At 40.2% G+C, this 72,089-nt stretch overlaps 4 protein-coding genes across 7 annotated transcripts; 3 read left to right on the forward strand and 1 right to left on the reverse strand.

Moving 5' to 3' along the window:
• Positions 1-2,560: 2,560 nt before the first annotated feature.
• ubox5 (U-box domain containing 5) lies at positions 2,561-9,603 on the reverse strand. Of its 4 annotated transcripts, XM_080498926.1 has the most exons (7): positions 9,545-9,599; positions 8,270-8,336; positions 7,413-7,514; positions 6,150-6,892; positions 4,733-5,343; positions 4,462-4,641; positions 2,561-3,039 (listed from the first exon to the last, which is right to left on the reverse strand). In XM_080498926.1, exons 2-7 carry the CDS (start codon positions 8,321-8,323, stop codon positions 2,816-2,818), a joined length of 1,914 nt encoding a protein of 637 aa, XP_080355052.1. In that variant the 5' UTR covers positions 8,324-8,336; positions 9,545-9,599; the 3' UTR covers positions 2,561-2,815. The 4 variants fall into 4 exon arrangements, with proteins under 4 accessions (XP_080355052.1, XP_080355053.1, XP_080355051.1 ...); XM_080498927.1 differs by lacking the exon at positions 8,270-8,336 and having other exon boundaries at positions 7,413-7,504; positions 9,545-9,603; XM_080498925.1 differs by lacking the exon at positions 9,545-9,599 and having other exon boundaries at positions 2,561-3,036; positions 8,270-9,205.
• Positions 9,604-10,396: 793 nt separating this feature from the next.
• cbwd (COBW domain containing) lies at positions 10,397-25,791 on the forward strand. Its single transcript, XM_080499009.1, has 16 exons — positions 10,397-10,518; positions 10,862-11,046; positions 11,548-11,634; positions 11,980-12,076; positions 12,770-12,861; positions 14,986-15,045; positions 15,540-15,577; positions 16,835-16,881; positions 17,798-17,884; positions 17,979-18,023; positions 18,662-18,718; positions 20,790-20,841; positions 23,512-23,580; positions 23,683-23,748; positions 23,880-24,006; positions 24,778-25,791. The coding sequence occupies exons 2-16, from the start codon at positions 10,914-10,916 to the stop codon at positions 24,849-24,851; spliced, it is 1,131 nt and encodes a 376-aa protein (XP_080355135.1). The 5' UTR covers positions 10,397-10,518; positions 10,862-10,913; the 3' UTR covers positions 24,852-25,791.
• Positions 25,792-27,134: 1,343 nt separating this feature from the next.
• On the forward strand, positions 27,135-28,187 carry foxd5 (forkhead box D5; the record flags this gene model as incomplete). Its single annotated transcript, XM_080499243.1, has 1 exon — positions 27,135-28,187. One exon carries the CDS (start codon positions 27,135-27,137, stop codon positions 28,185-28,187), a length of 1,053 nt encoding a protein of 350 aa, XP_080355369.1.
• A 1,676-nt stretch (positions 28,188-29,863) lies between these two features.
• On the forward strand, positions 29,864-53,426 carry pgm5 (phosphoglucomutase 5). The gene is made up of 11 exons (XM_080499792.1): positions 29,864-30,364; positions 32,366-32,528; positions 32,665-32,811; positions 33,033-33,158; positions 33,267-33,457; positions 35,802-35,956; positions 42,878-42,993; positions 45,751-45,886; positions 47,066-47,249; positions 49,926-50,063; positions 52,550-53,426. The coding sequence occupies exons 1-11, from the start codon at positions 30,107-30,109 to the stop codon at positions 52,637-52,639; spliced, it is 1,704 nt and encodes a 567-aa protein (XP_080355918.1). The 5' UTR covers positions 29,864-30,106; the 3' UTR covers positions 52,640-53,426.
• The last annotated feature ends 18,663 nt before the right edge of the window (positions 53,427-72,089 follow it).

A 72,089-nucleotide genomic window follows, 5' to 3' on the forward strand; every position in this document is an offset into this window, starting at 1 on the left:
CACCGTCTTGCTCCCGACGCGCACACGCGCCCGAAGGCCACAGGCGAGCGCGCCGCGCGCACGCACCAAGAGGTCGCTTCGGATGTGGCTCCGCATCAAATGAGTGCCATCTAACAAATCTAAACGGAAAAAACAAAAAACAAAAAACAAAAAAAACAAAACAGCAGTGGGAGCAGAAGATGTTTTTTTCCGTATTCAGCACAGCGCCATGCGTCCACATAACTTTTCTGAATAATTTGAGCCTCCGTGGCGGGAGAAAACACAAGAAAAGACGCACAACGAACAACTAATTGAAATTTGTGGACAACTAATTAGATTAACTGCAATGAAGAGCAATTCACGGTGATCATGCAGATGCATGCACTTTTCTTTCTTTATTTCTACGTCTGCCATGCGAAGACAGCTGAGGTGGTGTCATGACCACCTCCAGGTCGCTCAAATTATCCACCTCAAGCAACACTAAACTGTTTACGAGCAAAACAAAATTAACATTTCTAACGAGTATATTTAGTGTTGATTATTCGGTTGCATGCTCAGGTTTTCATCTGTTCTATTAACTGTTGTGATGCTAATTAAGGAGTAAATAAGAAATGGTAGAACTGAGCAACAGAGGCAGCAGGTCAAGTTGTTTAATTGTCATCAGAGCATTCAAGCCTGATCTCTCCACAAATGTAATCTCACTATGAACTAAGCACAAAAAGTAAGGATTTTCTTTGATACTACATTATTCAGGTACAGCATGGACATGTTTCTGGTCCCTAACAGCCAGGGAATACGCAGAGGGACAATCACAATAGGGGGGGTCGTCCTGTCTATCGGACTATCAGGCCGAAACCTTACATTTTCCTCAACTATCAAAACACTTTCAATCAAACTGTTTCATTGTTTTTATAAGCTGCATAAATAAAGTTTTAATTCCTTGCAGGTTTGTTAACATTAACATGAATCTTCTGAAATAGAAGAAAAACTGTTGTTTTGCAAACTAACTTTCATTGAAAACCCGATTCCTCATTACAATTTGCAGTTCTGATTTAAAGAAAACTTTCCCCAAATGCACGTCTTTGGACTGTTTGCAAAAAACCAGAAATGATGCACAGACAAAGGGAGAACATGCAAACTGCACAGACAGCTCCTTTAAGCAGTGGAGGATTGTCATTGTGAGGAGAGGATGCTAATGTGCAGCTCCTTTGTACATCCTATATAATTAATTAATTTCCACATTTGTAAGGAACATGCCTTTCAAGGGATGAGTAATGGAGTGTAATATGTGATGCACCCTTGTCAGATCAGCCGAAATCGAATCCTCTAAGCCAATGCCAAGAAGTTTCTTATTTGTATGGCTCTTCCACTTTCACTTCTTCAGACTTCAATGATCAAACAAGAGTCAGTACGTGTCGAGCTGTTTGACATTGGCAGCCAGATTTGGGAATTTTATTCACTCGCGCAAAACCACACAAAGCTCTGAAGCCTGTCCCATTTACAAGAAATGTGTGAAACTCTAGTAAAAACACTTTCCAATATAAGATTTATTGCTAGAAAGCATTGTTACAACAAGAAAAAGTTTTAGTGCTGCGTTTATATTAGAAAAAAATGTTTTATTCTAGCAAACAGAAGGAAGAAAAGGCGCTCCTAATTAATAATTGAAAACATTAACAGAAACTTAACAATCATGAATACAAAACAAAACAATTTGAGCCTAAATTAGCTTGCGTTTTCACAACACAACTAAAAAGAGCTGTGCAAAGTCAATGGGTTCCTTTGACAAATAGATTCAAATCAAGTGCTTCACCTATCACCCGGAGCTCCGAATGCAAGTCTTTTATTTCAAATGCAGAACAACTGATTTTTGTCCTTGCTCCTACTGAGCGGATACAGGATCATGACCTTGGTTAAGCTTAATGTTGTCAGGGAAACCAACCGATAAATTTCATGGTGCTTGTGAAGCCTGGAAAAATACTATTGGCCCGACTTCTCTTTGTTTCACCCTTTTGTGTACCATAACTTTTGTGCTTGTGTTGACATTAGAGGGAATACGTGGTCAGTGACACGACGGCGACAGGAGAAAACAGTAGAGTACTGAAACATGAATGAGAGACACCAATCATCTTAAGACACCCACAACAAAGCCCACGAATGAGGACATGTGGAACTTGTCAGGTTCGTCACAATAACAATCACAGAGCCTTGGAATGACTCAGTTCATCCAGAGATCTTTCTGGTTGCTCTCAATTCGTCAGCCACCCCCCACCTCCAACCTCTCCTGTGCATCCTCAGCACAATCCACACATCCAGGGTCAGAACAGATATAGCAAATCCAAGGTTGCAACCACACTTCAGTGCTCAGTGAAAAGGCTAAGCTAGAGTGAGGGGGGTGGAAGAGAAATGGAATAGGATTTCATGGATTTTTCAATTTTTCTTTTTAATACTTCAACACGCTTGACTTTCATGGTCATTTTTAATTGTGAGCATGATCAAGCCATGCTTGTGTGATGTTGTGGGTTCAAGAAAATTGAAAGGAACATAAATGACAGCAAGAATGTAGACAATGTTAACACGGAGGACAATGTATGAAAACATAATATGAAACATGACACATGAATATCAAACACTGTAATAGGAATGCTTGGACTGCGACAAGTGTGTGAAGAAAGAGTTATCAAAAATGGAATTAAAGTCGCGACGAGAAAAAGTGAATAATTAAAATCACTATATGTGATGAACTTTGTGCAGATGTTTATTTTTCATACAGCAATAACGTATTGAAGTCAAATCTGGTACATTTCTGTGGGTTTGTTGGTCTTTTCTGTGCCTCCGGTCAGTGATGCACACGTATGATGCAGCTGTGTGGGGTCGAGCGCTGGCAGGTTGGACACGGGATGTGACCGGATGTGGCAACAGAGAGCGAGTTGGCTGGTCTTGATTTCCTCTGCAGGCAGGCACGACACAGCAAGTGGCCGCACGTCAGGCGGTAGATAGATGACGCTGTTGTAGAATAAGCAGAGACGGAGCAGGAACAAGCTGCGCACGTCTTCTCACCTGCTGAGAGAAAGCGAGGAGTGAAACCTTCACGTTTCAAACCGTCTAATTCTGGGTTTTCTCATATTGTCACGATGAACTGAAATGCACCAAAATCCTTTTCTTTAGCAGAGATAATGATAGACAGACTAAAACATCATTACTTGCAACTCCAATCATTTTGGGCACGTTTGAGGAGTACTTTTATAAAGTTAGAAAAATAACTGGTTTGACACTATTTGCATATGTTGCAAGCGTGAGTTTTGTCTGTTGAGCCGTCTTTCCGTCGGAATCCGAAATATTTCCATACTGCCGATTTATTTCCAAGAGGTGAGCGTGTATCATCTGTTTTTAGGCAAAGATCAGAAATTGTAAGGCAGACTACACATTTCCTGAAAGCCCATAGCCTTGCCTTCAAGATTAAATTACTTTTGGAGCTATAAAATATATGTGGTTGCATCTAGAGTATGTTAAATAAAAGTCATATCCTTAACCTGGTGCTTTTTTGACATTGACCTTGACCTTATGATAATCACAGTAAATGAATTTCCCATATCAAATAACCCATAAGTAGGCTTTTATTGCAAATGTATATCACTTTTGTATGCTGAGCTATTGCAATCTTATATTTTCACAGTTTGCCATATTTATTTACAATTTCCGACCTTTGCCGAGCTGTTATTTCTATAAAGCTACCAAGTTGAAAAGGTCATCATGCACTTTCAGACACCCGAGACCATTAGCGTTCAGAAAATATATGGTAGCCGTTGCCCACCCAGATGGGAGCATATTGGCCTCTGGCCCATGGACTAGTTAAAAAGGCCGCTGAGCACATGTAACAGGTTTCAATACGAATATTATGTACACCAGCCAATTTGTGGGAAGTCAGCGGTCATTGCCAGCAGTTTGTGAAGGATCAGCCTGTGCCTTCCCACAATACACACCGGTCTCTATGGGATAAACCTTGTACGAGCAGGCAGTGAATTTGAATTCTTTAAATCTAAATCTGAACGGTCCAATTTAAAATTGAGTCCATTGGTTTGAATTTGTGTCACAATAAAATCGATTCATCCTCACTTTTCAATTTCACTTCTCTGCAATCAATGTAGTTTTTTGATGTGACACATATCTGGGACCTGGATTCAGGAAAGATTAGCTGAACGCAGATGGGAAAAGGTTGACTTTACCTGGCGTGAACACCTCCGACGCAAATAAACACTGAAAATACGACGCGCTCACTGGTGTACTTGGCCAGCTGGCCTTCCGGGTCAAATCCTGAAACTCTTCCGGATATTTGAAAGGGAAATGTAACGATTTGCCTCTCGTGACTGTAAGAGTGCCGCCAAGAAGTGAGCCACAGGCCTTTCCGGAGGTAATGCGTTTGTCATTTTACAAGATATGTTTGTAAAGTATGGCCTAAAATGTTTCGGAGAGCATAGATCTTACCTGCAGACAGGCTTGGCAAGCTTGAACTGGGGTTCTGCGGAGTGGTGGTCCGCGGCTCGGAGTCGACCTGCTTTTGCTGCAGCAGGTTTGAAGTAAAGGAAGGTCGGCCCTGCAGGGCGGAGGACAGGGCCTCATCCAGACTGGACGACAAGCGCTGCTCATGGGAGCTGTAGCTGGGCGCTGAAGATGTGTGGTGGAGACACAGAAACAAAGATGTCAGCAGGGGAAAAAAAACCAAAGAGAACTGCATGTATGGAATGTTGTTACTCACCGGAGACTGATTCCGCTCTTGTTTTTTTTGTTTGTGGTAGCGGCTCATTCTTAGCGGTCAATATTTCTGTAGAGTCTGTGGAAATTTCACCGATACTTAGTTTTTTTCTTTTATTTGATTCAGATTTTCTGTTTTTGTTAAGAGTCTGGATATTAGACCCATCACTATCATCCTCCAGTGGACGTCCAGGTGTAGAACTTTCTATTTTCACAGTGGTGTTGTAATTGTTGACATCAGCAACGTTTCCTGAACGTTCAGCGCAACTTGAAGAGCTCTGCGCTTGTCCCTGTTGCTTGGATGTTACGAGTCTGGAGGCCTGTGGATTCTCTCCCTGGTCTCGTCTTCCCAACATCCCATCCTTTTTAATCATCCCATTCTGTAGCAGGAAGTGGTCAATGCGGCCTTTCAGCTGGGGGTTGGGGAGAGGCTGAGAGGACGAACTGAACGGGACTCCGGTGAACGGGTCGTTCGGGGGCCGACCCCACGTGGCTTCCCTCTTCTGGTACTCCTCCAGAGTGGTGCTGTCCACCGACACGCCGCCGGGCAGCAGCATCGGCAGCGCCATCACCTCTTGTGTGATCGGGTCAAGGAATTCGTCCGGCATAGAAAGACTGCCAAATTGAAACCAAACAATGGAAATAGTATCGACTGATTGATATACAAGAAAACATTTTACACCGAGAATTGAGGAAGAAGGAAGGTGAAACAACTCTGAGCCTGAGCTGGTGCCGGGATTTGACAAAAGATTAGCAGGGTTCTGCTCAAAATACTTCGGCTTAAGCAGTGAACAGAACCCACACCTTTAATTAAACCGTATTAAATCTGATCTTGTCCCAAATACAAGCAGCATGACAATACACAGACAAAGCACTTACATGTGCTTTGATCTTCTCAAAACATATTGGCCATATATTTTTGAGGTCATTTCAACTGCTTTGGATAACCGAAGGGCGGCGCCATAGTTAGCGAGCTTTTGGCACTCTCACCCAAACAGTTCAATATCATCAGTTCGATCCCAAGCTTTTGGTGAGGAATCTCTCTGCCTACCTACGTTTTCCCTGGTATTACGGTTTTCTCTGGGACGTTGTTATCAAGGTGAATCGGTGTCGTCAAAATGATTGTTGGTGTAAATGAAAGTGTTTGATATGTGATGGACTGGTGATCTGTCCAGGGTTACCCTCCCTTTTTGTCCATTCAAGCTCAAGTCTGCAAAGAAGACTGATGACAGAATGCAAAAATGGCCATTATTTTCAGTTTTGGGGTACCTGTGAAACACCACCTTTATTCATCCTATGGAAATCAACTAAATCCTCCTTCGTTATGTGCTAGGCTCAAAGTGATTGTGGTGAAAATATGGCGTATTTGTTTGTTGTCGTTTAGCTGTGTTGAGGTGTGGCAGATGTGTTTGTGCACATACCTCGAAGGAGCTTGCGGTGGTTGTGTGGTTGGTTTCACGGACGATGTCAAAAAGGCAGGTTGTTTCAGGAGTCTTTCACTGGCCTGGTGGACTCTCTGAATCCACTCCACTTGGTCAGCAGAGCAGCGGCGAGCCGGCTGCCCCCACACAGTCAAAGCTTTCAGTCCGAGAGACGATGCCGCTCCACCAAAAGGGACAGACACGCGGAGCTGCGTGACAGCGTCCAGCGAGAGCACGCCCCGGCTCCACAGCTCCTCCTGGCGAGAGTTTGCGTGTCGCGGTGGCGGTGGGGAAAGAAACGGGGCGCGCGGGCGAAAATTTGAACGCGTGAAGCAGACCTGAGCTTCTTCCCTCAGCTCACATCGTGCAACCAGTTTAAATTCTGGGATTGAACTGCTGGATTCAGGGTGTGACTGAGACTTGAAATGTACTCTTTGCTGAGAATCACTGGCGGCGTCTTCACGCCACTGCCGGGCCTGAACGCTCCACTGGTGAGCGCCGCTCTGCTGAGATTTACTGGCACGGTGTTGATGTGTCTCTGTCTTGTAACTTTTTGGGTCCTTCACCTCTGTCTTCACTTGATCACTTGTCGGAGCCTGTTTGTGGTCAGGGGTGGGACGAATTGGATCAGAGCTGGTGCTGATCTCCAGTCTCTTGCAGGCCTGTCCTCGGTCCATACCCCAGGGCCACAGTTCCACGTCCACCCTGCACAGCTCCACCTGGAACCCAAACTGCAACGTCACCTAAAATGAAATAATTACACGACGTATTAGACACAAACTCCTGTGCAGAATTGGGTCACGAGGACCCGTGTGGCACTTTAATCATATCTCCACACACGCTCCAATTTCACGCCAAGGGAGCTCAATTGCTGTGAAAGCGTGCATGAAATTTTAAAAAACAAAACAACAACAACATCCCTGTAAAACTATAATAAAAAGGACTTACTGGCAGCCTTCTTGGTAACAAGTTCACGTGACTCCTTATATGTGATACTAGTGGTGAATTAACAATAATTAACATGAAGTCTTTGAGTAAAGGACATGATCCTTGCAGAGAGACGATCGATATCATTTCTACTTCTTTATGATAAATATGACTCCGGTATGAATTTCTTTGTAAGTTTGTCTTTCTCTCTGAGTGTGTCCTGTAATAAACTGTCCACCTGTCCACAGAGTGTCCCGCCTTCACGTCAGCCGAGCTCACCTCCAGCCTCACGTGACACAGAAGGAGAGAAGATAGACGGAATGGACGTCATCTAACCTGCACAGGAGGTCGGAGGAAGTACTCCAGCTTGAAGCCCCGCCTCCTGACCGCTGGGTCGGCTGACACGAGGTTAGTGACGTCGTAGCCATCTGCACACACCTGCAGTCAGAACAGAAATCAGATGTTCCTCAACAATAACAAAAGAGCAAAAAACTGTTTAATTCTACATAGTATCTTCAAGAAACAATTCAAATTGTCAACCTAAAATGCATCGCATTTTTCACATTTAAAGCTGAAAACTAACTTCAATCAAAAAACATGGGAATCTGTGACCGACATGACGAGCATGAGAAGGTATTGGAGGTAAAAGCAAAGACCAAAAAAGGTAAACCATAAAGAATCTTCTTGAAACAGGTGAAGTAGAGTCGTTATCCCTCCAGAGTTTGGCGGAAAGACAGCCATGATCAGATTACAAAATACCAATAACAAGAACATAACAAGGACAGGACAGTAGTGATTCAGTCTCTTATGCACCACTTTGTCCTCTCCCCATTTATTGTCGCATTCTCAACCTCCACCTACATCCTGTCTTATTTTTCATCCGTGTACGTTTGCAACTCCTTTTCATTGTGAATTGCCTTGTGTCTGAATGATCCTCTATTAATACGTTTGCCTTGCTTTGCCTTTTCATCTGGACCTACTATTTCACTGATTATAACAGGAAAGAATGTGAAGAGAATTGAGAAAATTAGAAATGTGTCTTGTGCTCACACATTGTTTTAGATAGTATTAGACGGGTTATTTGGCTGCGGCAGCCGTTGTTGCCTTTAAAGCATTGAAAGTGTTTGGAAAGTGAACATGATGAAGAAAACTGAGCCTGAGGAAGGAACGGTTGGGGAGGAAAATGTACGTACCTTGTTGCAATGAGCGGTTGTACAGAAGTGAGGCAGACAAAGATTCATGACCATAGTCACCAAGAACCTGCAAAGACACAAATTCATTGAGTCGCATGCTGTGCGGGTCAAGGTGAAATGACACATTCAGTGAAAAAAAAAATGCTCTGTGTGAACTTATAAAATGAGTACACAGATGCTAGTTCACACATATTTCACAAGACCTTCAACCTCATTGCAGAACAGCCTTCGACACGTCGACTGACCATTTCACCCCTCAAACACAAAGGCGTACGATGAGCTCAAAAGGGCAAAGACATCCTGTAATTATCGCATGGAAAAACACAATCCAGTAAACCCTGTACATTTAACATCTGGATGTTGATTCCAAAATCCATTATAGGGAGTCACAGCAGTGTTAATGTCACCAGCCAATCAAACAGTTTGAGAATTGTTTGCTGATCATTATTCTCATCTTTTTATCGTATGTGATAAATCTTAGACATTTTATTCCAGCTTCATAAATGTGAATCTTGTCTGGTCCTGTAATTTTTGTAAACGAACAGCCAACTAAGTTTTGATTGTACTGTTTTTGGTAGTTTAAGTGTCATCTGAGCCGTTTGGGAAATATCCTGTGCACTTATTTGAAAAAAAAAAAAAGAAGCAAAAACTCACAATATATTTGCAGCTGCCTCAGATCAATGAGAACAGAGAATCTGAAACAGTTCCCTACCAAGAGCAATCATCACTGTATTGTCCTGTACTGACACATTATGTGATCTCAAAAACACACACTTGCATACCTCCCAGTCTAAATGCCACCCCTGTCATCTGAACTCTTCATTGTTGAAGTTTACATGCATTGTGCTTTTTTTTTTTCATTTCCAAATGGATGCGTTTAGAATAATGTATACCCACTAGTAGAGCGGCAGCACAAGAAGGAGAAAGACATTAATTTGGTGTCAATATTTAGAATTGAAATGGGGTTCCAAAGTGGTTGAAATGACTTCCTTGTTCTCATAAATTGCAAAACCAAGAATGCATCTATCTTGTGCTTTTGGGCATTATAAACTACAAAATGATGGCAGTAAAAGTGTCTGTTGATTCTATTCTGTGACTATAAAGTTATTTTTTGCACACAGAATAAAGCTTTCGTTCTGACACAGCTGAATTAAACATATTAATATAAGACCCCATCCAGCATGTACAGCGAATAATGTGATGCTCGGGTGTACACGTTTAAGAAATGTGACTTATATTCACTTTAGCATATACAGCAATGAATTAAAATCTTACTTTGCTCGGTCGTTTGTACCCTTCTTGTTGTTTCTTAATTGTTTAGCGACTCTGACCACAAAGATGCAAAAAGCTAAAAGTAGCTAGCGAGTTAGCCGGGAGGAGTACGGAAAATGAGAAGGGACATGTTTTCTAATTTGCGAAGTGAGCGATCTTGTTCAGTCCGAGCATGTAAAATCTGATTTCCAAAGAACACAAACCAAACTCCTCATTTAAAAGAAACGACAAATAACACGAGCTTACTCTTATTTTAACATTTTTTTAAACGATTAATAATTTATCAATTAGTCGTTCCAGATACGTCAAAAAGCATGAAACGAAACAACAACAACAACAAAAAAAACACGTGCAAAAGAGGAAAAGATAAAAAGAACATATATTTGCTCTAATGTGAATTCATCTATATATACGTATCCACAGACTAGCTCAACATATATCACAAAATACAATATTGCACAATATATTTCTTATAACCCCCTCTCAAAAAAAGAAGAAATTATAAAACCTGTGCAATTTAGTCGTCTTCTTTTTGTTATCATGACTGAATTAGACTTTTTACTTTATGAAAAACAATAAATGAAAGCAGCCTGGTTCTGTCTGGTTGTTATCTGTTGCCACCGAGTGGCTGACATTTATCATTACACCATTTAAAATCCTCTCAAAGAAGCTGCCAACCGAACCGTAAGTAACAAAATGCCATGTTCGTCATTATTGAGAGTTTATTATTTATTTATTGTTGATTTTAATAAACAGCCATCCTCACCACGTTGCTCGTTGACAAGGCCACTAACGCGGAACTATTGTTGCTTCTTGAGTTTACCCGGAGCCTAGACGTTGTGGCACACTGTGAAGCAGCAGCTCATGGGGCTTTGAACACTTGTCATTTTATAGCAGATTTAGTAGTTATTTGAATTTATTTAGGTTTTAGAAACCAGAAGCATCGCCGATTACTTCCGCTGTGGTGGTGAAAACAGGTAGGAATTTAAAAAAAGTAAATTTTGTTTGTTGTGTTTATACTTTACTAACACTGTGATGAGCATCTTGTTATGATTCATTTTAATACTTTATAAAGACTTGAAGACCGCACAAAGCAGTTCATATATTCCCTGAGTTTCATCATAGCAAGAATACTTGCTAACAGCAAGTATTCTCACCATGAAGTATGATGCGATAGATTCGCATGACATCTGGAGATGTGTTCATGTCACTTTATTTTGCTATTTGTTACATTCTTATTTTTATTAAATGTAAGTATATCCCTGTTTGTACACGTGGAATTTTTTTTCAAATCCTCTTCTGTTTTCATTCTTACTTTAGATCTACTCTGTGGAGAAAAAAAACAGAAACCCCAGCAACTCTTATTTGTGTCATGGATGGCATGAGGATGGAAGAGGAGGACGATTGTCCGGAGCTGGTGCCCATCGACAGCCAGCCTGCTGCTCCTGCTGCTCCTGCTGCTCCTGCTGCTCCGATACCGGTCACTATCATCACAGGTTACCTTGGTGAGATCTGCATTACTGACAGCTTTAATGAGCTTATGGAGAAGATTATACCCTTAGACTTTTGTAATCCATTTTCACCACGATGAAGCAGCTGGGTGTTGATCACTCCTTTTCGTCGTCGTTGTTGTTGCTTAATGCTTATTTGTATCACAAAATATCTAATATATTTACATACATCTGTATCAGAATAGTCTTTATTTTCCTTGTTATAAACAATGACATTGCAAGTGTAGTCGGTGTATGTGCCACATTGTAGCCATATAAAGAGAAAGAACATTTAAAAGAACATTTAACAATAATAACTGTGCATATACTACAGTATACATATTTAAATACAGAGTAGAAGGTATAGGAGAGGATTTATATAAAGCTACATTTAAATGTATAGTTTGTAAAATATATATATTTTCTAAAAATGTCACCTGGATCACCCTTTCGGAGGTTGGGTTTGGGTCTTTTACTTAAAATTTTATTTTATGTTCTACATGGGTTTCTTTGCAGGTGCTGGAAAAACGACACTCCTGAACTACATCTTAACAGAACAACACAACAAGCGGATTGCTGTCATACTCAATGAATTTGGAGAAGGTAAACTAAACATGTTGTTAAAAACAAATCCGTATGTATTCATTTGTACGTTGATCAATTATTTCTTTATGTTACCACACGAGGGCAGCATAATGACATACTACCAAAAGGAAAATCTCCTTTTTTCCCCCCAAGGCAACAATAAGTTGTTAGACGTTAATTTACTTTTAATGTAAACATATGGAAAAGAGATTGAAAGAAATCTTATCTAATTGTTTGGAACTGTTTTGAGTTTTCTAAAAAAAATATTGTCAAAAATGAGCAATTTGAAAATTCTTAGACTTTTGGACAGTTTAATCTTCTTCTGTTGATGCCTCTTTTTTTCTCTCCATCCTCTCCTGGCAGGCAGTGCTCTTGAGAAGTCCCTCGCTGTCAGTCAGTCCGGAGAGCTGTACGAGGAGTGGCTGGAACTCAGAAACGGCTGCCTCTGCTGCTCTGTTAAGTACGTATAGAAACCAGGGTCCATTTGCTTTGTCACTGTTAACTTTGATTTTACCTTTGGGACTTCTAGCACTAATTTTACTATTCCCTACCCACCAAACAACACGTCGGAAACCTGACATTGTACACATCTGATTTGGTGAAGATGTAATGTGAAAATAGATTAAATATTTCAAGTTCTAAAATCTTGAATAACATTCTTGAACCGAAAGACCACCGAGACATTCTTCTCTTATTGATCCCATTCCATCTGGTTTGTACTGAGTGGGCCCATCATGTGTTGCTCAACTGGACAGACAGTGACTCAAAACTCGGTTTGCCCCGTGCTCAGGTTGAGCTGTGTGAACAAACAGAAGAACGACACAGCGTCGCATGATAGGACCGCCGCATCAGACTCTTGTGTCACCGAACATGTATCCATGTAAAGTGATCTGAGATGAGTTCATTTGTAGAAGGAATGCAAACCAGACAACGAATGTTCTGCACGTGGGATTGCTGGGAAAGCTTCAGTCGGTGACCTCATTGAAAGTAGTTTCTAGTATTCCATCTTTATGATTCGGTACCCTATATTCCAGTTGATGCTGTGTAAGCAAAAAAAAAGCAAAACAAAAACTATTACCTCGAGTTTTGAAAGTGAATCATGTGTAATTTTTAATAGTTGATCGCTCTTCCTTCTTGTATTTTTTTTTTTTAGGGATAATGGTCTTAAAGCCATTGAGAACCTGATGGAGAAGAAAGGAAAGTTTGACTATATCTTGTTAGAAACCACAGGACTTGCTGATCCAGGTAATGAAACGATGATATTTTGATATGTTTTTACTGATTTGTTAGTTTTACTTTAGAGTGACAACCAGTTTGACCATTACCTATTTAAGATTTATCTTCTGCTGCACCTCGGTGACCTGCTGTTTCCTCAGGAGGTGCGTCGGTGTGTGTGTGCATGTGTGTGAGTGTGTGTGCTACCTGCATTCAGTTTGAACCTGGTGCAACGAGGCGACAACTTCTTGCACCATTAATCACCGTGGCCTCGAAACTGTAACACGTCAGACCATATGTAGTCCACGAAATGTTAGACTGAGCGCTGATGGCTGGTAATGGCAACGCTGCACTCTGAATTTAGACAAATGTTATTATGGCCTTTAAATCCTTCAGTCAAAATGATATTTCGAGTAACCAAATGGACCGTTTTTATGAAGATATCAACTTAAATTACAAAGGAAGAGACCGACCCGAGGTTTAGACTTAAGTATGGACCCTTTATAACTGACTGACACATTCTTACAACTTCATGTACGTTATCTCTCCATTTCTAAAATATCCACTTTATATATACATATCTTGGTGTAGTGTTGAACAAAAACGCATAATGACGCAGGCGAGTAATGACTTTGATCATCAAACACAACCAGATGGCATTTCTGAGACCAGGATGTGTATTTGACAAGCTATTTATTCTTTCTATACTAAGCATTTTCTCAGCAAATATAGGAAACCCTGTTCTCTCGTATTTATTTAAAACTAAAAATATGACTTGCGTGAGATTTAGAAATATCAAAATACCAGAGGATTCTTTTCAGACAGACTGACGGCTTCTGCCTTTTATTTATTTGCATGTGTAAACATGCACTGCTTTGACTGCTTACCTGCGCTCATATGTCAAAATGTGTATCTACACCAGCCTGAGCAAAGAGATTACGGCTGTGTTGTATGGCTTATTACTTTCAGATCGCATAGCTTTTTGTGGTGGGGGGGGTTAAAATATCAGTCAAGGTGTGAATACTCGTATCAGAATTGAAATATTTTGCAGGAAACCAAAAGACCTGACTTGTGTTACTGAAAGTGAAGCTTGAAAAAAACGAGCTGTCCGTTCATCTGTCAGGTTTGAATGGGGAATCAATACGAGGCCATTACAGGGCGAGCGCCGTGACGACTGGGGTGTGTCGCTAAGTGACAGGTGTCGGGGGGATCGCGGCACGGCCAGATACACACCACTCGGCTTCACAGACAGAAGCGACGGAGCACGCTCAGGCCGGGCTGTCCTCGCCCCGCTGCCATGTCATTGGCTTGTTATGGAGCGGGACAGGTCTGTCATTGGTTGTGGCAGCACCGTCAATCACAAGAAAGCTCCCCGGAGGGGATTCTCCTACTCCCATTCACCGAGAGGTTGGATGAGTTATGTGAAACATGCCACTCAGAAACCGTGTTTTCATTACGCACCCATCAAATATTTACCGTGCTTTCTTATTTTCGTTTGGCAGATTGACAAAAGTGCATTATGTGAACAAGCTGTGGCGGGCAGGGGAACGGAGGGTCTTGTAATAACCAGGAAAATGGAAACAAACCAAATGTACCAGGAGGACATAAACAATTGAAAGCTTCACATATTGGATTTATATGATCCACAGACCTGAACATTAAAAAAATGTAAGCAGGATTTCTGAAGTAGAAATACGTACAGTACATAGTGAAACTCTTAAAAAAAAAAAAAGTCATTTATCACACAATCAATCACATTTTTGCTTCAAAATTATGTTTTTTTTTAAACTTTTAGATGAAATTGCATTTAATATTTTTCTGATTACATTTTAAAATCCAACTAGAAAATGGGTCAGTAACTTTGATCATATTGAGAACATTCACCGTTTCAGCATTCTCAAAGCTATTTGCACACACCGCTGTATTGACCGCTGCAATTCAAGGCGCTCGACCATCATTGTAACCAATTTCTGGTTCAACGCGTCAGTCAAGAACACATTAACACATGGACAGGGGGACATGGGGGCTCAAACTACCAACCTTTGCACTGGAAGGCAACCTGCCTTACCGAATGAGACATCCAAATACTATTATTATGATTCGTTGACTCAGTATTTCTGGAAAAAGAAGACGTGCATCTAATGTGTCCAACAGGAGCCGTGGCCTCCATGTTCTGGGTGGATGCTGAGCTTGGCAGTGATATCTACCTGGACGGTAAGGGATTTGCTGCTCAGTGGCTTACAGAAATGTTTCCTTTTTCTGTTTGTGTCTGATTTCTTTTAATGACCAAACTGTCGTCTTTTCTATTCTATTTTATTCACTGTAGTGGAGAAGTCTTGACATTTTATTATTGTTTTGCGGCTGCCTGGCTCATTTGGGGCTTTTGTTTCTAGATTGTAGATGCTCCCAAATGCAGGTTTTATAATTTAATCCACATTTAACTTTCAACCAAAGTGCAATATATCAAAAAATATTTGATCTGACTTGCCTAAAATGTGTTTCACATTAATTGGAGTGGCAACTTCTCTCACTCTTGAAGGCGTTTGCATAAATGAGTGAGAGTTGAGTCTTTCTTCAACACTAAATGCGCATAAAGCATTAACTTAGTGTCTCTGAGACACTAACCAATTGTCTCGACGTACCGAAGTGTGCTGTAGCTGTGTCTTTGATTAAATAATTGTTGCTTTTACTGTATTTGTTCATTCCAGGCATCGTCACAGTCATTGATGCCAAATATGGACTGCAGGTAACGGCCAGCTAAAAGAAATGTTCATTTCAACGAGAATTTCTTCATGTTTTTTTGTTTTTTGGGGGGTTTAATTAAAACTTTAATTAAGTAATTATGGAAGTTAAAATGTATTTGTTCCCTTTAATTGTTCTTTCCTCTTTAAAAAGGAGCAATATGTTCCCCGCCTCTTGCTCCTTGATGCTCTTCGTACCCCCCCAAACACCCCACTGGTGTAAATGGTGCAAACACTATGTTGAAACTTTTTTCACAAAAAACCCGGCTTAGAGGCTGGAAGAAAACAAAGTGAGTGGCCCATAGAAAAGAGACTCAAATGAGCAAAAACCGTCTCCCGAAGCTGTTTTGTTACGCTCTGTGTTTTCAAGTCAGGAAATCAAACTGACTATTAGAAGTCACTCACCGCAGCTGGCGTATTCCAGCGTTGTTTAGTACATTTGTGAGCAAGCCGGGGTAATGAGGGGCGTCTTCTTTACAGCCAGTATAAGGGATCTCTGTCAAAGAACAGGACAAGTGACACCGAGATAATAGGCTCTAATTTGAAGGTGTCACGCTCAATGAGGTGACGCGTCGCGTCGCACAGCCTGGGTGCTGCAATGCAGAGGCAACTCGAAAGGAAGTGAAGAGCAAAATAAGAAGAGGGTTTCCTAGTGAAGGAGGAATTGATATCACAGTTGTGACCGTCATAATGGGAGTGTCACATCCACTTACCTGGCCCTCCGGTCAGCTGTCACATCAGGTGTCCACCTGGGTGAAAGTAGATCCACATATATAATCCTCTTGTCATCCGCACATTCCCCCAAAAAGGACAATGTGGCATAAAAGCAGCAGTCGGTCTTTCTATTAGTTTTATTTAATGTGTTTTTGTCCTTCAGTCCCTCAGAGATGAGGCGGCAGTGATTCAGACGGTGACAGACGGACACTCAGGGGGTCCAGATCCAGACTGACACATCCTGTTCCCTCTGTTATTACACATTGGACTGTTTAGGAAAATGTGGCGTCCTCTGAGCAGACGAGGGACACAAACAGAAAAGCGATCTCTCGAGGTTTCACGTTACTCAGCTCACTTAAGAGTAACACAGGCTTTATATCAGGCTCCGTGTCAAAGAGTGTGGCGGCTCCAGCCAATGTTTGCAAACTTTTTTTAAAAGAACACAAGTGCACAAAGTTTTAGATGCAGAAAGTTCTGCATCTGGGAAGTTTGGTGCTACGTTTGTGGTTTCATGTGATTGTTTTGTCCGTTATGTCCATTTTATGTAGCAATTAGCCGAAGAGAAAGCTGATGGACTCGTGAATGAAGCAGCCAGGTATGTTTTCTTTTTTTTTTTTTTATTGAATTCTGTAGCGACGTACGATGCTTATATGAGGCACTTACAATAAAGGCTGAATTGACAGTTTGATTTTCAGTAGCCTGTTGTGTGTATTGTGTTTGAGTGTGTGTGTGAGACAAACCCCACAGTATTTGGAAGAGCACATTATAAAGTAACATGTTTCTGTAGTGTGTCCACTTTTGGCATTAACGTGCCAGTAACTGATTACAGTTATGAAGTATTAACACCGTTACTTTGACAAAGTTTTCTGTGAAACCTTTACAAGAGATGTCGTTAGTATGTTCCCCTTTGTTGGAATGTGTACAGGTGAAAATAGCAGACCTTAACAATGATTGATCAACTGAACCAAAATAAGTGCACTGCAATAGACTTTTTTTCTTGCATTTTTTTTTTTTTTGTAAATCTAAAGATACATAAACAGTTTATAAGCTACAACCAAAGACAACAGGGTGAATGCATTTTGACGTCCACGGCGACTTTATTAACCCCTCAACAGGTTTACTAACACGTTGTGTTGTACTGTTGCCACACTTCTGTCTGTTTCTTCCAGCAGCTGTGTGCTGTTGTTGTTGAACAAATACGCTGAAGACAAAAGACCAGTCGTACGACCTTTTGCATTCTTGCTCTCTGCTTTTGTTCTTACCTCAAAACTAAACCCATTGGACTCTGACCTGCAGGATCCCTTTGCCACCCATTAAGACTCACCCATTCAGCTGGAAATTAGACTTTTTTTTTTTTTTTTAATGCAGTGCTGTATTGTTTTGTGCAGAGTGTTTTTTTCTTTGTTTTGTGGGGGTGGTTGTCCTTATTTTTGTTTTTTTCTATTTGCACTTTCTTTGAAGAGCATTCGTCTTTTCCATGTGAACTCATTGTTGAATTTCTTGTCTTTCAGGCAGATTGCCGTCGCCGACCTCACAATCATCAATAAGACAGACCTGGTGAATGAAGAGGAACTGAACCAAGTCAGAGACACTGTCAGGTCAACTTCCTGTATTTCACAACCGTTTGTTTGACAGAATGTCTCGACTGGACATGAAAGTGAAACTGAAATGAACATTTTCTTTACCTTTCAGGTCTATCAACGGTCTCGTCAAGATTCTGGAGACGCAGCGATCGAAGTAAGTGACTCCCCCCACCCCTAGACAATTAAGAAATGGTTCTGTGAGATGGGGTTAAGTAGCTCTCTGCGGTCAGCTTTCCCGCTGCGCTCAGTCTAACTCCTGCTCAGATCTTTGTATCAAAAGATGAAACGTTTCAGGCGTGACGTCCCTCCGGAGAAACACACATAAACAAACACAAACTGTTGAGCCTTGAATAAACACCAAACCTTCAGTAGTGTCCAGTTACCCACAAGCCATAGCTCTCTGACCCCCGGGTCTTCAAACCCACAGGGTGGCTTGTGTGAACGTGCACGCACCGCTTGTGTTTGTCCGTGCGTTCTGTGTTATTGAACTCGGGTAGCATCTGGCTAACACAAGCAGTGTGTATAAACGGTCTGGGTGTGTTTGGGCTCGGATTTGCCCTCCTACAGAGTTCATACCAGGGTGAGGGGATGAAAGAGTCCGTGCTGCGAGGGGTTAATCGAAACAACGTTACCCAAACTTTTAGTTTAAGCCGGTTCACTCGGTTACCTTTTAATTTTAGTTTGTGGAGGCTGGAGTTCACATTTCCAGCTGGATTTATCAGCCACCTCAGGATGTTTAGATGAGTTTGATTGAAATAATAGTAATTTGTGGTCTTTTTTTTTTTTTTACAGGGTGGATCTCTCTGAAGTGCTGGATCTGCATTCTTTCGACTGTGAGAATGGATCAAAGTGAGTTGAGTTTGTTGCATTTAAGATCCACCTCAATAAAAAGCAAAGCAGCGTGTCTTCAGTTTCTCTAAATAAAACAGTTCTGGATCAGTCAGCTTGCAATCACATTATAAATGTTGCAATTTTTTTTTTTCTAAATGTATAGTTTGGTATCTACAGTAGATTTTTTTTTTTTTTTAAAGTGTTCCTTTCAAAAAGCAAATTTAAAATTTGAGCCCAAACAAGATTTAAATATGATTTAGATCACTTATGTTTTTGATGTGAAGTGCTGTGCAAGGTACAAGAATTTTGTCCCAAAGTCAAAGTGATAAAATATTTACTAATGAAAATAATGTCCTGTTTGATCAACAAAAATGTATCAATTGAGTGTCAAACATTTAAATAGCTGCATAATCCTTCACCTATCATGTTCAGATTCAGTTTCCCTGTCATTCTTACCACATGAAAGAATATGATACAGTACGAAATACAATTAGAACAAAAACACATTGAATTGGACAAGAATATTAACCACAACCACATATTATTTCCAAACTCTTTTTTTTTTTTTTACCAAAATCTATTTTAACCGTATTAATGACCCTAGCCTGCTCTCTGGACCCAGCAGTCTTTGATACTGTTGCTGCTGCTCCTTTCTAATTAACAGACTCTTTTATTGAGCAATCCCCCTGTTACACCACAGCATGCCCATCATATTGTCTCTCCTGTCGAATGTCTTCCTCATGAATAGAATCAGTGTTCGTCCCTTCATGTGAATGAGCCGGCCGCCATGTTAAAGCTCTCCTACATGCCCTCAGTCAGTGTTCCCCAGACCAGCTGCAGAGGATTAGAGCTGTTTGTGTCCACTGGCTCCTGAGGTGTTCCCCTTGTCCCAACAGACAGCGCATTTGAGAGTTGTCCCCCCCCCCCCCCACCCCCCACCCCCACCCCCCCAGTCCCATGCTGGCTGTTTGAAGCGGGGCCCCCCACTGCCCTGCCTGTGTGGTACTAACAGCACGCAGGGCTCAAGCAGCTGGACACAACATTAGCCTCCTTGTGAGGTCAGGGCAAAGTAGGGGTGAAAAGGGCTGCGGTTTGTTTGGGGGTGCCGGTGCGAGTGCTGGAAGATTTAATTGCCGTTTCTAAAGGTTTTTCAAGCCCATTAGGAGTTGCGTCTTTAGTCACTGATACAGCCCTCAGTGTATCACCCTGTAAGATTAGAGGAGAAGAGAAATTTAAAAGGTCACTGTTGAACCTTAATGATTGTGTCTTCAGCTCTTTTGTTGTGTCATTGGTGAGTTTTAAATAAGGGAAGAGCTTATATAGCAGGAATATTGTCTTTTCAACCTAATTAAATTGTGTGATGAGAGGGCTGCTCTTGTGCTCTCTGATTAATGCAGATAAATATGAATAAATACAAGATATAAATATACAATTATTTTAAATGCGTTTTTGTCTTTACTTTGAGTAATTGTTTTGATTGCTCTGATTTGTCTTAAAATATATTGTGGGGGATACAGCCCGAGATTTAATATATATATAAAGGTTCATATATTTTAGTTCAACTGCAAAGGATGAACATTATACAATAAGGAACTAGTTTAATTTGGAAATGATTGTTTGAAAACAAAAGTGACCTTTTTGTAAAGATAATATATGATTTATGGGTCTTAAATACACAATACAAGTATTTGAATGACATTTCTATGATGGGATCGACACAAGCAAGTCGAGATAAAACCAAAAAAACCCAAGTTGTTTACAATAAACAAGAGGGAGTTGTACAGATGAGGCCTAAATAGCAGAAAACTACAAAAATCCACAGCACAAGTTAGATTGACTCTTGCCTAACTTTTCTCTGACACAAAGGTGAAGACACCACTTCCAAAGTCCTGATGTTCTGCACCTGACTGATCATTTTACATTTGATCACTATTCAATTGTCATTCTTTAAGTTTTTCATGGATAAAGTAGGGAATACCCCTACTGTATATCAAACTAATCAGTTTTAGTAAATAAGGAAGTCCCACATGAGGAATAAAACTGTAGAGAAGAAATGTGATGTTTTGTAATAATTTCTCTCATCTGAAAGTCTTGCAGAGAAACTCCAGCTTGCCAATCCAACAAGACCACATCTCGACAAGGTATTGTTCCCCGAACTTTTTCAGCTGCATTTTGCTGGTAGAAACACAGCTCTTTGAGCTCCTCCAAGAGTGTTTCTTGTTTTTGTTTGTTAATTCACTTCAACACATCGTTTCCTACAGCACAAAGAGGGATCAAATCTCCCTGAGATGAAAACGGTGCCTTGCATTCCCTCAGGCTGCGACACTGTGGTGAAAACTCCCTCCCTGCTTTGCTTTTAGTGTGGAGATCAACTTGAGCCTTTTGATGTTTCCTAGTTATATTACAAATGGACCCACTCGGTCTCATACACAACTTTTTTTTTTTAAGAACCCTTCTTGTCTTTGGTTGACAGGGTGTTGGCCAGACTCGCTGCATATTATGGCTTTACTGTTATTTGAATAGAATCCAGCTGTCATAAAAGGTTGCAAGTAGGCAGATATTTTACCTCCAATTAGCAGGTAGATGTTGACAATGAAGAGGACATCTAAAGTGTTGTAGTTTGAAGGTAAATTGTTCAAAGTGGCACTGAGGTCTATTATCTACAAAACTTGCAGATCCATTATTCCTTTAATAAATACATTAACTGACAGTTTCTTCTCAGTTTGGCAAAATACAGTTCGTGTGGATGTTTCCTTCACCGGTGCACCTTCCGTCACCTTGCAGTAATTAGGCCTCATCTTGTTTTCAGTCACGGTTTATACCCACCAAGTTTTATCACAGGATGAGGAATGGTGAGGTTTTATTTGCGTGGGTAAATAATGGCATTGTTGTCTGTTTTCTCCCGGCTTCCCTTTCCCGCATGAAGCTCAAGAGCCCCTCAGACACCCCCTCCCCAACAACACAACCCACCTGCCCCCTCGTTGCTCTTTACATGTAAATGAGAACAGTGTTTTTCTGTTGTTATACCAAATGACAAGGAAGTGTGTAACCTTAACACTTCAACACAAAACCCCCCCAAATATCTGCAAAGTGCCTTGCTTAATGCTGTGAGGAAGTATCGAGGCGTGTGTGTGTGTGTGTGTGCGTGTGTGTGTGCGTGTGTGTGTGCGTGTGTGTGTGTGTGTGTGTGTGTGTGTGTGTGTGTGTGTGTGTGTGTGTGTGTGTGTGTGTGTGTGTGTGTGTGTGTGTGTGTGTGTGTCGACGCTTCCATTGAGACATTCATCAGTGGAGGTGTTGAAAAGCCACTTCTCAGGTGTAGTATTCTTAATAGCGGCGCTTGTCTCGGCAAACTCGAGACAAATGTGAAAAAGTATCTGAGTTTATGTCACTGGTGTTTTGTGTTTAAGTACAATTTGAGTTACTTCTATATCACATTTTAAATGGATCATTTAATGTCTGACACACTTCAGTTTCACACTGATTCCTATAGTAATACTATTATTAATGATCATAATGATATAATGAATTTGTAAAGCACTGTTCATGTTAAATCTCAGTGCTTGATTAAAAACAGGACAATAGTGAAGCAGGGTGGTTGGGGAAAAGCAAGGCAATGGGGTAAGGAGGTCAGAGTAAGTTCAAAGTGTAACACGATGTGCTACAAATTATAGTATTTGAACAAAAACTATTTAAAGTCTTTCAAATCCGATATGCCAGTGTAGTTATGGGTGCCTCGTTTGTTTTTTGAGTGAGAAATATGAGTAAAAATACAGTATAATGTTCAAATGAAGATGCACAGTTACTTATTTACTTCCCAAAAGGGACAGCCAGAACAGTTTTTGCTGCATTTATATATTTATAGTTACTTTGTAGTATATGAGTAAGATCTGATTCATTTCCTATTCAGGTTTTAGATTTACTTGCAACAAGATCTTTTTTTTTTTAAGTACTGATTTTATAGCCAACTGCATTCAACACACGTTCCATTGTGTAGGAAGGGTGTCAAACAAACAGCCCATCGGCCAAAACTGGCACGTCAAAGGCTCCACTTAGGTGAAAACATTAAAAGGAAATCTTACAATATTTACAATTACTATATGTTGTTGCAGTTGGAATTGCAATAAAAGGACATTTGTATTTTAACTCATCCAGTTGGCATTGCACTGCTCCAGTACAGTGACAGTAAAGTGGACCTGAGACTTCCAGTGAGACAGACGTTTGTCAGTGAAGCATCAGTAGCGTCAAATCTATACAGTGATGGTGAGATTTGGAAAATGTGCTGAAGGCTGCAGAAAAGAGACATTCTTTGCTAAAAGCAAAATTAGTTGCAATTCAGGGTACAACAAAAATCTAAAAACTAGTAAATGGAGGTAATGGATTTTGAACATTTTGTTGGATTTTATTATATAAAATGGCATCATATTAAAATTGCATTAAATTTTTTTTGTAATAAAAATGGGAACCGGAAAATGTTTAATTTAATGTTGACTTTTTTAAACCAACTTCTTCATACTAAAACCAACAGAAACTGTGGGAGTAGGCATGATTTATGGTTTATAGTGCTTTCATTTTGGTAGCACAGCCCACCCGAGATCAAAAGGGGCTCTATGTGGCCTGAACTACAATTAGTTTGACACCACTGTTTTACAGCCTCATATTTTCCAAGTGTCTTTCATTTATATTTCACAGACTGAAAAAAACAGTAGGAAACTTCCTTCAAAACTGCAAAAAAAAAAAAAGAACCCCCCCCCCCCCTGCAAATTGTTGCATGTAAGTAATATTTCTATGTATGTCTCATGTATTATTCTCAGAGTATCTTAACGGTGACCTTTGAAGCCAGTGGAGATCTATCTGAAGACGCCTTGAATTCCTTCATCCAGGTAAAGAGGCTCTGCCTCGGTCACATCCCTGTCGCCATTACTAATTAGACCTATTGAAGCAGGGTCCTTTAAAAAGCAAACACCCATTTTCCACTGCTTCAGGATCTCCTGTGGGAAAAGATGTTCTGTAACAAAGAAGGGAAACCCATGACTGTCATCCGGTTGAAGGTACAGCCGAGCACAATGGTCACCCCAGTGACAGCAATGATCACTAACACCGGCTTTCTTATCATGATCAACCTGCTCGTAAGGCTTCATTCAGAGACGGTTAATGTGTCACTCATGACTTGTGTTTGCAGGGCATCGTGTCATTTGCAGAAAAAGCCCACCAAGTGATGCTGCAGGGGGTCCACGAGCTGTACGAGCTGAATGAGACGCCACAACTCTGGGAGGAGAATCCGCGAGTCAACCGACTGGTCTTTATAGGTGAGGACACACAGGCTGCTCTCGTGTATGTTTCCAGTTTCTCTACAGGCCGTGCAGTGAGTGGTATTTGACCGAGAGCTTTTATTCCCATACAGTCACCACTGACTTTAGTATTTCTTATAACCAGAACTCGTAAAGGAGGATATACTGTTGCTAAAAAAATTCAAAAACTACCAGAAAGCAGTAGAATTTACCTTTATGCCACAATGCCAGTCAATACTTATGATGAAATGTAACATTTGTAACACAAGATTTTATATTTAAAACTGATTGTAACTGAAAATACATCCATAGATTAGATAAATACAGAAAGTACCAAATAATTGTGACCATCAGAGCAACAACATACAAAATATATATTTAAGTATATTAAAATGGCCTTCTTCCACCTCTGTATTTCTTGTTTGTGTTTTTGTGTGTTTTTAAATATGAGTGTGTGTTGTTGAACCTTTGTCTTAGAGAGGAGTTTCTGTTCCCGTCTGGGACAAAGTTTACTTCAGCAAAGTCATTTCACAACTTCAAATGTCTAATTTGGGAAATTTGCATGGCATTATTTTTGGCGCTGAGATTTCCTGGAAATGTTAACTGGGGGAGTAGTCCAGGTTGTTGAATGCAACAGTTCAGTTAATTGTCAAAAGCAAAATACAAAATATTCTTTGTTCATCTGTAGAGCGCCTGGTGAATCATTCAGCTCTGTTTCTGTATGTGAACACTGTTATGGCCCTTTAACGTGTACTGCTGCTCATGCTGGTCATTTCTCTTGTTTTACAGGACGAAACCTGGAAAAGGACGTCCTGCAGGAGAAGTTCATGTCTTCTGTTGTGCTGGACACACAGAGAAATTAGCTGCTTTGCTCCTTCAAACCAAATCTGGGCTGATTGTGGAGCACGTATTGTAAAAAGTAGCCGCCCACTGATTTGAGATTGTCTCTCTGAAATGTGTTCTTTTCCTATGAGGATGACAGCAGTTGTGGTCAGTACAGTGTCTCCAAGCCGTCTAATGCTGGAGAGTTTGATGTGTTTGGTCCTGAAAATGTACCTGAACACCTAGCAGACGTCTGAAAATGTAAAAGTGTTTTCTCCAACGTTTACTTTATAAAGTCTGCATTTTTTTATAGGTGGGAACCCGTTGTGTTTTTACATTACCAAAATTACAATTGTTGCGCTTAAATTAAACTTTCTTTATTTTTAAATTATTCTAAATGACGTTTTCTTCAAGAGATTGTATTTGTTACTTTCCGATGCACCTAAACAAAAAAAGGCTTTAATTGTTTGTTAGCTTAGCTTTTTTTTTTTTTTTTAAGGTAAAGGCTTGGTGCTATTAACATAACAGAGACTCAGTCCTATTGTGTTATGGTGGCAAGATCACTATGATATTCAAAGTGTGGAAAGCCCTAGCAGAACATTAACATTTCAGCTTTTATTGTTATAAAACAGAGTTAAAGTGTGGTTAGAATAAAGGTGGAGAGATATCATGGGCAACTTAACACTTCACTAGGTTTACTCATTTTTGCTCTCCCCAGATAATACTGTGGCTTTAATTGAATGAAGTAATCTTTTGATTTATTTACTCTCCTTCGTATTTTCTCTTATAGTTTAATGGTTGGCCTGGTAGAAATGCATTTTTGATTTGTTTGACCGGAAATTGTTGAGGCTGAACCCTTTCATATCCTTCTGTTCAAAATGACACGAAATGGGTCAAAAATGACCAATTTTGAAATTTGACTGCAGGTCAAATACTTTAACTGTAATTTTTTCACAGTGACTCCTGATGACTGCCCTAATGTGAAACAAAACACTAAATAAATATAATACTGAAAATAATTTTAAATTGTTATGGTTTTGTATACACTTGAATGTATATTTGACGTCTGCCTGTCAAGTTGGACTTTAAATCCACTCGTGAGGATCTAATATTGATAAATGATGGTTCAGCAGTGCTATAAATTCAGCTGTAGCATCTTTTCATGTAAACGGCTCATTTTTTTAAAATGTATTTGACTATTCATTTATTGATACAGTCACGTGAGAAACCTTACACACAAGCACGCGCACAAACAGTAGGCCCACTCCGGTGAGGAAATATGTGTTTTCCCAATTGAAATAATTTGCAATTGAGATTATTCAGCAGCGGTGGTTTACAGCACATATCCGCTACTGGACAGGTTTGCTTTGAGGTTGGCTTTGCTTATTCATCCCAGTCGTAAAGCCGCGCGGTGCCCGCTGGCACAGAGCGCACTGTGCGGTGGAGCCGTTTCCTTCCTGATTCTGATGCTGATTGCCTCGTTAAGACGGCTATTGCCTCTTTTCTCTGCTGGCCGTTGGGCGCCTTGCCTCGGCCATTTTCATGGTCACGCCACCCACGGGCATCCGAAGGTGGCAAACTAAACGAACCTGCGGGGGATTTCTCGGGAAAAACGCATAGCTTATCATCACGTGTTACGCGTGGTGTTAAAGTTCCCACGAGCGGCACATCCCCGACTCTTCAATATTCTGTCTTAAATTTGTAAAAAAAACAAAACAAAACAAACAAACAAAAAAACAAATAAAAAGTTAAGTTGAGTAAGTCAACATTTGCAAACTACAATTTATCCTCTTAATATGAGGGCGCCTTAGTAAACAAAGTGTCCCAGTGGATTCAGGGGAAGTACATATTTCATCAGACAACTATTGTAAGGTGGTGCCTATATCACACTATCTCCACTTTTTTTAATTATATAATTTTGGAGAACACCCCTCCAGTTAAACATATTTGTCACTGAAAGATTTGTGCTTAGGAAACAATAAAATGAACTCCCGTGCGTGCGCTTTACTATGCATGAGTCGGTCTTGCGAGCCACCGGACAATACAAGCCCCCTCCCCACCTGTGCGCTTGTTGTGGCTCCCCGCGGTGACGGGCTGCCCTGATAGGTCCGGAGGGTTCATGGGACTGGCCTGTTGGACTGCAGAGTCCCAGGATATAAAGCTCCAGCTCTCACTATTTCAACAGAGCTTACAAACAACGACGCGATTGGTGCGCTTTAACGCACGAGAGGCGACACCATAAGTTTTTACGCACGGCAAACTGCGGAGGCCTGTTTGGCGCAGGTGACTTTTTGCGCGTTTTATTTTCTGTTCTGTCTGTGACCATGACACTTTCCAGTGAGTGTGATTCGTCACAGCACGCAGGACTTCTTCAAGAGGAGGGTGAGATTGACATAGTTGGAGAGGGCGAACCAGTCCACAACGGGATTTATCAGTACACCACGGATCCCAGTTCCTCAGCAGAATCCAATGCTGAATTTGACTCTTCGGAACAGGACTCCTCTGGGGAAAGCGAGAACAGCTTCTGCGCAGACGCACCACCGTCCAGAAAAGTCCAGAGCAGCACGGTGAAGCCTCCTTATTCATACATTGCCCTCATCACCATGGCCATCCTGCAGAGCCCCCTGAAGAAGCTGACACTGAGCGGCATTTGCGACTTCATCATCAAAAAGTTCCCTTACTACAGAGACAAGTTCCCCGCTTGGCAGAACTCCATCAGACACAACCTCTCTCTCAATGACTGCTTCATCAAGATCCCGAGGGAGCCTGGAAACCCGGGCAAAGGTAACTACTGGTCCCTGGACCCTGCCTCAGAGGACATGTTCGACAACGGCAGCTTTCTGCGCCGCAGGAAGCGCTTCAAGAGAAACCAGCCGGAGTTTGGCAAAGACGGACTTGTCTTTTACTCCACTTTGAACTGTTACAGGCCGTTCGGACAACCATACAGCATCCAGGGGCAGGTGAGCCCTGCACCCGCTGCTCATATGCGGTACATGCCACTACAGGATGGCCTCATGATGCCTGCCTCAACTTACCATCTCCTGCCACAAACTCTGAACAGTCACGGGAAGTGCAAAGACTTGAGAGCGCAGCTGTGCGCAACAGAGCCAACTGAGCCAAAGCCAAGCCCGGGGGCAAAGTGCTCCTTCAGCATTGAAAGCATTATGAGCAGAGCCCCTCCTTTAAGTCATCAGAACCCAAATCCACAGCAAAGCGCCACCAGCGCTCCTGGTTATGGGCACATCGTGTCGGGGCCCACTGCGTATTTGTTACCGACGCTCCTGCAGCCCCCCAGGACCCCTTTCTGCCCCCCTCCCTCAATGACCACCGCTGCTTTATTAAATGAGCATCTTCGGCTCTCTTACCCTCACTGCTGATACCTTATTTATTGGAACTTTACATTGTGTGTTTGATGCCTCATGTGAAGATTTGTTGTGTAGCTCGTTTCTTGAAGAAATGTTTTAATTACATGATATTTATGTGAGTCGACGTTCAAACCATGTCTTAAAAGAAAGTAATGTAAATAAGAGGAGTTGTAATATATTTGTGAAATGTCGTTAAATGGTACAACAATGTTGATGAAAACTTTTTTTTTATTATCTCACCTGAAAATAAAAGTCTGAAACATGATGTGCAGATTGTGGTTTGGGTGAATGGAAAACTATAGAACTGGAGCTCATAACAGCTTCACGAGAGTATTGAACCAATGAATGGATGTGACATTCAAATTTCAATAGTGTTGCACAAATCTACTAATCTAATATACTCAATATCCAAAATAAATGTTGAAACATTAAACAAGTAAGAAATTATCTCGTTCTAACATCCAACTTCCTGTTTTTCTTGCATATCATAATGGGAAGCTGATAAGAAGCAGATTGCATGACTGAATAGTTGTGTTAAAAAACATGATGTGTGTTATTTGAGTAAAACTAATCAAATCTGTTAATGAGAATGCATGGCAAAATTAAAAACATTTAAAAAAAGATGCGCTTGAATTAAGACACACTGTCAATGTGTCGTCACCCCCCCCAAACCCCCCCCCCCCAAAAAAACAAAAACAAAAACAAAATTAAGGTACCCTCCTTTTTATGATAATACATTATAGAACACTGTGTAAAATTGTGCAAGTAAATCGAGAGAGAAAAATATCCTTTTGAGATAACATTTATAACCACAACGTGAATTATCAAGCATATTCTTGACTACAGCAACAAGCCTGGGGATGTCCTTAAATAACAACTCCATTATATTGTTCAAATTTTAGTTTTATAGATGTGTTTCAATAAGTGACTTGTCCGGGGTTAAGAGTTGCAACTACTCCCATTGGTGAACAGAAAATCAAAATAAGCATTGAAATGAAAGTTGCTTTTGAATCGCTCAACTCTTGAAAACTACACTGTACATTAATTGCATGAAAAAGCGTCCACAGTTATGTAAAAAGTTTTTTTTTTTTTATATATATTTCTTGCCAAAATTTGAAACATTTTATGTTTTCTATAAGTGGGGTTATTCTGCACGCTGCAAATCAACAAGAGTTCAGTTCTTTCTTCCAGCCTCAAGGTCGCACTGTTTACAAAATATTGAAGCAGATCCACGACTCCAGACCTGCTGCGATCTCACATTTAAAATTGTCAATTTCGCAGGCAGGATCGTGTCATTCAGTCAAATCATATTTTGAGCATACACACACGAAATTAATTCAACATGATTGACGGTGGGAACTGAAAACATATTTCTCCAAACTGCAAAAAAGTAAAGTTTTCTGCTGTCGTTCCCTCTCTGTGAGCTACTGTAACTCCACAGTACAAATAGCCTTTGGCCTATTTTCACACAGGGACACACACACACACACATAGACTCAGTGTCGTGTTGCAGAATGGTCCAGCACACAATTCCCCTTTGCCATCAGTCAGATGTCTATTTTTGGCCCGAGGCTCAGCTGATCGTGGGCCTTGACTCTCCGTCCCTCCCTGATTTCCCCCTTCTGCAGTCAGTTGTTCAGACTTATTAGGAAAAAGTGGGAGTTGTCCAGCAGCAGAGGGGAGTTTGGTACATGTTGAGCTCGGTCAGTATTGAGGGATGCAGCTCCACGCGTCGTTTCATCCAGTGTTTTCCTTCATTGCGCGCAGTTGTGAGGAGGACTTTTAAAGTCACTGGACGGGCTGAGGTGACTCTTCTTTACTTTGTCACGCCACTGCATCAACTCCACAGTTAATCCGTGGTGTTACACCCCCGGCGGACACTTCCAGACCGATCTCGAGGTTGTTTGAACGGCGTCCTCCCGACGAGGAGGATGGAGACGAGCCCCATCCCGGTGCTGACGGTGCAGACCGCCCCCTTCGAGGACCAGCGGCCCGGAACCAGCGGGCTGCGGAGGAAGACCGCCGTGTTTGAGGGGAAGAAGAACTACCTGCAGAACTACATCCAGAGCCTGTTGTCCTCCATCGACCTGCGGGACCGGCAGGGCTGCACCATGGTGGTGGGCAGCGACGGCCGCTACTTCAGCCGCGCTGCCATCGAGGTGATCGTGCAGATGGCAGCTGCTAACGGGGTAAGAAGGCAGCAGGGGGCGACCCTCCTGTTAATGCAGGCAGAGAGACAGACACCCTCCTGCCTCTGCAGACACCCTGCCATACATGTTTCAGTCCCCCTACAAGAGCCAATAATAATATCCTATCTGCCTATTATAAATGTGACTGGACGAGATGACAAAAAAAAGCACACATGGGTAATATAATTGCATATAACCTATGTGGACAATCACTGAGTTTGTTGAGAAAGATTCTGAAAGTGTCTGTAGTTTATTTGGTGAAGCTGTGGCAGGGTCAATATCAGAGACAAGGTCAGGGGACCATCACAATCTGAATTTGAATTCTCCCTTAAATGCTTGTGATTGGCCAAGTATTTTATTGGTGTTGAATGGCTTCCTTTCAAAAAGTCACATGTCTCCCCATCTTCAAGCTTTGCTTATTGATACAATGTCGACTGGAAAATGACAAATCAGGTGTGCATTGATGATAAAATCAGAATCAAAACAGTCTTTATTGTCATTGTTTAAAAACAATTAAATTGTAAGTACAGTCTGTGCTTGAAACATTGTATACATATATACAAACGTGGAAAAGTTAAAAACAGAATAATAATGTGCACAAAACAGTTAGATATAGGCGATAAAAAAACAGTAATTTAGCATACAACCTTCAGGTATTGCACTTTTCCATTTCACTTGTTCAATCAGATTATGGCCCTGAAGTAAAAGAAAGAGAACGTACACAGCTCCAACAAGAATTCACCAGGTTGGAATATTACAGTCAGAAAGAATTATTATATTGGTACTATAGTTGACACTTGACTCGTCTTCTAAGAAAGACAATTAAATAACATTCTATGTTTTAATATTGCTGGGGCAGCTGTGACTCTGTTGGTAGAGTGGTCGCAGGTTTGATCCTCATCCCCACCAGCCGTCCGCATGTTGAAGTGTCCTTGAGCAAGACACTGACCCCCGAACTGCCCCAACTGATGAAATGAGGTCCTTGCATGGCAGCTGCCTCCATTGGTGTGTGAATTGGTGAATGTGATTCACAGTGTAAAACTCTTTGGGAACTGCTCACATGGTAGAGAAGCTATATAAGTGAAATCCATTTACCATCCATTTACACTTACCATTACAATGATCTAATTCTAACACATAAGAAACTTGTCGTCAATCTAGAAATGTGCCTGAAACCAATTTGTCAACAGCCAACATCAAGGCAGAGAGTGACAGAGCTGAGGAAATTCCCAACACTTTCAAAACGCCTGCTGTGAGATCTCAGTGATTAGTTTGGTCTGGATCCAAAGGAAAATCTGAGGGAAATATAATTTGTTTTTTGAGATCAGTCCGGGTTTTTTTTTTCTGCTGGCCCAGCCAAATGTCTCTTGATGTCAGCCTTATCAGCACTTCCATCCATCCTGCTCTTATTTTCCTGCCTACGTCTTGCTTACACCACCACCACTACCCTGCTCATACCTCTCTCTCTCTCTCTCTCTCTCTCTATCTCTATCTTTCCAGGGCCAATTTGTACAAGTTGGAGATCCCCTACCTAATATGGCACACAACCAAAAAATAGTGGGATCCCTTGCATGTACTGGCCACTGATTAGAAAACACATTGTACTTCTTTGGGTTTTCCCTCTTCTCCAGTTTGAAAAACATGCACCATCCAGGATGTTAGGAGGATACGCTGATGTCAGTAGAATAAATTCCTCACCAGTGAGGACACCTTTTATTTCGATGAGCTGATATGCAGTGGAATTATGGGATACTGGAGGTATTACCACTTTAAATGCAGCGTACAATGTATAAATAGTGAGTGCAGCTTAGTTATTTGGGCATCCTCTTGGGGCAGAGCACTTGCTTTTTAAAGCAGGCAGTCAATTAGTCAGCAGCAGAACATTAGGAAGCCTTAGGCCAGGACAGCTTTCTGTCTTATTTATAACTAACACCAGAGAAAAAAAAGAAAAAAGTCAGTAACTTCCTGCACTGATATTCAGCTGACTTTGCCCCTCTGCAGATTGGTCGCCTGGTAATCGGTCATAATGGCCTCCTGTCCACCCCAGCCGTTTCCTGCATCATCAGGAAGATCAAGGCCATCGGTGGGATTATTCTCACTGCGAGTCACAATCCTGGGGGTCCTGGAGGAGACTTTGGAATCAAATTTAATGTGGCAAATGGAGGTAATGGCCAAAAGAGATTCTTTTTCTCTTTTTCTTTAGCTTCTATTTCAGTTTGAAGACCATCTAGAAAACCTTTATGTTAGTGGAGATTGTATTTTTAAATATACATGAATATCTTTATGTCTATGCCTGTCAGGCCCGTCTCCAGACACAGTGATGGACAGGATCCACCAGGTGAGCAGGACCCTTGAGGAGTACGCCATCTGTCCAGATCTCCGAATTGACCTGTCCAGGCTGGGAAGGCAGGAGTTTGACCTTGAGAACAAGTTCAAACCTTTCAGAGGTACATCTGCCACAAACTGCATCACAATTTTAGCATCTCATTCTGAATCCATCAGGTTTATATAAACATATCTGTCATATTTGGGATCACAGCATCAGTCCATTACTTTTTTCATTATCTCTGTACTGGTATTTTTTCAAGTCCTATTTCCATAATGTATTATTGCATTTAAACCACCATATTGTCATCCAGCATCATTCGTTTCTCTTTTGTGTTTCCAGTGGAGATTGTAGACTCAGTTGATGTGTATCTACAACTTCTGAGAACCATCTTTGACTTCTCCTCCATCAAAAGTCTTCTCACAGGACCAAATCAGCTAAAGATCCACATAGATGCCATGAACGGAGGTAAGCTTCCTTTGACCATGTATAAACACTGTTGTTTATATTGAGGAAATTTGGTTTATATTTCTTCTCGCGTCTTATCCTGTCGTCTCCTTTCTATGCCTGTTACAGTGATGGGCCCCTACGTGCGTCGGATCATGTGCGATGAGTTGGGAGCCCCCGCTAACTCTGCTGTTAGCTGCGTCCCCCTGGAGGACTTTGGTGGCCAGCCTCCGGAGCCAAACCTTGTTTACGCCACATCCCTGGTCGATGCCATGAAGGGGGGAGAGTTTGGCCTTGGAGCTGCATTTGATGCAGATGGGGTAATGCATCTCCTATCAGTCACGCTATATTTACTTTCCTAGGAACTGTGTGTCAGATTAGTGTGAGCAGCTCCTCTCAGATCGCCCAATGTTTCCTCAACTGTTGGAGATTCATTGGAAAAAGAGAAACTCATTTATATAGTTGTTATTAGGGGTCGGCTGTGGCTCGGTTGGGAGAGTGACTTCTCTCTCATTTGGAATATCGCTGGTCCGATTCTCTACCTGTCCACTTGTGTGTCCTTAAGCAAGTCACTGAGCTCCAAATTGTTCCTAATGGATGGACTGAGCGCCTTGCATGACAACGTTATTAACAATGTAAAGTGTTTTGGGGACTGCTCAAGCAGTGGAAAAGCCAGATATTGGTGAAATCCGTTTACCATATGTGATATTCAATGTTGCATTACCGTAAAACCGGAGTCAAAAAAAGTCTTAGAAAATCATTTAAAATAGGTAAAGTGGGAGTAACAATCACTTTAGAAGAAAGCACCGTCGCATGTATCTTTTTTTCTCCAATAGATATTCTTCACTTTTGATCCATCTCAGTTTAGATGTAAAAACACGAAAGAAGAAGAAGGGTTTTTAAACAAGACTGTTTGTATTGCTTTGCTGAAGGTGAGATAATGATCATATCTTTGAAGTCCATATCATTGAAACTGTCCTGAGTTTACCCTTATGATATCAATCTGGAATAAATAAATAAACAAGTCTGTTACTATTTACACTCCACAAAAAAAAAAAAAAATAGTTCAGTACCTGGAGCTCTGTACTTTTTATGATTGGTACTCACAGTTCTCATATGTTGCCTGTGGATTTAAAGTTACAGTATTCCTGCAAATGGAATATGGTGTAAAGTTATCATTTATACCTTGAAAGTCCAAGAACAACCTCATTGGATGCATCTGTACTTGTATCCAACTTGCAATGATATGATCACTGCTGGAAGAAGAAGAAAAATGCAGACTTTGTTGATTCCCCTGGGGAAATGACTCCTCTGCATTTAACTCATTACATTCATAGTTGACTGCACATGCTGGGGTCAGCCTGGGGAGCTGGTGGGGTCAGAGGTTTTCTTCAAAGACCCGTATTTGATTTGATATTTGGAGGTTATTTACATGTTTTTCCACCATTCTATGTGTAATGATGCTAACATTTAGCATGTATAAAAAAAGAGCATGTGGTCAGTAAACCCTGTTTGGAATGATGCCATTGACTGGATGAAAAACCACTGAATATGATATGTAACAATTTAATATATTTAAATAATCATTTCAAAGCAGGCGACTAAATCCAAATTATTTACACTCCGCCCATAGATACCAGAGAGCGACTTATTGACTTGTGTTTGTTTTTGTTTGTGTATTGATAGAACAAAGGAAGTCAGTGGGGGAGAAATACTGATGATCCACCATGTTCCAATGAGCAGCTCACTTTTTCCAGTGTCATCCAACATACGCACGCACGCACGCGCGCACACACACACACACACACACACACACACACACACACACACACACACACACACACACACACACACACACACACACACACACACACACACACACACACACACACACACACACACACACACACACACAAAGAATGAGTTATCATCAGGAGAATTACATCATATCTGCTCCGTGTCCCTCACCAGGATCACTATCTCCACAGTCATTACCACCAGTGGATAGACTCCCGGTGGGTCAATGATTCTATCTTGGGTTACAAACTCTGAACTGTAATGATGTTTGTTGGAAAAACACTCTTCACCATATGGCATGTGTTTGCTGCCAACAATCCAAGAAAAACAAAGCTGCATTTATTCATCAGTGTCCTTCACAAATTATTCTCCCATCCATTCTGAAAGCAGAGCCACACCCTGGACACAACAGTCCATCACACGACAAACACAAAGACATAGACAATCACACACAGACACACATTGGCAATTTAGAGTCACTCACTAAACACAAACTGATTCGGATTGTGGGAAGATACAAGGAGAACCTACAAACTCCACACAGAGGTATCAAACCTACAATTATGGAATATTCTCACATTGAAGCAAGAGTGTTACTGACTACCCCACTATGTGTCCAGACAGTTCCTGTGGACCAATATAGTACATTTGTAGCAGACTATTTTCAGAGTGAGTATTAGTATACATCAGTAATATTAAAGTAAGTATAGCTGCAGGATAGTGTGTGTGCTGGATCAGTTCTAAATAATCCACAGTGGCTATGTTTGTCGCTGTATAAAGGCATAGCTATGACACACTGGGGTGAAAGCAAGCATCATAAACTATGCAAAACTGATGGTGTACTTTTTGACGTTGTGATGTCTTCAGGACCGTTACATGATCCTGGGAGAAAATGGCTTCTTTGTGAACCCGGCGGACTCGTTGGCCATCTTGGCTGCGAACCTTTCCACCATCCCCTACTTCAGACAGCACGGCGTCAAAGGCTTTGCAAGGAGCATGGCCACGAGCGCTGCCCTTGACAGGTACAACCCACACACACACACACACACACACACACACACACACACACACACACACACACACACACACACACACACACACACACACACACACACACACACACACACACACACTGTAGCAGCCTTGTCTCTCGAGAGGGACGACTCCCTCTCTGAATAACACTGTGAGATCATATTCACGCCCATGTCCCACATAAACACACATGTTTACTCACTGCCTATAAATATTGTCTGTTATGTAAGACTGAAGCCAAGGAGAGGATGTGATCGTAGCTTGAAGCCCTCCTCTCCATTAATATTGTTCCAGTAGGAGATATCCCAGCATGGCACCATACTGGAGCATCAACGTAGAGGTTCAAGGAGAAAATGTCATTATTGAGACAGAATAGAAGTATTGTGATTTTCTGTAAGTTTATTCAATAAACTGTGTCTACACGAAACCTCAAATTTCATATTCGTATTGTGACAGAATTTTAACATTAAAGAATCTTTTTCAATTATGTAATTTGTGAGTAGCAAAGAACTCAGTTAAATGAAAATGTTTAATTTGACCTCTGATAGTTTTCTTTTACCTCCTACCTTTGATCCAATAAACCTTTATATAAACCAAAAAAACCCACAAAAGACACCCGGCATGACAAAAGTACTCACACCCTTCATATAAGAAGAACTATGGATACTTGCTAGTCAAATCTTTGAACTCCCTTACTTATGTAAGTCATGTGACAATAAACACACCTCTGCACTCAATAACTATTATTTTTAAAGCTGTTTCTTAAAAGCTTTCATATTATCCATGCCACATATCAGAATTGAACTTCCCATCCCATTTTTGAGTTACAATAAAGAAAAATTTGAATCTCAGAAAACAGGTATAAACGTGGCTGGACTGTATATAATTACTTATGATAATCTTTTAAAACTACTTTCATTTTGAGGAAATTCATTACAGAATTTTATGATAAGCAGTATATGCAAAATTAACAATAGTTCCAAAATGAAAGCCTTTAATGACAAACTGTCATAAATTTGCAAAACACAGGTTTTCTATCCCGATGCCTGCTTTGATTCCTCTTGACTTTCTCTCTCTAAGTTGTTTTTGTTACTTTTCACCACTGAGCACACCGTTATTTCAATTTACTATGGTCATTTAAAACATCTTAGTATGTTATAAACAATAAACAAGTAATATTATCACTTTGATTCCCTGTACAAAATCATTTTCATATTCAGAGATGAAAAATGTGCAAAGAGTTTTGAAAATGTATATGAATGAATGAATGGTGATTATGTGTGTGGGTGTGTGCATGACTACTCACCAGTGCAACAGTTTCCATTCAAAAGTGTAATGGCTTCTCACACACAATTGTAATAATGTCAGTAATGAATTTCCATAATCGGATAGAAAATTCTAGGCCGGTGTGTGTGTGTGTGTGTGTGTGTGTGTGAGAGTGTGTGTGTGTGTGAGTGTGAGTGTGTGTTTGTGTGTGTGTGTGTGTGTGTGTGTGTGTGTGTGTGTGTGTGTGTGTGTGTGTGTGTGTGTGTGTGTGTGTGTGTGTGTGTGTGTGTGTGTGTGTGTGTGTGTAAAAACTGGCATGTATTAAGGAAATGACTTCATTGCCTGTTCTGATCCCTCTTGGTTTTACGGTTATGAACGCTGCTTAGAGATGTGACACAGAGTTATCAGCTGTCTCCATTTATGAGGGGATGGATGCCTACACACACACACACACACACACACGCGCACGCACGCACGCACACGCGCACGCACGCACGCACGCACGCACGCACGCACGCACGCACGCACACACACACACACACACACGCTCACACACACGCTCAGTGATGCCCCGGGCTGCGTCTTATGATGTCGACCCGTAATGATCGCACTGAAAGAGCTTGCTGGAAGGTTGCTGACGATGGGTCATTTTTATCAGACAAACACACTCACACACCCTCACAGACACTCACACACACTCTGTGTGACCTGAGATACAAATGTCACATGCCCCACACACCACCATAACCCGTGAGGCATGGACATCTCCTGCAGCACACACTCTTACTGCTGACAGAGTAGACTCTTCATTAAAAATTGCTAAATATAAATTTTATTCATCTTTGTGTATTTCTTCAGTATTCACCATTTTTGTATTGATATAACATTCATGCAGTTTGAAGTTGAAAGTTATTTTCTAGGCCAAGAATGATATTGCAGACTGGGTTTCTCAGAGAGCTTTGTCAGGAATAAACTTCATTATATAACTTCTTTTTCCAAGTTATGTGTTAATAATAGACCGAACTCCTCTCACAAACACCGACACTGCAGCAGGACAAGTTCACTTTGTTTCACTCTTTGCCGCACTACTGCCACTTAAAGCTCCTAAAACGACACCAATGTCCATGGCTGCATGCCTTTGACAAGCTGCAGGAAACGCTGAAGTAGTGAGTGATGTTGGACTCTGGAGCTCGCCCAAGTGTCGGTCTTTTTTGGAGAGAGAGAGAGAGAGAGAGAGAGCGTGCGCGTGCTTGTGTGCGTGTGTGCGTGCTTGCGTGTGTGTGTGTGTGTTTCGGTTTGCTGACTGTTTAGACTGAGAAACCCTCCCTGCTGTGTGTTTATGCATAGTCGAGCACGCCGTGTTATAAAAGCCTTGATGAATGTTACGGTGCTTCTAATGTGTGTGTGTCTCCACAGGGAATAACAAGAGAGAGAAAGAGATTCAAATTTTGTTCAGATGGATTTAGATGGACAGGAGGTGAGCGCCGCAGGTGGTCTGTTGCGTGAACCGAGGAAGGCGCCTCTATTGTACTTCTGCAAATGCACACGCACAAGTGAAGGCTGATAGGAAAGGAAGGGTCAGTTTTTCCAGGTATAGGACAAGATCCAAAGAGAGATCCAAGGTGAAATGTTGAACTATAACTTCTGTTTTAATGATTTTAATGACTGCTGTGAAAAACCATTATAGTCTCTAGATCTCTGTGAGTTCATTTTCTTGCTTTGAGTCAGGGGATTGAAAGACCCTGAAATGGATCCCAATGGTCGTTAAGTATCTTGCATGGAAGTCGTCACCATTGGTGTATGAATGTGCGTGTAGATGGGTGAATTTGACTACCAGTGTAAATTCCATTGAGGTAAAGTGGTGAAAACACACTTCACAAGTGAAGTCAATCACTGTTTTTTTATAGTGGTGTTGCATAATGAATAGGAGTCAAACAAACAGATCATACCAGATACTTTTTTTTTTTTTTTAGATGTAGGTAGGGTTTCCAGCATCTCTTTGTTTAGTTTCCAGAGCTTCCAAACAGTTTAATTTGTCAGCCTAAAATGAGAAACAGTGTAATTAATACAAATAAACCTCTGTAATGCAGCTTTCATGTTGTTATGTAATATTTTTATTGGAAGGAAGATGTAAAATTTAGCCAGGAGAAATTCTGACGCAGGCAGACTTTCCCCCCGTGTAATATTATTATGAGATATAAGTAGACTTTTGACATTGCTTTGGGAAGTCAAAGAAAAACAGTTTTTTTGACCCGATGCCAGAAAAGTGTTTTTATCCTGGCTCTATAGAACAATGCTGATCAGATCTTTGAGGACTTACATAAAACATATCAACTACCATTTAGGCTTATTTTTACAACTGTTTTCATACTGATCTTTGTAGGGATATAGTCAGTTATTGCTAATAATGTTTTGTTTTGGTCTGTTTATTGTTTAAGCTCCAGTTAGAAAGCCGGCGTTTAAATCCAGACTGAGTTTCCGTCAGATGGGCCGGTGAAATATAAAAACATGCTGATAAATTTTCAATTCACAGCTAAAAATAAACTAAAATCTCATATTTCACTATGATTAAGAGATATCACAAAATCTGCTAAAGCGAGACTGGCTTATTAGTGTGTTCTTTATGAGGCCAAATTCCATCGGTGTGAACATCAGAACAAGCCAAGATAATGAAACGCACACATGCTGTACCTGAGCCTGTTTTGACATTTCTAAAGTTCAGCCTTATGTGGGTAAAACATCCAAATCATTCAAAGCACAGACCTGCTCCAAATCCCTTCAAGTGTTTTAACCCTTCGTTTGAGTTTGGTGTGGAGTTGACCTGTTTCAGCCTGTCAAATTCCAGGAAAATAGGTTGATTCTTATGTTGTTGTAAAACTAGTTAAACGAGTTAAAGAGTTAAACTAAACATTGACAAATTTTCGTTAAGCTATGCATCGCAGAATAGTTGTACCTGCAAGTATTTTGCTGGTATCCCACGGGTTAATCCAACAGGGAGCGTTAAATTGCTGTCAAACACATTTGCAACATTCAGTTTTCACCCATTTTCTTTTTGTAATATGAAATAGATATCCATTATCGGCCGTTAGATCCTAACAGGCGACTGGTCACATACACACGCTGGGTTGCAACAAGAGTAAAATAATATTGCAAATTGAAAATACTTAATTGTTCATTCACTTTAAACAATGCAAAGATGCAAAGTGAGCCAACAAAGGATAAATCAGTATCTCGTGTGACCATCCTCTGAAGTTCAACCCAGATACAGAACTCTAGTTTTAGAAGAATTTAGAAGCAGTAGGGAAGTTGTTCAAAACAACATTCAGTAGCAAACACAGATCTTCTGTGGGTGCCTCACGCTCTTTGGTCTTTTCATATAATCCCAGGGGGCTATACTATTACTTCAATGTCTCCTATTTTATCTTAATACCCTGATTGGTATTATTATACCAAACAGGAGTAAGTCAGGGTCCAGTCAGATGCACTCTTGTTGCAAAAGGAATAGCAGCATTGGTTTCTGACATGCTTAAACCTTTGCACAAGAGTGTGTATTTAAGAGAGTGTATACATTGACCCAGAAAATCGGATCCATGTCACAGATTTTTAACCACACATGTACTTTTAATCACCGTTTAATTAAGAGATTATCTTGTGCAGTGCCAGAAATCCCCTCAGGTATTGGCGGCCGAAAGTTAAAGCCATGACGCCAAAACGATCAAGTTTTTATGAGCTCAGAAAAGTTTTTGCCAGACTCCCTGTTCTCATATTTCACAGCCGTCACTCCCAGTATCACTTCCATGTTGATAGACATTAAAGTCAATTTGAACTCTGCTGGTTGACAGAAACACACAACTGAACAAAAGCATTTGCGGTTGTTTGAATGCTGAGTGCTACCAGGGTTGGGTTCTGTGCTTGTGTTGGAAAGCAACGTGCCATTCAAAACGTCTGAAACTCATCAGACAAGCCAAGTTTTTTTTTTTTTTAGGAATGCCACGCTTTCCGTTCCAGCACTTGCTTCCCCAGAAGGGAATACAGTTGGTTTACTCTTATTTGGTAATTTATCCCCTCCTCATATAAACAGCTGTGCAGGGCATCGTGGGGTTTATTTATGTACATGATGATTATGTGAACGTGTATACCAGCGCTTAAAACCACTGACGCCCACCCACAGTCCACATATAATTCAGTGTGAATTCCCACAGCGTTCAACTTCAGAAGCATCTGAGCTTGACATTACTGCATGTTAGTTTCTGTGGAAGCAAAATCTCTTTCATTCATTTGAAGATAGGGAGTGAGGAAGGTACTGATCACTGAGGAAGTGTGAGTGATTTGTGACCAACGGGCAGTACATGGCCTATTCCAATAAATATACTTCCATTTAACAAGATTTCACATAACTTATTGGTACTTTTTGTTTTTTCAATTTACAAAACTCTCTCCTTAAGATCTTATGCTACCTCTGTGGTTCAGTGGATTTACATATAGAGCCAACGCCAAGCTGATCAATAAGATCGGCTCTGCCGCTGAACAATTCCGATACTATTGTGGAGAGAAGGAAGACTGGATTAAATAGTAAGAGTTCGTGGAGCAACGTTTCCTCTTTGGCTGGAGGATTTGTAACCACCATGTCTATTATGTCTCAATCGCCTCGATCACATCTGTTGTAAATTCAGCCACGGTCAATGTGCACTTCCAATTACATCATAAGAAATTTACACACTGAAATTGATATTTGGGTTAAGGTTTCACTATCTACAGCTTTCATAAGATAGTAACAGATAACAGTTCTATTGCAGCTGCCAGAGTCCCAAAAGAGATAAACAATCTGTCTTCTCATTTAATTTATCGACGCTCATATCTCCAAATGCTGCGTTACGGTTACATTGTGGCAACTTCACGACATCTCGGATCAGGAGGTTTCTTTAGATCTTTCTTGGAGTGTGAAGCAGGATTTCCCGGGAGAATGACAGAGACTCACTGGTGCACAGCAGCAAAACACTGGGGGTCATGGGGATTCCTTTTCTTTGTGAGATGATCATTTAGAACTTTTGAGAAGAGATAATAATAAACACTAATGGTGGAGCCTGCAAGTAGTAATCGTGCGCTTTATTCCCTTGTAAAGCACTGTTAAGTGCCTTGTGTCTGAATGGTACTATATAAATAGACTTGCCTTGCCTTAAGTAAGTTAAAGACAAATCAAAATGATGAAATAATGTTTATAAGACAAACTAGCTAACACAAACCTCTGCAAACATTGTAACATTCTTCACAACATGTAACATGCACTACATGTAACATCGCTCCCCTCCTGCTGCGTGGCTCAGGTTCAAAGCAAACCTGGACTAAAAGGTTAGTTTGCTTTGTTCTTACTGCCTTTGCCTTATTAAGTTATCAGATGAGCTGCTGGCAGATTAAACTTGTCATACGGCATTTGGTGCACTTCATTTCAAAGGTCACAGTATTTCTGTGTGAACTTAACTCTTTAACAGAATTGGGAAAGGAGTTTAGATTTTTGTCTCTTCTCTTCTCTTCTCTTCTCTTCTCTTCTCTTCTCTTCTCTTCTCTTCTCTTCTCTTCTCTTCTCTTCTCTTCTCTTCTCTTCTCTTCTCTTCTCTTCTCTTCTCTTCTCTTCTCTTCGTTTACAGGGTAGCCAAAACTATGAAATTGGCGCTGTATGAGACCCCCACAGGCTGGAGGTACTTTGGGAACCTGATGGATTCTGGGCGTTGTTCCCTCTGCGGGGAGGAGAGCTTTGGGACAGGTACAACACTGGACACACAAACAAGACATTCGGCTCATAAAGAGAGATTTATGATCACTGATTGATATAGATACAAACATACAATGGATACAAGGCACGGGCGGCCTGGGAGATTTACCGAGAGGAGGTCACTGTTTGGAGTCCCTCGACTGGCTCGGAAAATGTGAGTGGGAGTGTGAGGCAGAAATCCCCTCCCCTCAACAGCAACTGTTGCTGAGGTGCCTGCAAACAAGGCCGTCGCTTTAAGGCTGAGCTGGCCAGCTGCTGCTGTCACTGTGAGAGGAGAAAACTGGTGAAAAGATAAAACATTCCCTTAGAACATCCATAGAAACCATTAGTATTATGGATGGCAAAAGAAAATCAGAGATCAGGAGAAAAGACAATATAAGAGCAGTGAAGGAAGCATGGTGGCTGTCATGTTTCTGTAAGTGAATTAGTTCATGTGGACTAAAAATATAGCAACAAAATACATTTCAATGACTCAAGGCTTTGTTTACACCCCACCCATATCACAGTCAGAGTCATGTTTGTCACTTATTTAATGTTACTTAGTAATTTCGCCAAGTTAGAAGTTTTTAGCTCTCATATTGCATTTGTAAAACGTTGATGGGATTACATTAATAGTGGCCAGATCCAACAGTTAAATATGGTGAAAATATCCTTCTTCTCCTCCAGTCTATTCCAGGTCTGTAGCAGTGAGCTCTGCGTCCTGCAGCTCCAGTCAGAGTTGTCTAATAGATGAGAGGGCAGTGACCCTGACTGCATGTGTAAATAATCCCCATTCTTCTGCTATAAAAGGAGACAGGGGCTCCCTGAATCACTGCAACATGCCGATCGGCCTCCAGTAGCAGTGCTTTCTATGAAGGCAAACACAGACACTCACTTACATGGTCAGAAAATATAAACTCTGGAGAAATGATACACATTTGCTTTTGATACTTGCACACAGTTTTTTTCTATCTTATCATGCTTCCGTCATTGTTTTCATTATTTTGGTTTTATCTTCCTTGTTTGACCTTATCATTATGCCTACTAGAGAAAGACATCTTTCAAATAACAAAAGAAAACAATGGCCTCGTTGACAAAAATGTTAAAAAAAAAAAGAAAGAAAGAAAAAAAAGCGACGTAAAACATTGGTAGATGTGAAAAAGAACCTTGTGGTAGAGACGACTGAAGCTTGTGAGAGAGTCCAAATATGAGAGGTATTGACGAGGATGAGAAAAAGGCAAGTCGCGGAGACAGAGAGCAGAGAGACTACAGGAGCTTACTAGTTGTCTATCCATGTAAGGCAAAAAGCTCCGAGGGAGCCCCGCATAGTAAATCACCAGAGCTGTGCACCACTCCTGTGCTGCTTCACACACACACACACACACACACACACACACACACACACACACACACACACACACACACACACACACACACACACACACACACACACACACACACACACACACACACAGACACACACACACACACACACACACACACACACACACACACACACACACACACACACACACACGCACACACACTTCTGACTATTATGTGCGGTAACTATATTGCTTAGATCACAAATTTTTTCGTCAAAGTTTGTTTTCAAACAAACTTTCTGCTGATTTTCCCATCATGTCAATGAGCTCACATTAAAAACAACATAGTTAAATCGTTGTGTAAACCTTGTCCTTATCGCTGTTTATTAAAATCCACACAAATAGGCTATAAAATGACAGAGCAGAGCTGAAATAGGGTGAAATTAATGAGATAAGATCATCTCTATTTGTTTCATCATTAGAGCCCTCAATTCCAGCATTATCAATCAATCAATCAATCAATCAATCAATCAATCAATCAATCAATCAATCAATCAATCAATCAATCAATCAATCAATCAGTTGATCATTATTTATACAGAATTTTTCTGAAAAGAATAATACAAAGCGAAATGCTTCACACAATGACAGCAAAAGCAGCAACGCCCCTCCCAAGCACAACACAAGGACTAAAACAGAAACTCAGGCTGCACAGAGTGAGGAGTCAAACTAACCTGTCAGTGTCCTAACAGTGCAAAAGGCAAAAGAACTGGACAGAAAACTCAAACTATAATTTAAAAATTGATAATATTGAATTGCTTGTACTGTAGTTGTTGTATAACAGGCTTGTCAATGCATCTTATCATGATTCCCAGCAGCTCAGTCCATTCCCAACTTTATATCTCGACACTAAAACATGAGCGACACATTCTGAGCTTCAACATGAAACTTTGTCATGCAGCTGTCTTTGAGAACAGACTGATGGCTCCCCAGTGAGAGTTAGAATGTTGCATACGGTTTATACACTGCATAGTGAAGAAGGTCTTTGGATTTATTATTGAAATGGCAAATTATTCAATGCAAATTTTTTTTCAGCTTCACAAAATGCTGCATGCTCATTTAGTCCTTTTACTGAAGATCAACACAACTCCAATATATTACAACAAACATGGTCAATTCTCACTTTATGTGATAATTTAAAGGATCATCTTATCAAATAGAAGTGCAACTTGAAAACAACTGGTGTTGTTTGGCAGCACTATAGTATTGATTCTACCGAGAAAACAAGTCTATTCAATATAGGACAGGCAATTTCTGCTGGAAGTAAGTCTAACAAAAGTCTGGTCATTATATATTGGAGTTTAATTTCTGATGAACAAATTCATTGCATGAGAGACATGACACTTTGGAGTTTTAGTGAAGTTCGTTCTGGTGTCTCTTCTAGGTTCAGATCACATTCGTGAGAAAGACGGTTTGTGGTCGGTGTTGATGTGGCTGTCCATCATGGCGGCCAGGAAACAAGGTGTGGAGCAGATTGTCCGAGAACACTGGGCCAAGTTTGGACGCAACTACTACTGCAGGTATAAAGTGAAGCAGTGCCTTTAAAGTACATTCAGAAAACGTGTGTCTATCCTGGTCATAATGCTTTTCTTCTGACTCTTTCCTTAATGTAATCCTGATGATGCTGCTGGCCTATAGTGGGCCAAATAAAGGAACAGACATATTGTGTTGAATGATTTAAATATGATGATGGCTTACCTTGCAAATACACACATTTCTTGCACAGGTGATCAGAATAAACTTAGCCTTACTGTGATCACTTTGCTCTGATTGGCTGAAGTTCTAGTTGGTGATAGATTCTCTATACGATCATTAACTCAATGAGGCGAGTAGCTCTTGAACGGGCCTGCCATTTTTCTTGTTTTTTCTAAGGATGGTTTCTCGGTATTAAAATTAAAATCAAGAATATCTTGAAGGTCTTCACCTTCATCCATTACTCATCTGATCCCTCTGACTGGTTGTCACTTGTTCTTATTTTATCCTCTCCCTTGTGTAAGGCAGAGATAGTTACTGTGGCCAATGTTCCCACTGATAGTTGGTGCAGCTTTGCATATTCCCACAGAGAGCTGTGCTAAAATGATGCACATTTCCCACAGAACATATCTGGAGGACAAGCCAATGACCAGACCCCTCAGCAGTTAGTCACACAAAAACATCTATCACCCTTTAAGGAAACATAAATCAGTTAAATGAGAAAGCTGCTCTCTTTTGCCATTTTAGGACTCGTTTGATGCCATGTTGCAGCAATAAGTTGGCTATATTGCTCCAAATTATACTGGATTAAAAAAAAAAAAAAACACCCACCTGTGATGATCAAGATTTGATTCCAGATCCATTCAGAGGACATTTGACTTTGGAGTGTCAATTAAAAAAACAATGGTAAAACCCCCCCCCAAAAAACCAGGAAGACTGTGTACATGTATCCATCTGTATTGCAGAGTTAGATCATTGTGAGAGCCACAAAAAGGCCTTTCGCACTGTATTTTACATTTTCAAACTTTTGACCACAATATCTCCCACAAGAACCTAAAATACTTATGTCTTTATAACCATTATCTATAAAATCAAACTCATCAAATCAACATTCACAGAAATATGAGGTCAGCCATAGTTTCATGACCTGTGTGAGTGTGTTCATGCTGGGTTTTTTTTTTTTTTTTTTTTTTTGGTTTTTGTTTTGTCTGTTGGTGATTTATCAGGTTTGACTATGAAGGCCTGGACCCACGTGCAGCCTTTTATCTGATGAGGGATCTGGAGGGAGTGATCTCAGACAAAGCCTTCACCAGCCAGAAGTTTGCTGTTGGAGACCATGTGTACAGTGTCGAGAGGGCAGACAACTTCGAGTACATCGACCCCGTGGATGGCACGGTGGTTCGAAACCAGGTCAGTCTGGGAAAGAAACTGATAGACACTGGATATTACCACACATAGTTTGAGTATGAATGCACCCCCCCCCCCCCCCCCCCCCCCCCCAATCTTGGAACTCAAATCAACTTCAGCATAAAGGAGGGATGTTTTCCTTTGTGAGTACTCCACTGTGTTACCACGGAAACAAGCGGGTCCACAGCCACTTACTCACTCGCCCCCAAAATACTGTCAAATCCTCAGCATCCCAGTTGCCCCAGTGAGTGTTATTACTGCACACATTCCTCCCAGGACCGAATTATATCAGCTGTCGTCTCACTTGCAGTCTCCCCGCTACAAGTGTATTGGATGGGGGGGGATGTTGGCCCACGGTTTCAAACACATTCACACACAAGCACACAAGGCAAAGCTTTGGAGGGATTTACTCAGAGGCATGGCAGCCTTTTGTAGTTGGCTACTGAATAATTTCTGCATTGCCAGATAAATAGACTCCTCTGTGTTTCTGGATATTTCCATAGACTGGGTGTGATAAATAACAAAAATCATAAAGATATCAGTACGAAATAGCGTTCTTTTTATTGATGCGCAAATCACACAGAACGTTGAATAAGCATGTAAATTTAGCTTCAGCTCAGGCCAGTTGTGTCTCTTCAGCTTACTTTTGCATTACAAGTGTCTTGTTGCCAACTCTCGTGCTCCCACTGTAACACTCCAGCTGTCAGGCACCAACATCGTCCTCTCACACCCTGTGAGAGGAAAAACAAGAACACATCTAAAATTTATTTATTTTGGGAGTGTTTTGGTAAATGTGAAAAAATAAACCAAAATGAATACATTTTTTCCCGTAATTTCAATCGAATTGTGAAATGTCCACATATTTTTATTTAAACTACATACACACAATTATTAAATGCTTTAAAAAAAAACTTTTAACTTGTAAGTCATGAAAATCAGAATACAGTATCGTCAAAATACTGACAAAAATACATTAGGCGAGATGTATTTGGTTCTTTTTAATGGTTCAAAAACTTCAAAAATGCCTGCAATTGTTAATTTTATGTGTTAGTTGTGTAGAAATAACTTTTTTTTAAGTCCAAAAATTGTCATTTGAAATGATAGCTTTTAATCTGTCGGTTCCTCTTTTCATACGACCGCTCCAACTTTGTTCCAGAAGTAGTTAACTGAGGTTCATATATGGACAAACTGTTCCAAAATCACACAGCTTATTGAGATGAGTTGATAAACACATTGCTGGATATTTTGACTTTAATTCACAGATAAAAACAGACACACACAACATCTCCTGCTGGTATGTGTTCCTCTCAGGGCGCCTGAGCTCTGTTTTTAACAGGCAGTAGTCAGCCTCCTGATAACTGCCGCTCTATTGTTAGAGATGAGCTGACACACTCTCAGACAGACAGACAGAGAGCCGTGCTGGCGGACATCTTTCATTATCGCCGCCTCTCCTCACCCGGACTCTGACATGTCATCCCCCATAGTCAGATTAGTCGGAAAGCGAGTAAGCGTTCCGGTGTAGTACCATGGCGTCTAAACGAAGAAAGTGAGTCACAGTTTAAAGAGGCTCCCTGCTATCAGACTGAAGCAGAGGACTATTGTTGTAGTGAGGCAGTGGACTCACTTGACTTTCTTTCTGTACTCGACTACAAAATTGTTGCGTGCAATGACTAAAGAAAAACACTCATCACTTGTGAACTATTAAGACATGTTGTTCATTTTTCAGGCCTGAGTTAGGAATGTTTTGACAACAGAGCTTTGACCAGCTACAGCAGTGTGTCAAGGTGATAATATGATAGTGTACCAATTACTGGGAGCATGTGTAAAATAAAACAGTGGTGACATTTTATTACTCGTTTTTCCTCAAAACACACTGCTGTCTCTACTCCCAAAGCTTGTGTTTTACTCTGATGGGAGAAGGAAAGACACTGTGGAATTTAGGACAGATAAGAGTCATCACACATCCATTAGTCAAAGACTCTTATCAACTTTATGTCAGCCAGCAGGACTTGATGTTGGTTACCCGGTGCAGGGAAATCCTGTTTTCGAAGAAAATGTTGGGGGTTCGTTCAAAGAGTTAAAACTGGAGGCCCCACAGGTCTTCAGAGATATGAGCATTTACTCTGGTTTGGAGTCATAGTGTTCTCTGTATTTGCAGGATGCTGCATGAGCAAAAACAGCAGCTATGAGAAAATTAATACAATGCTCAAGGGTACAAATTGATTTATTTGTATATTTTGTCAAACTTATAAGAAAGAAATTGAAGAAAAACAGTATATATATGACTTGATGAGACACTTCATTGGTACATTATGAAGGGTACGTTCAGAAGAACTCAAAACATATAATGACAGCGACATCTAGTGGTTACTTACTATTACTGCAGTGTAAAGAAATAGACTTTTATTGACGTTGGCCTGCACTAATGTATGTGGTACTAATGTTGATTATGTAATCAACAAATTGTCAAAATTAAAAGTATTAAACCGACCTAATGTTAAGTACATTTTCATCAAAAATAAGTTTTCCTATACTGCATGAACTGAATACTTGCATTTTTGCAGATAGTTAACCTTGTGGTACGTGTTTGTAATAATTTCAAGATTTAAGATATGAGCTGAATCATCACATATCTGAAGAAGTGTAAAGCCTTCACACATATTTTTTTGGTGTTTGTAGGGTTTAAGAATCGTCTTCAGTGACGCTTCCCGGCTTGTGTTTCGGATGAGCGGCAGTGGTGGAGGGATGGGCGCCACCATTCGCATTTATGCCGAGAGCTTTGAGAGAGACCCCGAGAGACACAGCAGGGAGACGCAGGTACAAAGAAATCCTTTATCTGTGCACATGTTGTGTTTCTGTGTATTGGCGTTTGTTTACAACTCAGCAGCAAAATCTGCAGGCCCCTCTTGAAACAGTTCCATTTTGTTCTTTAATGTGACAAACTGTATGTTTGGTATTATGAATATTTTACATTTGTCAATAGTTTTTCAATCCTGTGCTATCATAAAGAAACAGTTAGGATTTTTGATATAAATGATACATGAAATTGAACAATCCAAAGGTTTGAGCTATCAAAATTATGAAATTGTTATTGGTGAAATGTCGTGGTTTCTATTATATTATAGCATACTGACAGTGTAACTAATACAGCACATCCCTTGATCATGAAACCTTTTTGCGCCATTTTTCACAACCTTTGAAACCAACTGATCTTTAGTCCCAGGTGAGGTGAAGAACACTGTGTCCTTGTGGAAATATGGATGTGGCACGAGTAATGCACTTATACTCTGCTTTATCTAATTCGGGGTTGCAAAGGGATGAAGGCAAGGTACATCCTGGACAGGTCACCAGTCCATCACAAAGCAAACAGAGAGAGACAGACAACCACATGTAGAAACAATCAATATAGAATCACCAATTAACCTTAAATGCATGTATTTGTACTGAGGAAGCACACAAAGTCCCAAAGACTGGACTTGAGCCATGGTTTTTCATAGGAGTTGTTAAACCTCATTCAAGTTCTATGAACCAACGATGCAAATTTATCAAGCTGCATATGTTAGATCAGACTAACAGATGTCTTCAGCATGCAGAATCTTATGAATATTAATGTGAACAAAAGTTTAAGTTTGAATATCAGCGTCATTAATGCATGTGGGTCACTGTTATTTGCAGATACAAGAATCTCATGAAGCTGCACTTTTTTTTTTTATTAGCTATTCATTATCTATGCTTTTTATTCAGCATGAATATTTTCACAAATTCAAAGACTAAATCTGAGCGAAGAATAATTTCCCTGCGAGCAGATTTGAGGTCACCTCAGGTTGGCCTGTCGATGAGTAATACGAGAGCATATCTCCTTTGTTGTGGCTGCGATATTTGGGTCATTTTACAGTCCTTGATTCCTGTTGTGTAACATACACGAGAACGTTTGGATAATTCATTGTAAAGTCATAAATTGAGCTTTTATTCATCCTGTCGATTAACCTGTGAATTTAAAAGCTGGATTAAATCTACTTTGAGTGTTTTGAAACAAACAATTCTGATTTGAACCTAAATTAAAACTTTGTTTTACTTAATCTACAACCCTGTGCAATGCAGGTTTGAAAACCATGCCTACAGAACACTGCTGAGTCATGCCCACATATAACTCTTTATCAAAGTTAGTGACATGCGCAATACCAGACAAGCAAAATAAATGTATTGAGAAGATTGATGTCCAGTTTGTGTTTTCCCATCCTGTACATTTTGTAGGAATGTTGTCACGTCAAGATATTGTGTTGTTTCTAATCTGGTTTAATTACTCTGAGATCAGCAGTTCCTCACTTCTTCTTGTAAAATGTCAGCACTCCTGCACACTTCCTGTGGATTATATATGCTCGATCAACAAGGTTAAAGTCTCTCTAAAATGCATGTTTGACGTGGTTTGTAAAACTCTTGGGTAACAAAGGTTCAACAAGGTTATCTAATCTGTTCATCTTCAGCTTTTCCAGACCCCAATGTCATATCATGTATATGATTTGCTGCCATGTACAGCAAAACTAAGACCAATTCAAAGAAAAGCTCATAAGCCACTGTCATTTAGCTGCTGTCTCTTTACAGGAAAGCAACATAACGCAATATTTTGAACATAGACTGGGAGTGTGTTATCTTTGCCTAAAAAAAAGAAACCAACTAACTTCAATGCACTCAGCCCAGCTGATTGCAAGCTGTTGGTTTTTATCCATTGCACAGATCAATGACTTTCACAGTGTGGAGCAAACCTTGTTTGGATGACAGAGGGATGTCTTTTCCCCAGCATGAATTCTTCCATTTAGTAACTGAGAATAAATCATAGTAATGAAGAAAAACACAAAAAGTTAACCTATTCATCATTTTATTAAAAGTTACACATTTTATAAGAAGAATTTATGAGTAATTTTTTTCAAATTTAGAATAGAATCCTCTTTTGAAAACAACGGTCATAGATGGACCAAGTCAATTGTTTCACTTGTCTGGTTTGTTATTTGAATGACTAAAAAAGAAGGTCAGTTGTTTGAATTTATCAATGATTTTATACATATAACCAAATAATACCCGTTTTTATTATCCAACTAACGGTGGCAGGTTGCAAAAACTGTGGGCTTTTTTAAACACTTCCACTGAAGCCGTATTAAACTGAACTTTAAAGTGCATTGTGATAAAGCTGTTTTTAAAAACCTTTTTTAAAGCACACAGGAATCACAGACAACCCAGAGATTTCATGGGATCCCAGTTCATCACCTTTGTTTAAATTGTTCATGAGTTGTTTGGTCTTTCTGCAGGTGGTGCTCGGTCCCCTTATCGCCATTGCCTTGAAGATTTCTAACATTCATGAGCGGACCGGCCGCCGCGGACCCAATGTCATCACATGAGCGAGCAGGAAAACGCTGGCGGACGTGCACGCCCCAACATGCATCTACCTGCTCACACGGAGGAAAATGACCTTCAAAATGTCCTTTACTTTACGTTACTTAAATCTCACTTTTAAAGAACTGTCTCTGAAGCTTTGGCCTCATTGTTGTAACTTTCTACACAATGAGATGCTTACTGCTGAAGTCAATTGTATTTTAACAACGAAAGTTATGTTTCTATCTATATCGTCCATCACTGAAAATGAAATTAGTCAATCTCGTGTCTAAACCAGGGAGGCTATTTAATTATTGCTCTGGACAAACCATGAAAGCTTTGTGAACACAGAAAACTCAGACTTCTTGTTTCTGTCTTGTTTTGAATGAAAAATCCAAAGAGCAAAGTTCTTTTTTATTTTTAATCGCCATGCTGTTTTTATGTAACAGAGCATTGTCCACTTTTTATGTTGCATTTACTGTCCTCTCGTGTCGATCACAATCATGTTTAATCCTTTAGTCATAGTCTGAACATTGTGATGACAAAGTGAAATCACCTGTACTAAAGCATGTTCTGTCCTGTAAATGAATGGAGAATAGCCAAACTCAGTTTCAGTGCTTAAGGACAGGATCTATGCGAAAAGGGCTTCAAGTAATGCAAGGTATGACGACGAAGAATCGCATATTCTCAAATACTTTTACAAATTGGTAAATTTTTTTCTTTTAATTTGTTAGTTGGGAATGCTGTATACCCATATTTGAATAGGCTATTACTTTTTTTTTTTTTTTTTAAATCCCAATAAACATTTTTTTGTGTGTAGTGCGTGCTGTTTTTAATTGAATCGGACAGGTCTAATGGGAACAAATAAAGATACATCAGAGTGAGCTAGGTTGCCCTCAGGCAGTTTTGGATTTTAATTAAACAGATTCTTCATAATTAAGAGCACCATGCCATGCTGATACCGTATATCACGCGGTGATTGAACATCCTTGAGGGAAAGGGAGGCTTTTGTTTGCCTGGTGCAGCACCTGCTTTAGACGAAGAGTATGAAATGCGTGGAAGCTGTTGTGTTGAGATAAGGAATGAAGAGAGTTGATCTTTACACGGCCTGAATGAGACACAGAGAGCAAGAACTCATAAACACGCTGATTGCCGTCATTACGAGTTGAGGATATGCCAGTGGATATCCGCGAGGATGCGTTCGCTCAGTCAGCCAGGCACTACCTGTCAGCTGTTACAGGTTATTGCCCCATCCAACTGTTTTATAATGTCAGGGGTTATTTCAGAGTTTGGATGCGGATCAATGGCAGTTCATCACCTCTGAATATGCTGCTCAGAAGAAGCTTTCGGTTTTGGCTTTATTTTTTTTTGGTTACAGAGACTAGTGACTAATAGCTCACAGCACGATTAGATTAATATATTTGAGTAATTAAAACAGCGCCAACAACCACGCTTTTTATTTATAATGTGTGCATTAAAATGGATGAGATTCAAAGTTGTAGTCAAAGTGCCAACAGCACTTTTGTTGTGGTGAGGTGGAAGAGTAACCCAAACTAAAATATTCTGCTGGGAAATCTCATGTCACACCCAGCAAATGTGTGACTTCACTAAACCCAGAGTGCAAGACGTGATGCCTTCACAGTCAGATTTCATGTCTTGACTGCAGCGCATGCTGCAATCGTACCGTAAACCAGGTGTCAACCACTTACAGGTGCTTCAGTGGTGCATGGTAATACAAAGAGCAAAGAGTATCACTTATATAGAGCTACAGAGCAGTTGCAACAAGACTCCTAAAGAATAAAAGCATTGTTGTTTCTGTAAACTACTGACATAATGTGTAGGGAAATAATAGATAGGAAAAAAAAATCATTATTTGTTGAGTTTACCTTCCTAATTGCATTTGTTTTCTTCTTGAACACAGTTTTTCATGTTTTGTATGTTTGGACTTGTTGTCTTCTGTTACATTTGAATCCCATCACACTTCTTCTTGATTGTATTACTTGAGGGTTGCACTTTTGAAGATCTAACTTCACTTCACTTATTCACTGTAACACCACTTCATTTGGTGGTGAAACAACAAAGAGTTACTACAAATATTAACAATATACTATAATTAATATAAATAATTAATAACTCAGTAAGAGTTACAGACATTTCTGTGATTGTGACTTGTTGCTGAAAACAACTGTGGAGCTGCTGTGTTTCTCTGCCTGTGACTGTCTGCATTTTAATGGTTTGTTTCAGCTGTTCTGTTGCTGATTTCTGCTCGCTGTCCTTTGTTCATTAATCCATTTCTTTCTAGATGTGATGTTATGCCAAGCTCATTGTGATTGCATTTGAAAATAGCACTTAAAAACATGATTACGATTATCTCAAACAGACCCAATCTTTGTGCGCCACCATTTGAATCGACTAATTCCGCTGAAGTTAATAGTTAATTCAGTCATTAAATTGACACTCAATCACATTTTATACACATTTTACTTTCACTGGAAAAGTAACTGGACACCATTTCCACAGGGATAACTAGTAACTGTAATTGAATACTTATGTTCAGTGACATGAAATCTACATTTTATGTAGAGTACTCTATAATTGTCTTGTTTTGAACCTCAGTATTCCAATTCCACGAGGAAATGAATTAATGAGTCATTGTTGGATAGTCTGACCAAGGTGAAGTAAAGTTAAAAAAATAAATGTAACTAGAAATGATGGTAAATCTTATCTTATTTTAAATTAATTAACTTTTTGTTGTGCCATAACATTGTTTTATTATAACAATAAACATTCAATGGATTGAAAAGCTTATTTTCAAGAATTAATATTCTGTATCTGGTTGTTTAAAATTCAGTCATATTCATGCAACGTTCTAATGATATCAGGATAAAATGAAGCATCGCTTTCATAAACATTTTAAAACTCTACGATGAGTTGGGAAAACCCCCAAAACTAATGTGCAAAAAGCCTGAAGACAGGATAAATATTAAAAACTAAAGACAAGCGTCATAGTGAGACAGTTTAGTATTAGTGAAATATCTCTATTGCATATAAATAAAGAAATAGCTTTATTCACATGGATGCACTGATACAAACACACATGGCTTTAAATGGGTCAAAACTGGAGCGATAGTCATAATAAAAGTTTTCTTTGTCCTTTTAGACGTCCTTGGTTGAGAGCAGATTACATCGCCCTTCAATGTTTGTCATACCAGCAAGCAGTTTGCAGTTAAAAGTGCAGATTATACTTGTTTCCGAAGATGTGAAACTAAATATTGTGAGTAACATTGACACATAACCACAGTTCATTCAGACTCCTGGGCCGACACGCTTAGACGACACATCTCTGTGGTCATTTTACAGTCGACCATGCTTACAGTTTTTTCTGGAACTCTCCAACCGAGGTCACTTGTACCTGTCCACAGTCCACAGCAGCTCTTTTTGCTGTCAAATATTTGGACAAAGACGGATTCTTTTAGAGTCTAGTTGTTGCTGCCCTCTGCAGCCAGCTGAGTGTGTTGGATTTGACTGTACTGAGGAGGCGGTTCCCAGTTCCATGTGCAGTGTGAGTCCTCTGAGCTGTTCTGGCTATAGAGCGGAGGACCCAGACCCATCACCATGTCCACTCCGTCCACTGTGAGCACAAGCTCCGAGGCACGATCAGAAGGAACCCGACTGCCCTGACACTCTTCATATGACGGAGGAAAAAAGCTCGGTCTGCAGAGGAAAATACATGAGAAACATTAAGATTAAATTTGGCTTCGGTTTGTCTTACAGCAACAACACATTTATCAACTGAAAACACCACAAATATAGTAATTTCCCTATGTTTGAGTTTGAGGAAGCTGAAATATATATTATGATATAAACAATAATGTAAATAAAAAAAGAAAAATATAATGATAATACTATATCGCATTTACTGAAAAGAGCAAAATTGACTAAACTTTTTGAACTCCCAAAGGAGGCAATTCTAGTTTTTCAGAAACAGACAGGTCTGAGACAACAGTGAGACCAGAGCTGATTCATCAGTGATGCTGCACAAAGCTGGATACCTTCTGGATGAAGTAGCATTACCATAAAAGCCATATTGTGAGAGAGAATTAGTCAAAATGTGTATGCTTAAAGTGGTGTGATGTTGAAGTTATTACACCTTGAGATGTTCAACTTCTTGACATTTTGTGAAAGATATTGTATTAAATATAAGTTTTTTTTTTTTAATGGTTGTCACTGAAACAGTGACAACTGTCCAAAAATATTTCTTTAATGTTTACCATGCTACCATTTTATCGTCACTCAGGATCAGCCGTATGTTGCCCCCCCGGATCAAAATGAATCTGACAAGGTATAAACTTCCAGGAAAGGAAATTGCATATTTTACTAAATGTTTTAATACTTAATAAGTGATAGGCTTAAAATGGCTCCATGAAATTGACATTTCGTCACAACATGTTATGTGTTATTTAATGACCACATTATTTAATGGTAATTAACCTTTCAATAGTGAAGACATGGATGCTCTGCTCACATCTTCCTCTCTGGTATAACTTGGTCTTCATGCTGTGGCAAATATTCCAGAGGAACCCGACCAGCATGGCCAGGAAGCCCAAGACGATCAGGATGTAGACAGGAATCGTCAAGTGTGTGTACTCCGTCTTCAGTGTCATCATGTAAGCTAAGAGGCACGTCATTAATCCAAGGACCGGGATGACCACACGCGTGAGGGACCACACATACTTCTTCATTTCCATGATCGTTCAGGTCACTTCTTACTTCTCCGGTGGAGTCGACTGCTGCCTTCTTCTCTGTTGAGTCTCCCTCCTCCAAGGCTGATGAGGGTTTTTTTTTAACAGCTTAGAAAGATATCCAACTGGAGGAATGTAATGAGTCTGTAGAAACAGCACAGAATAAAATGATGGAGGACACAAATTAGTCCGTCAGTAAGCTACATTTGTGCAAGACTGTGAGCTGCACTGCCTATTTAGCTGTGAGGGGAAGTGACAGACATGGTTCTGCCCTCCGGGTTGTATATTAACATAACAGACTATTAACATTGCGTTAGAGGGACGAGGGTGACAAAGTCACTGCTAGGGACTCATAACTATAGATCCGTGAACTTATCGTTTGTGTTGGTGAAGGGCGTTGAGCACTATACATCTCTTTTCTCACATTTACTTTTCTCTAGTGCCTAACCAACCGACCACTTTAACATTTTGAGGTCTCTGTAAGGAAATAAACTGTCAAGACAAAGACAGTTCCTTCAACATTCCTCATCCAGTTAATGCCACGATTCATATCCGTTGCCTTTTCAGAGCGATCACAGGCAGGGTTTGAGCTTTTTAAAACATTCACTATCTACTTTGTGCAAATAAGACCAGGTCATCACGCGGCAAACACACAGAGACAGACAACAACACACACTCACATTCGCATTTACCTCACATGCAGGTTATTGGACTGTGGGACACACACACGCACACATATAGCATCAGTTGTGCTTTTATAGTGTTGCAGTGAAGTATGAAAATCAAAGAATACACGTACATACAGTACATGTCACATGACATTTAAAAATGCAATCTAGCAAACCACTGCTCAAGTCCGGCACTAAATGTTTATGTTCTATTAGGTTTCAATCGCACGCTATTACAGTATGTTGCTGTAAATACAAAGAAACTGAAGCAAAACTGTAAAGACATTCAACTGATGTTGGCACTGTCACAAAGCTCAAAGTTTTTTTTTTTTGAGAAATACACAAAATATACTCTTATTCAGATACCAACATTTAGTACTTTTCTGTCACATTAGAGTCTTTTATTCCTTTTAAAAGTAATGATTTGCCCTGTCTATGTCCATGTACGGGAATACATTTGTTGCACATTTCTACGTTTTCATATCGCTTCCAACTGGCAGTGAGTTTGAGCAGTCTGTGCTGATAAACTGTGTCATTATTGCACAACATTGTTGTCAAAACAGTTCAAGCTTTGACTAAACAGAGTGGAAAAGTTATGAGGTACTTTTTTGTTCCTCATAAATCTGTTTTCATGGACAAGAACAAAGCTTGTGAAATGTTTCATCAGCTTCCCTGGCCATCATAAAAGTACTTGATCCATATAGAAATGATTGATTTGGGATTTGGATGTATTTGCATTATTGTGTATCTTTTAATGTATTATAATATCTTTTTTTAATTGGGAGTCCATACTCATCAGTGTACTCATCTTCTCTAAACATGTTTTGGTATCTCTTAAATACACAGAGAAAAGCCACCGTAAATCTACATAAGATTGTAATGCTGAAGGTTATTTTCAGAGAAATGGGATTTTAAAGATGTTGATATTCACTACACATAGAAATAGCTAAATACATTGCACAAATACTCTGTAATTTTAATTTAGTTTTTTTTTTCTTTTTTTTTAAAAATGACAATACTTTCCCTTTTAAAGTACAGTCTAAGCAATGTAACAGGACTTGAATACAATATTTTATTTAACTCCCACCTCTGCAAATTATCTAACATATTTGAAATCATCATTTGGAATTCAATCATTTGACAGTTTTTTTAAATAGTCAAATATAGCAATTGAAGTTTTTACATGTCACCCTGAAGCAGGTGGTGTTTTGTTGTGTTGAAATGATAACTATGTATTCCCGTACAAGCTCTGGACTGGTTTGTATAATTTCCAGTTATTATATAGTACTGAACTACATTATGACTAAGAGTGTTAGGAAAATGATCAGAAAAGTTATCAATCTTATGTGCATCTCCGGAACTTACCTTAAGTAGTGTCAAAATATAATGTTATTTCTGACTGGTTGACACACTACCATGTCATAACATTTACTGATTAAGATTCTCAGAATGCATGGCACAGAAAAAGTCAGGCGTCTCAGAAGTGGCACTAATGATTGCTGAGTGGACTGTGAGCCAGTTAGTTGATGCCTTGAACAAAGCAGGAACTTTACTCTATCGTGAAGATGATCCTAATTGCCTAAGAGAGTGTACTTTCTGGCTCGAGCTTTAGGAATGTTATTGCAAATCATCTGGACTGATAAGTCGGGAGCAGCTGATCTGAAACGAAAAACAAAACTCAAACAAGGAAAACAGTCTCAAGTCTTAGAAACAGGAGAATGACGCTGCAATTTGCTCCGTACATATAGCAGACGGTCAGGAAATAATCAGGCTCAAGTGTTTGCTGGCAAGGTGTGTAATTTTCTTCAGGGAATTCGTTGTCAGCCCGGGGGATTTCAGTGTCTTTGTCATTACAACAGATGCGTTGTAGGTGACAAATCTTATCTGAGTGTTTTGCTGCTTTCCTCAGGTGACTTCCTTTATTTGTATAAAATCACTGTATACAAGCATCTGATTTAAGGCCTTTGATGGGAGCCAGTAGTGTCTGATATATGCACCTGTGCAGAACACTGGTGAAAACACAAAGGGATGAGAAAACAAACCAATAGGGACCCTCATAACCTGATTCAACCTGCTGTTTCATTATGAGAGCAAACGTCATTAACTGATGAGATGCCATCGTCTCTGCTATTAATAGAGGTTTACTGCCGCTCCATCCAGTCGCTCCAAGATTACAGCGACACTTGTAGTGGACGCCTTGTAGATAAAGTAACCCAAATGCTTAATTTACCGACACACAAATACACACAGGAAAAGATAATAGTGAAGATTCAAAGTTACATGAGTTTGATGAACACTATTTCTAGGCGACATCGGCAAACGCCTCCGCCGTATTTAGATCTGCTTCAAAGTCCACATATATGAACCATGTGGATGTGGAGGTCTCCAAGCTATGACATTGTTTTGTTTTATTCATTTATTCATATTACATGTGCAAATAAGTTGTGAAATTGAGGTGATGAATGCACTCTTCATAGCCTGTACCATTGTCATATTCATTAAAAGTTACTATCGTTACCACACCTCTCATCAACTCTTGTTTTGGCATTGTAAGTGTTTAGAGACCTTCTATTTGACCAAAGCATTATACAAAAATAATTAAAAAAAAGGATATTTACACAAATGTTTCCATTTCATCTAAGCATATTTAACTAACCAAGGATTTTAAATTTTATTAAGATTTTCAGTGTTTTGTTCTTGGATAAAGAAGAGGCTCTTACCTTAGAATAGATCCTGCCCGGTTACTCACTCAGTCCAAAGACACAAGCTTTTCAATAAAGGACAGATTAAATGTAATTTGAGAAATAAAGGCTCTCGGGCTTGTGTGTTGAGTGTGAGTCCTACGTTTACCGAGAGGTGCACAGATTCTTCACACAACCCAAGATTGTGTGAAGTGGCACTCCCTGAATGCAGTGTGACACTGGCTTGAACACTCTCCAAGGATTAAACATCATCACAACAACAAGAGTTATCGTTTGTCTCCCAGAGTTTTTGGGTACTATCTGTCCCCCTACCAGTCAACAGAGGTCTCTTGGTACTTTCTTTCTTATCTGGTCGAGATAAGACATTCGGTCAGGGTAGCAACAGAAGACACCCACTTATAATGATGCAGCCCCATGATGTTACAAGCTTATTAGAAAATCCTGGCAGATGTTAGCATAAAGTACATATAGATTTAAAAAAGAAGAAGCACACAGTGTAGTAAGACAAACCTCATCATTTATCATAAAGGCCTTATAACGACATAGACTGAGATTTAGGCTTATGATTTAATTTACTGTGAAATAATTTTTAGGTGTACTACATAGCACATTGAGTGCCTTCATTAAATGATTAGTGCAGGTACCTGGACTGTATGGTGGGAAAATCATTTGACTGAATATTAGACATATCTTCTCCACCTCAACTGTGTGATGTTCTCTGATTATCTTCAACCTCCACTGCATCAAAAAGATCATCAAAAACGTTCAGTAAGGTGTGATAGAGTCCTTTTTTATTATTTTCCACTGTCTCTTATGCTTGGTTGTGTGGGATTCGCTCTGTAAAAAGTACCTTGAAATGGCTGTGTTGTATTTGGTGCTATATACATAAGGTTGAAATGAATTTACGTGAATATGTTACAGTGGAAAGGAAAAAACTCACTTTTAAGAAGAGAAGGCCTTTGCAGAACCAGGCTCAAACATGGAGACTTGAGAGAAAACCTAGAAACCTCCCGTAGGCCAGCGCTCTGAGAACAAAGTGTTTATCTGGGGTAATATAGGACAAATAGTACTTTACGATAGGATGGAGCCTGGTTGCTTGCTAAATATGACTGAAACCAGCTTAGTGCTGTACCTTTCATCTCAATGATATGTTCCAGTCTCCAGTTTGATGTTATGATCAATAGTATCGAATGTAGCACTGAGATCTAACAGGATGAGAACAGAGAGAAGTTCTTTGTCATGAGAAGATCATTAGTAACTGACCCGAGCTGTCTCTGTGCGATGATGGCCTTTAAAACCTGACTGAAAAGACTCAAATAGATCATTGGTGCATAAATGGTCACATAGCTGAATCGTAAGAGCCAGACTTTGGGAGATAAGGATTAAACAGATTAAATTGGAGGGTGGGTATTGGCCTGTAACTTGTTAAAACCCTTGGATCAAAAGTGTTTTTTTTAAGAAGAGGTGTAATATCAGCAACCTTAAAGTATGTACGTAACCTTCTACTAAAGATAAATTGATCTGATCTAATATTGATGAACTGATCAGGGGGGGTAAATGTTGAATCATGTGATCAATGAAGCCACAACTGAAGACAACACAGAGAGCTCCATAACATGGAGGTAAGAAAACTTTCAATTAAGTTAGTTTTGGATATCTGTACAGTGCAATCTGTCTATATTCATGAAAAAATATGTAAAAATATTTTCCTTATTTTCCAAACAAGTGTTGAGGATTGTAAGTGTCCACAACAACATTCCTTGCATATATACACAATTGAATCACAGTTGGTTGTCAATTATTACCTAAAATTTAAATATGGTGCATATTCTTTTTTACCATTCAACCACTAACTCTTGTTTCATAAATTGGTGGTCCTTTTTAAATGTAAAAAATAGGCAAAACAGCATTAAACTAAGAAAAACTGCATTTAGATGTTTGAAACACAATCTAGTAAATTATTTTAGTTACATCACCAGAGAAGGTTTTGCACATGTAAACAGCTAAAAAAAATCAATGTCCGATCCAATACACAGGCAGTCTAAATCAAGCTCTCTCCTTTGCCCCAACACTCCCACACACACACACACACGCGCACACACACACACACACACACACACACACACACACACACACACACACACACACACACACACACACACACACACACACACACACACACACACACACACACACACACACACACAAATGTCTTCTTTTAGATCTCATTATTGAGTGATAATAATAGACAGAGTCAGACAGGGAGCCATTAACTGTGAGGGAAGGAGTGAAGGGCCAGTTATTAATCAGATGGACTCTGATGAGGACCTGCCACGCCGTGTCATTAATCAGGATTAGACTGCTCACTCAGCACTACACAGCATCACCTGCTATATGCCGCCAACTCAATAGATGTCAATGATTAGATTGTTTACGCGATCAAATTATATTTACAGTTTGTGTATGTACTACTGTACAATACACAGTGGGTGAGACTGGCAGTCTGTTGCAGTGGCAGTACCATCAGGGGTCCACTGGGGGCAATGTTGGATTATTCTCTCCCCCCCCCCCCCCCTCCCTCCCTCTTGCAAGTGGATAGTGAGTGGGAGCCGTGCAGCAGAGCTTGGTTATGATTTGATTATGGGAGATTTGAAATGTGTACCAAACATACACAGTTTCATCTTTAATAGCCGGTTAGACAAGTTTATCAACATGCAGTCACGGTACCTCGGATCCCTTCAGCCATATATGCAACTTTAGTGTGAGCCTGTTTGTAGATTCAGGCCTACCTGGTTTCAATAACCACTCTGATGATGCACCACCACCGTGGGGATTGTGGCCAGGTTGTCCTCCTACATTTTGACACAGATTATAAATCTCCTTCACTCTTAGATATCTTCTTTATACAGTCAACCATTCTCCTTTACTCTTTAGCTACTGTTTGGCTTTGCTATTTTGGACAACAAAGATGATAGTAATAGACATGTTCCTACTCTGAGCCATGTGTGTAAAACAAATGAGAAATGTGGACAAACATCTAAAAGAGGAAAGTAAAAAAAAAAAAAAAAAAAAGCTTCAATAAAGTTGAGGAAGGAAAGAAGAAGGTAGAAGAGGAAACTCTCTTAGTGGCTCTCCAGCCACACTTCCCATGTCCATCCACTGTTGCTGCATGTACTTTCATCTGTAGTGCTTCTCTGCTTTTTTCCTGTAGTAGCTGTATAAACCCCCACAGTTGTCTGGACTAGCCAAGGCAGGAGAGGATCAATAGGGAGATCGATAGGGTCCCTGGGAGTCCTAATAGCCCTGTTACTGCTCCCTGACTCCCTGCCTGACTGCCTGATATAGCAGCACACTGGGGGGTGTCGAGAAGTGTGTTTCTGTGCGTGTGTATGCGATCCAAAACCTGTCTGGTACCCACCGCTGAGTCTGTGCCCACACTTAGGTCATGATACAACACAACAAGTTCGGTAATTGTTCCCATTGATAGAACCTAATGGCCTTGTATGAGGGACACTGGTCCTCTATTGTGTTCACTTTCAGTCTTTGTTTCATGTTTCAGGGGAAACAAACTAGAAAAAAGTTCAACATAGAAAGTGCTGCATAACAGAAGCACAAGTTTACAAGCATATGATGAAACTAATGTACTTTTCATAACTGTTAAGCAAATATAGCTTACCTTTATTCTTTAAATCTCCACATAAGAGCACTTTAAAATAACTTCTTCCAGCATATAGTTTATTGTGTGTGTCTGTGAGTGGTTCCCAAACTTTTTTTTTTTTCTTTGTCCCCACCAGGACTGCATCTAAGCAAGGCTGTGGACCCCCTGTCCAATCTCTTTTTTGCCAAAACATTACAGGAAACTCTGGTGGACCAACTGTCAACAAAATACAAAGACTACAGGAGAGAAAGTCATTTTTATTGACATGTACAGTATCAGTGAAACATGGTGAATGACAAATGAAAGCAGTTTCAATCTATTGCAGCTTCACTAGAAAATGGTCCAGGGTGGCCTGAACCAGCCCTACCAATAAGCTTTATTAAATAAAAAAAAAAAAAAAAAAAAAATCTTTAAAAGTAGAGACTGTGTCAGCCTCCCTAATTGAAACTGGAAGCTTGTTCCACATGAGAGAAGCCTGATAGCTGGGAACCACTCTGCTATAAGGTCAGGCACAGAATAAGGGTGTGGGTGATGGCTGGTGAGTCGGTGCGTGGCTGTATGACTTTCATACAGCAGCTTGAGTAGTGTCCCAACACACCCATCACAACCCTGCAATGATAATTTAATCTGCCCTTTTATTTACTCCGAGCCTACAATTTAATAACTGTGATCATATGGTAGTTCCTTTCTTTTAATTTCTTTTTAAAGTGCACTTCTGTTTGTCACTTTAATGAATAGATTTGCTAATTGGTTCAAAACTGATGTTTGTGCTTGGTACAGGAATAGAAATTTACACTTTTTTTTTTTTATGTGACATTTGCTGGAAGATCCCTTCAAAGTTTGAGCTTTCTATTAAATAAGTGAGTATATATTATGATAAGATAATAATACACAAAACAGTGATTTTTGTCATCTGTAGTCAAAATCCTACGCTGCCAACTTAAGCACATCCATCATCTCTATCATGGGCCTCCACCTCACTGAGGCAAATATGCAAAATGATTCACTCAGGCCCAAGCCACTCACTTCATATCGCTTTACATTTAGCACATTCAAGCAATTTGTATGAGTCAAATGCAGGTAGATTATGCTTGATAATTGCTGTGATGTCACAATGAACAGTGGATTGTGGGCTGCAAATAGCCTGTGAGCCATAATTTTATACCTCTGTTGTGGTTTAAGTTGATCTAAAATATATCATCACAGGGACAACCCAAAGAGACCATCACATACACATTCACCTATACAGTCAAGTTAGAGTCACTACTCCAAATAACAACCGTGTTCTTTTTCTTTATATTTTTTTGAGGAAGAGAAAAAGAATGGCTCAAGGAGAACAGCCAAAGTCCACACAGACAGACCCAGGTGTGGACCTTCATCCTGTGAGCAGCGACCACTAACTACTGCATAACTATATTGCACTCTTTGGGTATATTTCTGAAGATTATATTGACATACAATTAAATATGCAAGCATGCATTGTCATAAGAGAAACCTACCAAACTATGTCCACCCCAGCGAAAGCTTCTGACTAAATTTGTTTTTCATAATCTTTGACTAAATCATAAAGTACAGGGAAATATTGTTTAGTAAACATGTGTTGTCAGAATCATATATTTGCTTCTTTTAATCTTTTAAGGGTGATTTTTTTTTGGACAGAAAAAAGATGATCAATGTTATCATCTACTACAGATGCAATATTAGATACATAGTTATCTGGTATAATGGATTTATGTTGGTTCTGCAGCAATAAAAATGAAATATGCCTCCTGCGTCTTTAGTAGATGCACCTCGCAAAAACTAATAAAGACCTGTTATGTTGTTTTCACCTGTACTACTTTCTGGATTTGAATACTCCTCCAGTCTGATGACACGTTTGCAGGTCGAAAAAAGCAATATAACCAAACCTGCGGCTCCACCTGGTGTGCATTTGCAACCACTGGGGTTTGACTTGAGTGAAGGAATTTGTTCTGTGGCTCTGATATCGGAGGAAGATATCTGTGGGGCAAAACTTTTGCAAACTCCCTGAGATGTATTTCTGATGTGCAGCCTGGATGATGAAGCCTGCTGCAGTGTATGTGTCACGCAGTGCCTGTCTGCTACCCCCCTCTGTGCCTGCATTGATATTTACACCACGGTGCAGCGCAGACTCTCTCGGTGTGCCCACTCCAAAATGAGTTGTGGAAAAAGTACAATATATCAAGACTGCCAAAGCTCGCTGCCGTCCAAGCCCCCCTACTGTTTTCCCAGATTATCAGACTTCACACGGGCACCTCTGTTGTGGTAATAAACATGTGTGAGGAGCAATGTTGGGAATAAAGCATCATGGAGTACTGTGTTAGTGTAATGCTTTTACTTTTAGTAGTAATTGGTCACGGTTATAAAATATATAATGAAGTTAGTTACTTAAATTTCTTTGTGCTTTTTTCGTGGTTAGTGTTGTCGTTAGTGAAAACAGTTGTAGACTGCTGTCCCTCCTGCTCCCTGAGGTTGATGATAGCATGCCTACAAAGGGCCGGATTTGTATTTGCAGAAAGCAAAAATAATGTTTGCTTACATTTATAAGAACGGTCTGCTGCTGAGTTCTGCCGGTGCATATGCACTGGAGCACTTGTGGTTAAAAAAGTAGGCTTCTAAATAAAAGACTGAGACTCATACTGACACCCCCCAAAACCCCCTAATAAAGCATAACTGCACATTTCAGAGTGGCTTTTTGCCTTTTGCATATGAAGACAATGTCTTGGATCTTTGAGTTCAGCTCATGAAAAATGGGAGCAAAAACACAAGTGTTGCATTTATATTTTTGATCAGTGTAGTAACTGTGTTAAAGCCCTAATTCAACAGCACACTATATGCTTTATACACACTGTTTTCTAATCATGCATTACATGTCTTCATATTTCTTTTCACAAAATTGGTTTTAATCGATGCTTCTTCTTCTTTTTTCTTAAAAAAAAAAAAAAAAATTACCTTCCCAATGTGGGTGAAAAGGAGTTACAGCATGAGGTTGCACAAAGTGACTCGAAAGGGCTTGAAATTTCAGGGCCAACTGATAGAATGAGGGTGAGTGAACGTTCAGTTTAGTAACCAAATTTTTTCACCGTGGGGTCATTGCTGCATCTCTGCTCAAACATCAAAAACAGATGGGTCGGGGAAAAAAAGACTACAAATAAGCACTTGGAAGCTGCCACATCTGAGAGGCCAAAAGGAAAAGATACTGAACAGAATGTGGGCTGTACACTTAGACGCTGCAAATACTCTTTTGGAGATGGTTTCACTTGAGGTGTGGCGACTATGGATTTCTACTCCAGCGCCAGAGATACCATGTGGAGATTGGCAGTCTAATTAAACCTATGGAATATTTACAGCATGGAATCGCAGACAATATGTCTCTGCAGCCCATTATGGCTTTCCACAAATAAACCCGTGATCCCAGTCATACACTACATACATCACATACTGGGGATCTGAGGACGTAAAGTTCAAAGATCCGCAGTGGAGTCATGTTGGAGGCAGATGTTGCGCTATATATTCAGAGTTCCCCACATTACGTTCCTCCTGGGTAAGATGATAAGATGATAAGGCCAGGGCCGTCCTGCATACGCCGGGGGGAGAGGTAATAATCGCAGCGTATAATTCAGGGTAATGAAGGCTCCGCCACTAGATCAGCCATAAAGAATGATAGGGGAGGCAGACGGGAAGCCGCTCACGCATTTGACCTCCACTGGCATCCCTCCACCTCCAATAAATTTGTGCTGTGGTCTGACTCCCGGCAAAAAAAAAAAAAAAAAAAAGGGAAGAGAAGGTGGGAAACTAAAAGAAGAAGATGGACAGATGTGGAAAACATAAAGGCAGGGTGGAGGGAAAAAAAAGAAGAGTGACAGAGTAAAAGAGAGCGAAGGAGCATATGATTTAGTCTCAGTCAAGACACAGAGGGCAAAACTTTTTCTCTGCTCTTTAAATAAATATACTGTAGTTCTGTTGTCCTGAGAGACTACTGGAGCAAGAACAGTCTTCCATAAGGTTCTCTGCCACATTGAAACTCCTGTTGAGATGGAAAACCCCATTGTTTTAATTTCTTGTGAAGCATGTAGGAAATCTGTCATCACTGATTGGCAGATGAAAACATGTCCGAAAATAAACCACAGCATCTATTACCGTCAAGCAAGAAAACACTCTCTCATCTCTCACACAACCCTCTCCCACTCTGAGCATCCCACCTCGCTGCTTCCCCTCCAGTTCATCGGTATGCAGGCGGTGTGGTGGTATACTGTGGGCAAACTGGGCTGCGCTGCTCTCCTCTGCATGTCTGCTAAATGACAGTAATTATTTTCCTGAGCTGCAGGCGACTCATGCATGTTTTATTTCCACCTCCACCTCCCCCATCTGCCTTCATGGCGATGCATGGCGCACACCACTGTGGTGGAATGGAAAAAAAAAGAAGAAAAAAAAAAAGAAAAAACACAGCAGATCATTTTATTTCTCTCCATACCTCCCTATGGGTCCCCACAGGGTTCTGTTGCCTCAGCTCCTTTAGTGAGGAGGCCCGGTCTTTTATGGTACCATGGGAGTTTTTGCAGGGACTGACAGATGCTGTTAGGCTGGTCTCATGATGGTCTAGACACAGATAAAGACACCTAATGGTGGTTTGAGTATTCTGGCTGCTGTTGTAAGCATTTTGCTTTAAAATGGCCACCGTATTTCAGTTGAAGACTTGAAGACTGTCTTTTTTTTCTTTTTTTGAAAAAATTGACCCCAGAGGTCACCATTTGTCCCATAGTTATTCTTTACTGTGACACTGCCTTACACTGGTCATACTGAGCAGAAATAAAAGGACGAAGAGAGATGTTCTTCTTATGCAGTCCCACGCCCACAAGGAGGAGGTTGAGAAACATGAAATGGTTAATGAAACTTCTAACACGAGGCTGTAAGATTCTCTACATCAACCCATAATCTGCAAGTTGACCAACTTTCTTTTTGCTATTAAGAAGTAAAATATACATATATTACAGGCACTCTTTCTTCTAAATGTTCAGTCTCAAAGTCTTGAGGCCAAATGCAAGGGATTAATAAAACATATGAAGGAAAGGATAATTTGCACTGTTTGATTGATTTAATGTGCCTTGTGTGACAGGGTTTATGTTCTCTCCTGGGCCTTGATCCACAGTGGGTCAGCCATCAATTGCTAAGTTGGCAGCATCCTCCTCTAGTTTCTGTCCATGTGTCCTTGGGTGAAGACACTGAACCCCAAGGAGCTCCCAATGCCGTGTGGGCATATTGGGTGGCAGTCCTCTCAGCACCCATGTGGCAACGAGTGAATGAGAGTGAAAGTGTGAAGTGCAGAGGATGCTCTACAATAAAAACCTGCCTCAGAACACACAGAAAGAAACATTTCTGAAACACATTTGAGAGTAAGAAGCGTGGAGTCACTGTCAGAGGCTGTGTCAGTACCTCGGAGGTAACTCACCACTGTGACAACCCAGTGAAATCACCTACTGAATATGCATCATTGCACATTTGTGTAATGGCTTTTTATATTGATGTGCAATGATCCTCAAGGTTGAAACACACACTGGTCTTGCCCTGAGTCAAAACATTGTCAGTTGAAGAATATCTTTATTCTTCTTTATTCAGGAACTATTGTATTGTATATTGTATTGCATGTGTGGTCTATTCTGTGACATTCGTTAGTGTAAAGTCTTCATTGCAACGAGTCTGCAGCAGCTCTTCTGGTTTGCAACATAGCATGACATTACAAACAACCCAACGTCCATACATAATATTTGTTCACTTTTACCAAGAGTGTCATGGCTTGGCTCCTGTCCCACACAGCTAACCATCCACGCTGACAGCCACACTGACAGCTAATTAAGAATCAAAACCAAATGTGCATGACTTTGGATTATGAGAGACGGTTGGAGCGCCTGGTGAAAACATGGTGGCTCGTCACAGAACAGCTTGAACCAGAGAGCCAAGCAGGCTGGAGTCCAGTGCTTTCTTATTGTGAGTCGACTGTGCCACCTCCAACCCAAGATGTACCCGCAGTGCATGCACTCAGCGCCGACAGGACAGCTCATTATAGTTGAAACAATAGAAAATCAACTTCATCAGAGCCCAGTCAAGGTTGCCTGATGAATGAATCCTATTAAATTCAGAGAAAGCTGTGTCTCCCCCCACCCCTCTTCATGGCACTGTGTTGTGTGTCACACCGTCCTGTGACATGCAGCTCGTTTGGCGCGACTCAGGGGATCTCTAATACCCCTGCAGCTTTCATAATGAACATGTGGCTTCTCTCTCTTGGGCACAATTTAGCGTAATTCATAAGCAGAGGACGGGGCATTAGCCAGATGGTGCTGTGGGTGGCATCCTTTCTCTGGCCATCCATTAGAACTGTGCTGGTGACAGAAATTCCAGTGTGAGGAGACAGACAAGGTATCTACTTTCAGCATCCATCCAAATGTTTGTATTTGCGTGTGCACTGAGGATGCTGGGAGTAGATAACGGCTTTCCTCTGGAGAGATGAGTAAAATAAGAGAAATAAATAAACGCATGAACAAATTTAGACACAGTGGAAACATTTCGAGATGGATGTGCATTGTTGTACCTAACCTGTAAAATGTAAAACTAAAAACTCTACCAGCATTTGTCTACAGTAGGGAATAGGAAAGGATAGGACTGTACCATAATCATTTTAGGATCTCATCGCTCTTCCTCCGTACCCCACCTTGGATCCCAACTTTAAGAAAAATAAATTAAGCTTATTTTTGGAATGCCCAAATTATATACATGGTAGAAAAAAAGCTTTGTTTATTTCTTGAGGGAATTCCCTTAACAATGACAACGGGAATGTCATGGTCAAAACGATTATTCAGGAAACTGCACCAATCATTATTTTACGAGAATAAAATACATGAAAAAAGAACTTGACCAGAGAGACACACTGAATTCTCATTGGTTTTACCATTTCCTTTGTCTTGAAAGATCATTGCGGTCGGTTTTCTTTCAAGTACATTTTATGGCTTGGTTTGACTTTGGAACAAATAAACAATCATACCATTTTGATTTATTTGTATCACTCTGACAATATTTTCCAGGAGGCGACTATTTACACAAAATATCAGGTTCAATGAAATCATTGTGCACAACCAGCTCACAACTGGATGGGCAAATTTTCTGACTTCCCCAACACAGCGTTACCTGGTGAATATAAATTGATGAACAATTTGGGGTTTTGGTATGATTTCTATGGCGTAATAACTGAGGTGATTTAATAACTGAGGAGACGGAGCAGAACAAAACAAACACAATATTTAAAGAATCGTGTAATATCACCACTATTACAGTCTGAAGTTGCTGAAGTGAGCTCAATATTAAAATTTTTATTCAGTACTATCTTTTCATAAGAAAGGGATATTATTTTATCATATTTGTATGTGTGTTAGATCAACCACCATCTGAAAAAGAAACATAGTAATGCATCTAAAAATCACATGTATATCAGCATATGTTACTATTCGATTTTTTTATGCTATTCATAAAATGAGTGTCATCCACAGACACACAGGTAGGAGTGAACAGTCACAGATATTAGTAACACACACACACACACACACACACACACACACACACACACACACACACACACACACACACACACACACACACACACACACACACACACACACACACACACACACACACGCACT

The sequence above is a fragment of the Blennius ocellaris genome, assembly GCF_963422515.1.
Source record: "Blennius ocellaris genome assembly, chromosome: 7".
Classification (NCBI taxonomy): domain Eukaryota; kingdom Metazoa; phylum Chordata; class Actinopteri; order Blenniiformes; family Blenniidae; genus Blennius; species Blennius ocellaris.

Bases quoted from the DNA above. Each gene is read 5' to 3' on its own strand.
- ubox5 (XM_080498924.1), bottom strand. From the start codon at position 8,395: ATGTGTCATTTCACCTTGACCCGCACAGCATGCGACTCAATGAATTTG. The intron at 6,893-7,412 runs GTTAGATGACGT...ATTTCATTTTAG, and splicing joins TCCTCCGACCTCCTGTGCAG to GTGACGTTGCAGTTTGGGTT. The intron at 3,040-4,461 runs GTAAGATCTATG...GCTTTCTCTCAG, and splicing joins CTTGCCAAGCCTGTCTGCAG to CAGGTGAGAAGACGTGCGCA.
- cbwd (XM_080499009.1), top strand. From the start codon at position 10,914: ATGGATGGCATGAGGATGGAAGAGGAGGACGATTGTCCGGAGCTGGTG. The intron at 17,885-17,978 runs GTCAACTTCCTG...TTTACCTTTCAG, and splicing joins CAAGTCAGAGACACTGTCAG to GTCTATCAACGGTCTCGTCA. The intron at 20,842-23,511 runs GTATTGTTCCCC...TATTATTCTCAG, and splicing joins CAAGACCACATCTCGACAAG to AGTATCTTAACGGTGACCTT.
- pgm5 (XM_080499792.1), top strand. From the start codon at position 30,107: ATGGAGACGAGCCCCATCCCGGTGCTGACGGTGCAGACCGCCCCCTTC. The intron at 42,994-45,750 runs GTACAACACTGG...TGTCTCTTCTAG, and splicing joins GGAGGAGAGCTTTGGGACAG to GTTCAGATCACATTCGTGAG. The intron at 47,250-49,925 runs GTCAGTCTGGGA...TGGTGTTTGTAG, and splicing joins GCACGGTGGTTCGAAACCAG to GGTTTAAGAATCGTCTTCAG.